Genomic DNA, 72,089 nt, shown 5'->3' with positions numbered 1-72,089 from the left:
ATGATCAAAGCAACACTAATCAACATGTATAATGGAATTGTACATATATCAAAAAGAATATCTCTAAGTTCTAAGTTAAACACAAAGGATGTTTGTGTGTGTGTGGGGGTGTGATGTCACGTAGCGGGAGAAAGTTTTGTTATCTCTTTGGTGCAGAGAGGAATGTTCAGGTTCTGGAGTGTCTCTGAGGTGCAATTAGTGTCGTAAAAGTCCATTTGCTCCAGTCTCTCTGGAGCCGGCGTATGATTTGTGTATGGGAGTCAGGAGGTTACAAGCTTTAGTAAGCTTAGCAAAGAACGTTTTGGGAAGGAATGTGCATAAAAAACACAGAGAGTCTGAATTTGTTAATTCAAGCCAAACGAATGAATGATTCAAATAGCCCAGTCGCTACACAATAATAATGATGTGAATGTGCTTTATTTTATTAATGTTATGAAAACAAGGGTATTTAAGAATAGATTGCCATATTTTCGTAACAAGAGTTGAAGGTGCAAGCATCTAGGATAGCTGTCTGTGTAATTTAGAGACTGAGAAGATTTAGGGAATCTTGTGGTTTCTGTGAAACAGTAGAGATAAGTGGGACTGAATAAGTATAATACAATCTTGTGATTTAAGTTGAATCTGCAAACTAACCATTTGACAGAAGAATAAGCTTTTAAAACCAGTGTTGATGAAATTAATGACACGTTAAAGTTTTAATACTGTATGAAGAGTAACTGAACAGTCCTGATAAATAGTGAGATAAAAGAGAGCAGATCTGTAAGCAGTTCTGCTCACGCTCTGAAGAGATTTGCAGATGATGTTTTGTAAAAGTTTGTTTGTGATTGGAAAGATAAACAATAACTTAACTGGCTCCAAACAAAGAAAGTGCCAAAATGACACAAATTTTAAGAAAAGTCTGTTAATATGGGTTAGAAAGTAGATCAATGTTAATATGATGAAGATTATGATTTGGCTATTGTAATTGAATTTGCAACTGGGACTGTAAAAGAAAATCCAGAGAACTGCTTATCAATGGCTCTGTTTGCATTTCCTGAATAGAACACACTAAAGTAGGGTGGAGATGTTAGAAAGATCAGAGTGATAAGACTGTAGGCAGAATAACAGAGAGTGTTTTATTGCGGTCAGCGGGGTCATTCAGTGACTGTAAAAGTAAATAAGGGAGAAAAGAAAGTTGATAGATGGAACATTTGAAAGTTGTAAGAAGATTGAAAGATTTAAGTGTAAGGAATTCCTTTTGAAAGGAAAGAAGTATAAAAAGTACCGGTTGACGTAAAATTACAGATGAGACTAAATGAGTTTTAAAATACGGTCACTAAAAGGATGACTGTGTTTTGAATGAAACGCTTTGATAAGGTTTTAGATAATATAGAGAGACAAATCTAATGAATGATTTATAATGATAATCAAAAAAATGTATCACAATCAGAGAGCGCAGCCTCAAAAGTCGAATCATAGAAGCAGATTGATAAAACTCCTAGAGAAAACATTGAAGTCAGGTATTAAATTATGATAATTGAAAACCTGACAACTAAAATTTAAATGAAATTTGAAACGTTATTAAGAACTAGAATAGTAATTATTATTTCTTTAAGATAAAATAAGCAGAAGCAGTGTTACAGGATTAACAGTTGCTAAATGTAAAATACATGAGAAAGGCATTTGATTAAACAAAAAGCTTGTTGTTGACTATGAAAAAATCTAACAGCTGATGTTTCGGGTTTAAAAGATAAGATTGTAATGTGGGGCCAAAACAGGTTTGCTTATCTGAATTTGGTATGCTGTAACTGAAACTGCCACAGTTTCAGTGCAACAGAGACTCATTCTGAGTGGAAATTTGTAATGTCTAAATTACAATACATGTAATTTATGGAAAAGATGCCTTAAGATGGGCTAGAGTTAAAAAAGATGGTAGATAAAGTCTGAAGTTAAAAGTTTATGAGAATGCAGTATACCAGTCCTGAATGCCTCAGGAGTCTCTCTCTCATTCAATGTCAGCTGAAAGCTGTTGTCTGAGCCTGTGTAAAGCACAGTGTTTCAGTTGAAAAGATTCATAGATATGGAAAAGCTAAAACAAATCATGCTACAGGCAGTTCAGATTTGACAAATTTAGAGGACAATTTGTAAATGTTTTAAAAGTAAAACTGAATGACTTTAAAGAAGTCTTTAAAATAATACTGTTTTGGACTTATTTTAGGACCAGAGAATTTTAGCTCTCATTTTAGCTTCCACCATAAAACAGGGCCGATGGCTCCGGCTACAGAAGTAACAGTACACTGAATGTACGGTTGTGATCTAAATTCACTGACTATAATCTAAGCAGCTAGGTTGCTACTTTAAGATGATTAATGAATTTAAGTGATTAAATACTGCGGTTATTAACCTGTCTCCCTGTGTGAACACTGCAGTCTGAATGGCTCTGATGACTCATGAAATGTGCCTTTCCTAAGCTCCAGAAAACAACTGATTCTGTTGAGGAAAACTGATTTCGGGATGGGAAAAAGCGGTTACCAGTGTGCATGAGGTGTCGACCCAGAGACGGGAAGATTCTCCAATGGCCAGAGGGGGACAACCTAAGCCAGGGCTTCGCCGCCACTGGGCACCTGCCCAAATAGAGAAGGGAGGTGTTTTTATGTGAGAAAGGTATTAGAGTTGAGCGGTGACTGTGAGGCCAGCAGCATCAACAAATCATTAAGAGGGGAGATGAGTTATGAGAAGTTATGGCAGTCTGACCCAGAAATGTAAGTTCCTCTGTACAACTCGCCAGAAAACCGCATTTAATTGTATGGCTTGTCTTCCATTGTGACAAGTGTCTGCCAGGGGACAACACCCCGATGGAGCTTACAGATAAAGAGCCAATGGAAATGAGCTTTCAAGAGCCAGCAGAGACCATTGAACTAATCTAATTATCTGTTGTGGAGACAGTAACAAAAACTTTTGTAATTTTAGTGGCCTGGTGGGCAAGGAAAACGCAGAGATTGTGTTGATGTTGAACTAATGTGTCAGTTCTGACTCCTGTAGATCATTAGACATGACAAAGGACCATTATAAGACATGGTGGTGGCTAAAGATGAGAACAGCTTGTGATGAGTCAAGAGAATTTTCTGGAAAACAAAGGTTAGGCGAATTGAGTATTTAAACTAAAGATAACCTTAGAAAAGATCATAGCATAATATATTTTTAGGGCTGTCAATTGATTACAAATTTTAATCGATTAATCGCATGATTGTCATGAGTTAACTCGCGATTAATCACACATTTTTTTATCTGTTCTAAATGTACCTTAAATTAATACTTTTCAAGTTTGTAATACTCTAATCAACATGGGCATGGATAAATATGGATGCTATATGCAAATGTATGTTTATTCTTGAAACCATAGTCAACATAGAGCATGAAGACGAGACGTTGAAGATGTTTTTCAAAGAACTTGTTCATGTCTATTAGACACATGTATAAGAACAAAGAAATACCAGGTTCCCATTACTTCTCTTTCTTTGCACTGAGCTATTGTTTACATGTTTAGATTTTTGCATGACAGGGCAGCTCTTCTGAAAATGCTAAATGTACATTTATTATTTGTTATACATTAGTTTGTCTCTCTCTGTGCCCATTTTGATGAAGTTAAATTCTCAATAAAACTGTTTTCATTGGTATATCTTACTGTTTCTGTTGTCAGTCAAACAACGGAATGAATATGAAATGGTGACTGAAACGCGACCCATTAAGACATAACCAGCTCTCCGTTCCCAGATGTTAATCTGCACAAAAATCCTCGAGCCGTCGTCTGATGAAATCAAATACACATAAGATAAAGACAATATCTGTGCTATGTTTTCGGCTATGCTTGCATGTAAAATTAGAGAAGCAACATATTATCTGTGTTTAACTGAATTAAAGCGCTGCGAGACGCAGAGAGAGAGAGAGAGGTGCGCGCGCATGCTGGGAGAGCACCGGCGGTACCGGTAGATTCTCAGAAACTAAATAAGGTTTGGGAGCTTTTTTGAAGGGAAACAATCGCTAAAGGGGTCTGCAATGTCGTCAAGTTGGCAACACTGTGAATCTCCATTTCTCCAACTAGGGGTTGGGCCACGGGTCAAACAGAAAATACGCGCTGCGTTAATCGTGCGTTAAAAAAATTAGTGCCATTAATATGATTTTGCGTTAACGCGTTATTAACGCGCTATCTTTGACAGCACTAATTTTAGATTGATGTAATGGTTCTAATTTAAGTTAAACATTTGTATTTTGACATTTGTGAACTATTAAGGGTTGACTATGACTATGATTATTTTAGTTACAGTCCTAGGAGGCTGTTGAAAAGATTATTTGCTTATAGTGAGAGAGAAAGAGACTGCTTGAGTGGAGGAAGGGATGGTACTCTGTCTGGCTTTCTGTTATCAGTCAGCCAAAGAAAACTGAAGCAAAGTAATAATTATGCACCAAAACAATCCAGCTGACTTTTCTAAAATCAAATGAATAATGAACAGACATGCTTTGAAACTGGTTAAGAGGCCATAAAAAACATTAGAGAAAAGATATAAATAAGAAATATGAGCGGTTCATAGTCAGGGATGAGTGTGAGTGTTAATTCATGTTTTGTTCAGTATGTGTTAGTTTAGTACAACTATTCTGTCCGAATAGTGTGTATAAATTTGTCATTAACCTCTGAAAAGAGTGTTTTAGCGTTATAGATGGGTTAAGGCAAATGACAAATTCGAAAGTAAGCTGAGGATTGTGAGTCAATCTGATGAGAAGACAACACAGAACATAGGATGAGCTTTAAGTTGATTGATCATCGAGCTCTGTCTGTTAATTATTATTTTGGTCATTTATGATGTGCAGTAGATTTGAATTACTTTCTGGACAGGTTTAAGTATTGATGTGTAAATTAGAATTGTGAAGTCATAGATAGCCGTCAGTCAAGTGTTGAGAAAATGTTATAGATTTGACAGCAACAAACACTTAGGCTAAGTAAATATCAGATTATCCAGAGAGCCCTTAACAGTTATGTATTGTAAAAAGGGGGAGATTGTTATTCGACTGACGTTGACGAAGTGTGCACACCGAGCCCGATCTCACGGGAAAACGTACAAATTCTACGAGGTGGCTTATTCGTACGAATTCATACGACCTGACTCGTACGAATTAGTACGATTTTTGCAAAATCGTACATATTTTACGAATTGCCCAATTCGTATGAATTCATACGAATGACCTACCCCTGACCCCGCCCCTAAACCTACCCATCACGTGGGTTTAGACAAATCGTACAAATTCGTACGAGTGAGGTCGTACGAATTAGTACGAATTAGCCAACTTTTTATCATTCGTACGAATTCGTACGAATTGGTCGTGAGATAGCGTTGGCACACCACAACCTGACCTGACCAATTGATGACCTGGAGAATGTTTGTTGATGACTGAATTGCGAGACCAACAACAGGCCTGAAAAGCATACGCTGCGAGACTCGGGCCTGTTGCCTTAAAACCATTTGATAAGAAGGTGAAATTGTGGCTTTAAGTAATATTTTTGTTTCAGAGGCAGAGAAAGATGTCTAAAGGAAATTTGGCTGAAGGACAACGTTTGGGTTAGCAAACTTTATCCAAACAAATGTTACCAAATAAATATGAACAAATATAGCAGTTTTCCTGTAGCTCAAACAGTAGAGCGTTAGCGCTTGTAACGCCAAGGTCATGGGTTTGATTTCCGAGGGAAAGCAAGAACTGATAAGAATGTAAATGTGTACCTTGAAATGTAAGTTGCTTTGGATAAAAGCGTCTGATAAATGTAAGAGAATCTTATTATGTTAAATTGATGCATGATATGAGATCTTGTGCATCAAGAGGAGGATGATAACAGTTGCCAAATATGGTTTACTAAGGGGTTCACATTTGCTGAAACTTGAAGCCATCGTACAGGTGGGAAGATAAATGTTGCAATGGGTTTAATTGGGTAAAAGCCCTGCCCTCAACATTTGTTTTTCTTTACAGAAGATGCAAACTTTTGCGCACATGGCATGAGCAAAGACACACACACACATGAACAAATGGTCAGATAAGAGCCTTTCAACTCTCCAGGGGGGTCAGAAGGACAGGAAAGGACAGGAAAGTCCAGGGGGTTAGAATAACCATTTGTCTAAAACCAGCACAGGAGTGAAATGGCAGGGCAGACTGTGCCCAGTAAAATAATGGCTGGGGATGAATTTGGAAAATTCATCTTTATTGAAAATTTCAAAATTTCTCTTTATTTTTTTCAATGTTTAACATTTCGTGAGCTTAGAATTATAAGGTTCTATCTCCACTTTTGGTCGAAATTGAGTTTTTGACAATCTGATTCATTAGGTGTTTATTAATGCCTGTGTGGTGCTATTTTTGTAAAAAAAATATTTTGTTAGTAGTTATTAATAAAATAAAAATGTTCCATCTCACAAAACAAACCGAGTTTAAAAACTTTGATGCTCAAACTACAATAAACGGAGATAGAACCTTATAATTCTAAGCTCTCGATTTGTTAACAAACTAAAATACCAATTGCAAAATTCTGAATTATTATATAAAGGGATAGTTCACCCAAAAATGAAAATTCTGTCATTTACTCACCCTCATGTTCCAAACCTGTATGCGTTTCTTTCTTCTGCTGAACACAAGAAGATATTTTGAAGAATGTTTGTAACCAAGCAAATAGAGCATCCATTGATTACCATTACTGGAGAAAAAATTATTATGGTAGTTAATGGGAAGCGACATCTGCTTGGTTACAAACATTCTTCCAAACATCTTTGTGTTTAGCATAACATAGAAAGGTATACAGGTTTGAAACATGAGGTTGAGTAAATTATGACAATTTTCATTTTTGGGTGAACTATCCCTTAAACACATTGTTTGGCTCATTTTTTGTATCCACCACCACCAGCTCTTCCTGGGGCGTGTTTCAGGTGTTCTGCCATTGCTGCATCAATTTCAGTGTCTATAGCATTTGGGCTCCACCTCTTTACAGCATCTAAGGGAAGAGAATATATTTATTTTTAAAATAAATAAAATAAAAAATTTGAGGTAAATGACATGCACTTATTTTCAAAATATTTTTATGGTCTTCAGCTCAATTTAAAAAAGCATGGAACAAGATGAATGAATCATGAATGAAACATTAGAAAAAGGTAATCAACATGCATTAAATTTGATTTTATTGTATAAAAGATGTTCTGCTTTAAATTGGTGTTAGATCAGTTGGGGGGGGGCGGGGGAACAGCATTTGTCCCCTGCCTCTTCAATTCCACTGTGGTGCCCTTGAGAAAGACCCTTAACTAGGTGTGTAAGTGAGAAAGTGAACAGGACATTTCTGATAAAGATACTATAGGTGGGCTGTGATGTCCCCTGTATAGACATGTTTAGCAATTCTAAAATTACAAAATATTTTTAAAGCAGTTACTGAAAACATACATGTTCAAAACCAGCTAAACATTTCATTCTACTTCAGATAATTTACTTTCTGAAAGAAACTCTCACAAGGCTACATTAATAAGTTACATTAATAACTTTGACTGTATCATTAAACATACTTAATACTATACCGTTGTATAAGTTCAAAGTAACTTTTAGCCTACTAGCTAATTTTAGCCAAACTCAGTTAGCCAATTTCAGTTGACAATGTCTTTCGGTTCATTAATGTCAAACAAGTAAAACTCTAGCACGTGAATCTAATAATACAAAATGTACGTGCCCAACAGTAGATTTCTAATAATATGGATGGATACAAGTACAACACACGCCTCAATTCCTCCTCTCCTCGTGGTTGTTCAAACTTCAATGTTCCCGAGTCTATGGGGAGAACGCGTTAACATCTCGCGAGATAATCTAACCTATCGCGGGATTTTGTAATGTCGCGAGATCTTTTGTTACATCTTGGCAGCACAGTTTTGGCAATTACATCCATGATTGCATCCAACTCAGACATATATGGTGACCGGATATATTTCTGTTTTACATGTGCATACATTCCATAAAAAAAAAAACAATGAATACATCAGGTTCAACAGGTTGAAATAATGACTAAAATCAAAGTCCTTTTAGGCAAGTCGGGCCACTCGGCCGCCATCTTGGCAACGCCTCCGGGCAGCTATTTCGGACTAACAAGACCAGGCTCCTATCTAAATGAATGGGCAGAGAGTCAGAACTGCACTTTCACTGGTCACCGGGACATAAAAACTGCATGTATAGAAACAGCAGTAAAATATGATGAAAATCGCTGAAAAAGTTTGATGACTTTGCCCCAAAATAAGGTTTAAAACGCCTTTTCCCCCACAGGTTATACTTTTACTACGCATCTGCAAGGGTTCACGACACCAACTTCATTTACGTCTCTATCCAGAATGCAGGTGTTGTGCATATTCAATGTCAATAGGCTTGTTTGAGATGAGCAAAATCTGCGCAGAATCGATCACCGGTGATCAGCGCGAGATGCATGCCGGTTAGAAATGTGTCCGAGTGCGGCCCGCCTTGCTCTGATGTCATGCTGACGTATGTCAAAAATCTCTCGCGAGCGCAAGGCGCACCTGTCGGATTCTGCAGTCGAGCGCAGTTGCTCTCCACCGACTGCGCTGATCAAAAGCATGATGGGAAACGACTTGCTGACGACACAGCTTAATGTTCATTGGTTTAAACAACCGTGATGTATCGTTCTCTTTTAAAATGTTTGATTTTAAAACTCTGATATCATGTTTTATGAGTATACGTTATGTGTGAATATTCCCAAACTATCTGACAGTGCGATCTCTTTGGGTTATGCAATGTAATTTAAAAAAATAAAAAAAAATAAACACATATGTCTGTATTAAATAAAAAAGATTGATAAACATGTATTTGGAATGGAATTAAATAAGTAGGCTACTTTGGGTGACTTGTTTATCATATTTATTTTCATATAAAAGCAACAGAACTTAAATTCCATCCAGTTTATTATCAACACTGTGCACGAGCGTGAATCCCGCGATATCCGTCTTTGATCTCACATGTGTCAGATCCACTACGAGAATAGAGAACTGTCCGGCTTGCCTGCGCTTTTTTCACTCCTCCTCTCACTGCAGCCGCCTACTCTCGACTACATTTCAGGCGAGGCAAGGCGCATCTCAAACAAGCCTAATATTGTTCTCCTTTATTTAAATATAAGCAGGTTTGCACTTTATCAGTAATAACAATGTATTGTATAGATCAGTTGTTTTAACTATTCATTAAAATGAATCGGTTCAAAGGAGTCATTAGTTCGCGAATTGGATCGTGTCATACGGTTGTGTGATTATCCCAGCAGTTAGGACATGGACATCCCACAAGGTTAGTGTCAACACAGAAAACATTACATCACTGGATAGGTTTTTTCGTTTATTTAGAGAGTAATTTTATGTCAGCTGAATGTGCGGAACGCATTTCAGAGAAAATAAGGCAACGTATTTTAGCACAATTCACACCCAACTGTAATTCAGGGGAAAAAAATCTCCGAACGCTCCAACATGAAACTTTGGTCTTCCGACCTTTTACCATCATGTCGTTTTATTTTGATTAATATGCGTGCGGGAGAGAGAGCAAGACAGCGCTTAATTTGGAGATGGTGAAGTCTTGTTTACACTTTCGCCTGGCTTCGGAAAGAGAGAGAGAGAGTGCACGCGCACGACCGGGGCTCTCTCTCTCTCTGCTTGTCCTTTCCATATGGTTCTTTCAGTTAAATATGCGCCCTGTCACTGATCTTGCACACACAACAACTCGCTGTCGCAAAACCTCAACTGTGCGCATGCGTCAGTGGAACCAGACGATAGGTTTAAATGTTTCCCGGCTTGACTGTTAAAAGCAGATGATTGGCTTTCCAGCAGGAGGGGCGGGACATGTGCATACAACCGCCATCTTTGCCGTTACGGGTTTTCCCTTATATAGTTCTATTGAGGATTGAGGAAGTGGGATGTCTCTTATATAAATTGTCACTGCTAAAATGCAGTGGCTTTGCAATCACTTAGCCACACTGAGCACTCTGTGATTAGAATTTTTTTTAAACAAGATAAAGTAAATATATTTGGGGGGGGGGGGGGGGGATTATTTTGCATAGATGTTACATTTCAATCAAAACCCAGTGCAATCTTTTTGTGTCCAGAGGCAAATTTGCACTTTATATTACCATTATAGATTGGTTTCAGCTACTTGTTTCTTTCCTGAGTTAATCAATGTTTTTGGCACTAATCAGTTTAAAGTTCAATTGTTCACTCATAAAGACAGTCACTTGTCGCCACCTACTGGCTAAATGATGCAAGTGGCACAAACACAGACAAGCGGAGTGATACAAATGGTGAATAATACTGGTACATATTATATTAAATATTATGTAATATATTTAATATATTTAAATAAATATATTATTATATTAAAATAATATAAAATATCAATATATTATTCTTCAATCAGTTCTATGCAGCAGAATCAGATTTAACAGATTTATTTTTTGACCAATTGTCAAAATAAAGTATAGTCCTACAAAGATATTTTATCAGAGCATGAGCAGAGCAGGGAGAACGAGAGGATCGTGATTCGTGTAATTTTACCAGTGTTGCCCAGCACGGAAATACACACCATTACAGCACAGTAGTGCCCAGCAAACACGCGACGTCAGATAGACGTTCAGATCATGTCTGTATAACGTCTGTCAGTTCAGAACCACTTTTGTACGTCCTGTGGACGTGCAAAACAGGTTAAAAATTTGAACGTCTGACTAGGACCCCCTATGGACGTCTATGGACGTGCAAAACAGGTTCAAAATCTGAACGTCTGACTAGGGACTCTTTTTGACGTCTGTGGACGTGCAAAACAGGTTCGAAATCTGAACGTCTGACTAGGACCCCCTATGGACGTCTGTGGACGTGCAAAACTGGTTAAAAATCTGAACGTCTGACTAGGGACTCTTTTTGACGTCTGTGGACGTGCAAAACAGGTTCAAAATCTGAACGTCTAACTAGGACCCCCTATGGACGTCTGTGGACGTGCAAAACTGGTTAAATGTCTGAACGTCTGAATAGGGACTTTTTTTGACGTCTGTGGACGTGCAAAACTGGTTCAAAATCTGAACGTCTGACTAGGACCCCCTATGGACATCTGTGGACGTCCAAAACTGGTTCAATATCTGAACGTCTGAATAGGGACTTTTTTTGACGTCTGTGGACGTGCAAAACTGGTTCAAAATCTGAACGTCTGACTAGGACCCCCTATGGACGTCTGTGGACGTGCAAAACTGGTTCAATATCTGAACGTCTGACTAGGGACTCTTTTTGACGTCTGTGGATGTGCAAAACAGGTTCAAAATCTGAACGTCTAACTAGGACCCCCTATGGACGTCTGTGGACGTGCAAAACTGGTTAAAAATCTGAACGTCTGCCAAGGGACTCTTTTTGACGTCTGTGGACGTGCAAAACTTGTTCAATATCTGAACGTCTGACTAGGACCCCCTATGGACGTCTGTGGACGTGCAAAACTGGTTCAAAATCTGAACGTCTGACTAGGGACTCTTTTGGACGTCTGTGGACGTGCAAAACAGGTTCAAAATCTGAACGTCTAACTAGGACCCCCTATGGACGTCTGTGGACGTGCAAAACTGGTTAAAAATCTGAACGTCTGCCAAGGGACTCTTTTTGACGTCTGTGGACGTGCAAAACTTGTTCAATATCTGAACGTCTGACTAGGACCCCCTATGGACGTCTGTGGACGTGCAAAACTGGTTCAAAATCTGAACGTCTAACTAGGACCCCCTATGGACGTCTGTGGACGTGCAAAACTGGTTAAATATCTGAACGTCTGAATAGGGACTTTTTTCGACGTCTTTGGACGTGCAAAACAGGTTCGAAATTTAAACGTCTGACTGGGGACTCTTTTTGACGTCTGTGGACGTGCAAAACTGGTTCAAAATCTGAACGTCTGACTGGGGACTCTTTTTGACGTCTGTGGACGTGCAAAACTGGTTCAAAATCTGAACGTCTGACTAGGGACTCTTTTGGACGTCTGTGGACGTGCAAAACAGGTTCAATATTTAAACGTCTGTCTAGGGACTCTTTTTTACGTCTGTGGACGTGCAAAACAGGTTCAATATTTAAACGTCTGACTAGGGACTCTTTTTTACGTCTATGGACGTGCAAAATTGGTTTAATATCTGAACGTCTGACTAGGGACTCTTTTTGACGTCTGTGGACGTGCAAAACAGGTTCAAAATCTGAACGTCTGACTAGGGACTCTTTTTGACGTCTATGGACGTGCAAAACTGGTTTAATATCTGAACGTCTGACTAGGGACTCTTTTTGACGTCTGTGGACGTGCAAAACTGGTTTAATATCTGAACGTCTGACTAGGGACTCTTTTTGACGTCTGTGGACGTGCAAAACTGGTTCAAAATCTGAACGTCTGACTAGGGACTCTTTTTTACGTCTATGGACGTGCAAAACTGGTTTAATATCTGAACGTCTGACTAGGGACTCTTTTTTACGTCTATGGACGTGCAAAACTGGTTTAATATCTGAACGTCTGACTAGGGACTCTTTTTGACGTCTGTGGACGTGCAAAACTGGTTTAATATCTGAACGTCTGACTAGGGACTCTTTTTGACGTCTGTGGACGTGCAAAACTGGTTCAAAATCTGAACATCTGACTAGGGACTCTTTTGGACGTCTGTGGACGTGCAAAACAGATTCAATATCTGAACGTCTGACTAGGGACTTTTTTGGACGTCTATGGACGTGCAAAACTGGTTTAATATCTGAACGTCTGACTAGGGACTCTTTTGGATGTCTGTGGACATGCAAAACTGGTTCAAAATCTGAACATCTGACTAGGGAACCCTTTGGACATCTGTGGAAGTGCAAATTTGGTTTAATATCGAACATCTGAATAGGGACCCTTACTGTGGATATGTATGGATGTGCAAGAAAGCCAGGACTCCTTTTGGACAGAAGACTATTTCAGTATCTGAACCAATCTGAAATGTGTCATTGTGAAATGCAAAAAGTTTTTTGACAAATAGTCATACGAAATACTGGTAAATAAAAAAATTAAAATAATCACATTATTATGAAAATGGCAAATGATATTGCATAATAAGTTGATATTATGCAATCATTCTAAAATGAATCAATTATTTATTTGATATATGGATTAAGTAATAGAAACTGTGAAATTTTGGATGTGAATGTGTGCTCAAACTTGCACAGTGCATGCACATTTCCAGCATTAAAAGCAATTCAGTAGAATTACAACCCACTATCAAGTGGTGCAGAGCACGCTTCATGATTCTCTGGATCTTCCAAATAGGGTTGAGCCCACAAAGGGCCTAAAATGTTACAGATTTATATAAAAAATGTTGGAGTGGGATCATATGTGTATTTTTGTTTTTGTAAAGACTCCTAATTCAATGTTGATTTAGCACATATATCTCATCACAAAATGTCCTGATGTCATTGGAGGACACAGAATCCTGTACTGATGAACAAATATAGCAAATACGTATGTGTGAGATTAGGGTTAGGGTTAGGGTTAGGGTTAGGGTTACCCTAACCCTAGCACAAAATATTTCAATATACAGCAAAGAAGGAAAATCAGAAGCTAAATCGATAATAAAGAAAGAAGTTATGAGAATGTGGCAGGAACAATAGAATAGAGGAAACAAGGGAGGGGAACTATGTTTATAAACCCTTAAGTTGGGGTACGAAGGGGGAAATCATTGCAAGGTTACAGTTAGGGCACACTAGACCAAACAAAACTCTGCATCTAATAGGGAAGCATGATACTGGTTTATGTAATAATTGCAATGTACCTGATCAGCAGAGTATTGTTATGATGTGTAATAAATATGATAGCATAGTGAAGAGGAAAATTTAGGGCATGGGAGGGATTTTAAAAGAAATATTAAATAAATCATCAGGCCATAAAATAATGTAATATTTATTTTTAGTTTCTAAGAGCTACCAAGCTGGATAAAATCATTTGTTTTATTTATTTATTTCGTATAATGACATAGCATGTAAGCCAGAGATCATTTATAACCTGAGGGTGGCGGTAATGCACTAAAACAGTTTGCGACCGCCGTTAAAAAATCAAAGAAGAAGAATCGCACGTCACACTGCAAAGTCACCAGGAAAAGTATCCTGCCGATGAAAGAGGCTGCTGACACGTGGAGAGAGACACTGCCTTAATTGGACTAAAACCCTAAAACAGCTAAGTAAACATTAAAAAAAAATTAATTTAATATGTTATTCAGTTGAGAGATGATGTCAGATGAATTGGAAGTCACACATGCCCCCTAATACCTTGAAAAACTTCTTAAAACTGCGGCAATTTGCGCGGGCACATTAACCGAAAAGTCGACAAATGCGCCCGCGCGTTTTTTTTTGTTTGTTTTTTTTCACATAGCAGCAAAATAGACTTAAAATACTCCGTCATTTATGGTCATACAGACTTGAAATATGGAAAAATAAACTGTAAAATGTCTTTTTTATGTGTCCACTTACAATCGAAACAAAACATTATGCTTTTGTGTGCTTTCTGCCTCTCCTTCTACATGAACTTTTTTTCTGGAGCAGGTCTCTAAACGTAAGCAAAACTCAGCAAATACACACTGTCAAGAGTAATCTTTATAATAATTTAAGTGTTTACTTTTTAATTATCTAATTCAAAACGAAAGAGAATATTCTGTCTATGTAATCTATATAAAAAGAGAGACGTTAGTCGTTCTCATGGCAACTCATTATCTGCTAATCACCCGCTGAAAGCGCGCGCTATTCAAACGTAAATATCTTTGTTCTAATATGAATCGCGTTTGTATGCGTGAATGAACGGCTCAGATGCTCGTTTACTACAATTACAACATGCTATTTTTACATGAACGTAACGCTATTATAGTTTAGCTTTTCCTTAACTATATTGCAATACTGAGATGAGTAAAAATCTGCTGAAATATGTTCATGAAATATGTTGTTTAAATAAAATGCAATGTTTTAAACGTATGCTATTACACTGCAAATTAAAATGTATACGCCCTATATTAATGTATCATAAAATATATATGCTTGAGACGAAATATGAATGTTTTTAGACAATACTAATGAATCCTTAACTTTGAAATACGTATGATAAAATTTATGCTTTTTACAAAGGAAAAATTACACTTGGAATAGTTAAAATTGTAATTGTTGTTGACTTTCATATTATTGTGTTTCATTAGTCACAATTTTGGGGAGAGGATAAATATTCCAAACCTGTCTGAAAATACAATATGATGATTAACTGCACAATTACTAGAAATGTTTACATTGGATATTATAAAATTTGCTTGCATAAAAATTTGTTTAACTTTAAACCAATTCTGTAGAATGGCCCATATATCCTATTTGAACAGGATTTGTTTCCAGGTATGACTGTGGGCTTTTGACTTTCATTTATATTAGTATTATTTTGTTAACTATATGCTAAATAAATTAAAAGCAATATACTGTGTCTGTGTGTGTGTATACATTTCTTGTCAGCAGTCTTCTTAGGTGTGTCTTCTTAGCTACAATTAAGTTTTAAGAGTTTTTATCCAGTCATCAATGGCTTATTGATCATTATAGGTATTATCAATAATTAAGTTGTTGTTGCTAGTTTGAGTCGAGAAATACACATTTCAGCATTATCATCAATACTCTGTGTGTGCATTTTCCTTGAGAACCAAGCAAGTTGACTCATGAAACCATTTGTTTATTATATCGTGATTGCATATCTCAATCACAATATTGACCTCAATAATTCCAATGACAATGACATTTTCCCCAAATCGTGCAGCCCTTGCCAGAAGTATATAGCCTAGATATCTTTACACTGTCCGCTCAGTACAACAGAGGCAGGAGCTCTGCACTGGGGTTGCTCGAGTTATATGGGCACACAACTTGCTACAAGAGCTATATCCACTATTACGAACAATAAAGTAATATTTGACAAATTTTGTCTTTCAGATTCTGAAAATGTTCAAAGGCCAATCTCAAGATACTCTGGGAGGTCTTTCTCAGAGCAAATGGTCACTTCTAAGAGGTTTGTTTAATCGATTCCAGAAAACAACAGTGTCCCATGCCCCCATTTCTTTAATTCACTCTTGGCACTCTCACCCATGCTACAGTTCCTGTAGATTACCACACACATGTAATTTCTAAATGGTGAATTTGTTTCTTCAGGCTCTTTACCAACCGGCTGATGGCAAAATTCAATATGAAGGGGAAGGTGAAGAAGCAGAAACTGCCTCTGGAGACGACTAAAACTTTTGAAAGGTAAAGGTACACAAATTATGTTAGTATTATTATAATAAAATGATACCCAATTGTACTTTTTAAACTGGTAACCTACTGAACAAACTTTTAAAAAAATTGCAAATTGAAAAGCACATGCTACATGCATAAAGTTTAAAAACACAATGAACTAATTTCTTTTTTTTTTACTTTTTTTTTTACATTGTTCTATTTTAATAAATTAAAAGCACTCAGATAGACAAAAGTGAGGGTAAGCATTAAGACAATTCATCAAGACAAAGTTAATCATTCAAGGGCTGTGAGTATTTTCTCTTTGCCTTTTGTTTGATTCACATTAATGATGCCATCATCAGAAGGTTTATTAGACTGAATGCAGATCAAATAATACCAATCTCCCCTTTTCTCCAAACTATTTACACCAATTTAAGATATGAACTGTTTAAGTGAATACTCTCCAATCCGGTCATTTTGACATATTTTGTTGTGTATTTGATGGTTAAATGCGCACACAAAGCCTAAAATATAATTTCCTTGTCTAGTTGCGGTCGGTTTCGGTGCGCACACACATAAGCCACCTTGAAGTTGGAAACAGCGTCCCTTGCTCGAAATTATTGTCCATTATTACATGGCTTGGTTGAACTCTAATGTAGAAAGCGGTGTGTTATTTCTTGATAACACATCTGCTAAGTATAACACACCGTTGCCATGAAAAACAGGTTTGCTATAGACGCAGGATTCTAACCGTAGAGACGTAACGGAGTATTTTCTTTAGCAGAAGCAATACAATCCTTTTTAAATGAATAAACTCCTTTTTAAATCAATTTTTTATGTCAAATTATTAATTTATTTGGTGGGTAGCCATGTAATAAGCGGGATAATGTAGAGCGAGGCGGTTGTTATAGCGAATACAACCACTTCAGGCAGATTCAAGACCCCTCCGCATCAGCCTGCGGGGTTGTATTCGCTATAACATCCGCCTTGCTTTACATTATCCCTTACTTAAATAGCTCTTTTTTATTATCAAACAAGTAACCGCAATGCAACAGTAGAGACTGCATTTTACAACAACTCTCTTCTGCATTGCAAATATCAAAAATGCATCATAGACAGATGATTTAATATTATCTCGTATAGAAACGGCTGGCAAAGATGGAATTTGCAAGATAACATCTATATTTCATTAATAAATAGTAAGTGCATTTTCTCAATTTCTCCAGTACTGACAGCAGAACTGATAACGCTGGAGCTGGATACTTCACTGGATTACCTCTTTCTAAACTCATCTACAAGTAATCTAGTATTTGCTAAAATGGAAGTTATAGTATCCAAAAGCATTACATTTGGGCTGTGCTTGAGAAATTTTATTATATGCAGTCTCTCTCAATTCATGATTGCTATCTTAAATATCTTGTCACCCAAGGCCACTGTCTATTGCAGTCTTACACCTTCCTAACATACAGCGACGCGAGTTTACAGAACCCATTTTCATTCATTTGTTTGCTGCCATATACCACACCAGTCACCATTGGTCACTGTAGTATTGCCACTTCAAGGATTAGTTCACCTCAAAATGAAAATTTCCTGATAATTTACTCACCCCAATGCCATCCAAGATATTCATGTCTTTCTTTCTTCAGAGGAAAAGAAATTAAGTTTTTGAGGAAAACATTCCAGGATTTTTCTCCACACAATGGACTTCAACGGTAACCAAATTGTTGAAGTCCAAATCAATGCAGTTTCATGCTGGACGTAGGCAGAAGTACCGCCCCGTTGTTTACAAAGTGAACTTGCGAAGACTAATACAAACCATTTTAAATAAACTGACAAAAATCCATAAATATGTCATTCAACATACAATAAATTTGAACAATCCTCCTCCACGCTTGTAAACAATGAGCCGGTATAAAAATATTGTATGTTAACTTGCAATGTTACTTATGGATTTTTTGTTTTTGTTCAACTCTTGCAGCTGCAGTCATAAAATGGGATAAAGAAGCTACAGAGGCTACAATCAAGCATCATGCAGCAGAACATCTTAAACGTGCCGTGGAGGGCATACAGGGGTGGAAATAATGAGGAATTTTACATGAGTACTGTAAGGCGCGTGTGTTTATTTCTAGTTTAGGGGACTTTATGTCTCTCTCCCCCTTTCCAACCACCCACCCCCAATCTTGGTCTGGAGTAATTTGTTTTTTGTTCACTTGGCAGTTCAGTGTAACCATTAGAGTTGTTTTATTTATCAGCCTGTTCATAATTTGCTGAAAACCTCATTAAAGATGGAAAAAAATTGTCATTTCAAACTATTTTTGCTTTTTTTTTAATCAATAATCAGATGTCACTTATTTCCAATTGCAAAAATATAAGGCTACTAAAAAGTATTTGCATGTTTTAGACAGGTGCATCAAAGGGATAGGTATTAATTTATTATTTACAATTTTAAAGCAGTAGTTCTGCACACTGCTTTTACTATGACTAGAATGAGTTTTATTGAATACCATGTTGTCATCCAACCTTGGAACAAAAGCCTGTTTGATGACCAAAACATGGTTTAATAAAGCTAATAGTAAAGCTAATTTCGTTTGTGCATCTTAAAATTTTGTATGAATGTTCTTTAGACGTCTGTAAGTGACGTTGAAATGACGTTGTGAAAACTTTCATTTACAATATTGTAAAGATGTTACTTGGACATCAAAAATCAACATTTAAAAGAGATGTCTAATGAACGTTCACTATGTACGTCAATAGTGAACGCTAAAAAGACGTTTAAAAAAGACGTCAAAAACTTTCATTCTGGCTCTTCAGCGGACGTCTTCTGAACGTTCACTTTTTATGTCAGTTGGACGTCAACAGTGAACGTCAAAAAGACGTCTAAAAAAAGACGTCATAAAAACTTTCATTCTGGCTCTTCAGCGGACGTCTTCTGAACGTTCACTTTTTATGTCAGTTGGACGTCAACAGTGAACGTCAAAAAGACGTCTAAAAAAAGACGTTCAAGCTGACTCTTCACTGGACGTCTTTTGAACGTTCACCTTTTATGTCACTTGGACGTCAACATTGAACGTCAAAAAGACGTCTAAAAAAGACGTCATAAAAACTTTCATTCTGGCTCCTCAGCGGACGTCTTCTGAACGTTCACTTTTTATGTCAGTTGGACGTCAACATTGAACGTCAAAAAGACGTCTAAAAAAGACGTCATAAAAACTTTCATTCTGGCTCCTCAGTGGACGTCTTCTGAACGTTCACTTTTTATGTCAGTTGGACGTCAACAGTGAACGTCAAAAAGACGTTCAAGCTGACTCTTCATTGGACGTCTTTTGAACGTTGACTTTTTATGTCACTTGGACGTCAACATTGAACGTCAAAAAGACGTCTAAAAAAGACGTCATAAAAACTTTCATTCTGGCTACTCAGTGGACGTCTTCTGAACGTTCGACAAAGACGTTGTAATGACGTCGTTTGGACGTGTCTGTGCTCAGTGGGTGCTATTGCAAAAAGAAACAAGTCCAGATAAATTTCATGTTGGCACGTTTTTTTTAGCGGACTTTGCCTTTCCGGTGAGCGTGAGCAGAGCTCGCAACACACACACACACACACACACACACACACACACACACACAAACGGACGCTGCTTGCGGAACATTGAGCAGAACGCGCTGTGAACACGGAGCGGAGAGCACAGCGCACACACACAGCGGAACGCGCTTAGAAGTTATGCATCTTCGGAAGCGGACTCGCACGCAAAGTCATAAAACACGCTGAGCCAGAGTCAAACCATCGCCGAACACGGAGGATCGCGGCGGCTTTTTAGTATCTTTCAGCCAAAAAACGAAAATGTTATTTTCGGCCGAAAATTTTCGGCAGCCTAAATTTCGTTGCATCCCTAATTTTAAGACACCCATATGCTCTCGCGGGCCATATAAAATAATGTGGCGGGCCGGATTTGGCCCGCGGGCCTTGAGTTTGACACATGTGATCTAAACTAACGAGTTAGAAAAAAATTCACCCCCCTCACAGTTGTCAGGCACTCGGAACCTCTCGAAAAATACAATAAAAGTCCATGGGACCAACCTGTAAAAACATGAATTTATGCTGGGAAAACGGACATTTTAACATGGGGGCTATGGACATTTGCTCCCTTTTGGGACCTGCCCCTAGCGGATTTTCGATGTATTGCAGTTTTTCGCACTTCCGGGTAGGCTTCATTTTTCAGATCAGAATGTTGCCGCTTGGATGTAACCGATCGGCGAGAGTAGCCGCGTGCAGGCGGGGAGGAGCTGCAAACGGAGACGTGAAGTCGGACACTGTCTGGTTGCCGTAGTGACCGCTCACGTGGTGTTTGCATACTTTAGGTGTGTTCGACATCGGCTGCGGCTGGATGCACCCGATCGGCGAGAGTAGCCGCGTGCAGGCGGGGAGGAGCTGCAAACGGAGACGTGAAGTCGGACACTTTCTGGTTCCCGTAGTGACCGCTCACGTGGTGTTCGCATACTTTACCACAGCTGAAGTGAAATAAATGCAATATTTGCCAAAATTTAGGCAACACAGATGTTTCAGAGACATTTTCATTCAATACTTTATGTAGCCTACTGCTTCATACACCATCTTTTTGAACAAGAATAAAGTTCAAATAAGCTACTATCAATGAAGTGGAGTTTTTTAATCAGTTTTAATGACATAATATAACATCGCAACGACATGAAAAGAGTGTTTACTGTTATAAAAATCTTATTTGTGAGCTTTAGAAGAACTAAAGGTGGTCGAATACACGAAACACACGTGATCGTTGTCATGACTCATGCTGTTAATCCGGCCAATCGTGGAACAGCTGTGTCGTCATCAGAGTTCCTGCAGTCCAGTGCAGCCGCTCTTGAGAAGCTGCGCTGGCTGAGTTCTCCGGCTACTCTCGAATCGCTCTCGCGGTACTTTGATGGCATACGTCACAGTCACGTGGCGTCGGCGCTGTATCAAGTCGGACAAAATTTCTAACCGGCATGCACTGCTTCAAGTCAGCCGCCGATCGGTCTGCGCAGAGCTGCATGAAGTCGAACAAGCCTAACACCACAGCTGAAGTGAAATAAATGCAATATTTGCCAAATAATACACAGATGTTTCAGAGACATTTTCATTCAATACTTCATGTACTGCTTCATACACCATCTGTTTGAACAAGAATAAAGTTCAACATAAGCTACTATCAATGAAGTGGAGTCTACGTTTTTGAAGCAGTTTTAATTTGATAAACGACACAATATAGCATCGCAACATGACAAGAGTGTTTACTGTTATAAAACACTGATTTGTGCGCTTTAGAGGAACTAAAGATGTTTGAATAAACACGCAACACATGTGATCGTTGTCATGCAATGGATCTGGCCAATCGTGGAACAGCTGTGTCGTCATCAGAGCTTGTGCAGCCGCTCTTGAGAAGCTGCACTGGTTGAGTTCTCCGGCTACTCTCGAATCGCTCTCACGGTACTTCAATGGCATACGTCACAGTCACGTGGTGTCGGCGCTGGATCAAGTCGGACAAAATTTCTAACCGGCATGCACTGCTTCAAGTCAGCCGCCGATCGGTCTGCGCAGAGCTGCATGAAGTCGAACAAGCCTTAAACCTACCCGTCATTGTAACCTTAACCAATGAAATTAGCTGCAGGGCGGGATTTCCGCTTAACTGGTTTGCGCCCATTGGGATTTTTACTTTTTTTTATAGAAAGATTAAAAATACGGGAGAAATACAGGAAAATATTTAAACGGGATGATAGCGGCATAGCAATGTAAAATACGGGAGAATCCCGGGAAAAACGGGAGGGTTGACAGGTATGGTAAAGGACGTCAGTGGACGTCTTCACAACCTCTTAAAAACTACTTGGGCAATTAAATTAATTATTGCAGTATTAACCATGCAAGGATTAAGCACAGCTTTTGCATATTTCACAAGGATTTCATAGACGGTCATGATGGACTATAAATGCAAGTGTAAAAGACCTCGCCAGGTGACGTCCACTCATCCGATACACTGCATTGAACTACAAGTAGCTAAAAGTCAAAATAACAATTATACATACAACCCCAGAGAACTGTTGACATGTACAAATGTATCTGAATGCATTTTTAGGAAATGTTCTGTTACATATTTTTACCTATTTATGCCGTCATACCGCGACTATTTTTGACCAGGGACACGACCGTCGGACCAATAGGCTTGTTTGAGATGAGCAAAATCTGCGCAGAATCGATCACCGGTGATCAGCGCGAAATGCATGCCGGTTAGAAATGTGTCCGAGTGCGGTCCGCCTTGCTCTGATGTCATGCTGACGTATATGTCAAAAAACTCTCGCGACGCAAGGCGCACCTGTCGGATTCTGCAGTCGAGCGCAGTTGCTCTCCACCGACTGCGCTGATCAAAAGCATGATGGGAAACGACTTGCTGACGACACTGCTCATTGGTTTAAACAACCGTGAACCGTTCTCTTTTAAAATGTTTGATTTTAAAACTCTAATATCATGTTTTATGTGTATGTTATGTGTGAATATTCCCAAACTATCTGACAGTGCGATCTCTTTGGGTTATGCAATTTAATTTTTATAAAAAAAATAAAAACACATATGTCTGTATTAAAGAAAAAAATGATTGATAAACATGTATTTAGAATGGAATTAAATAACAAATACTTTGGGTGTCTTGTTCATTTTATTTATTTTCATATAAAAGCAACAGAACTTGAATTACATCCAGTTTATTAGCAACACTGTGCACGAGCGTGAATCCCGTGAATCCCGCGATATCCATCTTTGATCTCACAGGTGTCAGATCCACTGCGAGAAGAGAGATCTGTCCGGCTTGCCTGCGCTTTTTTCACTCCTCCTCTCACTGCAGCCACCTACTCTCGACTACATTTCAGGCGAGGCAAGGCGCATCTCAAACAAGCCTAAAGTCACGTTGAGCGCTGCTGTCCACTTCTGTCGAAAGTGCTGGCTTGAAACTCTATTTTACTTTTTGTTTTGTGTTGATAGACCAAGTAAAAACGGAGATATGATAATTTAAACTTTATATAATTTTTTTTTGAAAATATTGACGCGTTCGTAAAGGAACGCAAGATGGGATGCGAGAGGCGTTGCATTTATTCTCATAACTTCGTCGGTTTTTGTCATAAAACAAAACGGAGAAAAATGTGTGAATCTGCTGACTCTGCTCTTCAGGCTGCACATTTTAGGGAGTGGAGGAGGAGCCAACTGAGCAAAGAAGTGAAATTGAAAGGCGCCCGCGGGAGTCGGGAGATTGACGGAGTAGACAGAGAGACATATATATAGAAAGAGAGAGAGAGAGATATTATTGCTAGTTTTTGGAAAAGTTTGAATAGATTTTGAGAGTAGTTTAGGAGTAGTGTAGATAGTTTAGGTAGTTTAGGTAGTTTTTTTGTGGAAGGAAAATGAAGCGAATGTCTTTGGTCTCATTGTTGACAGAAACTGTTTTGAGGAGTGGCACAGATAAATAAATAAAAACTCACCTGATATTCGTTGTAAATAGTTGTATATATAGTTTGATTTTGTGTTCATTTTACCTTTTGTATAGTATATTTGCACTTTTTAAGAACCCCTCTTACTCAAGGAAGGAAAGCCCTGTAATGTAGCTGTCTGTGTAATTGTACATGAAGTGTTTTGTAGAGTTTCTAAGCAAAAAAGAAAAGAAAAAAACGCCTATTGCCACACCTGCTTTTTGCTGTATATAGTTAGATTTTATCTCAATTTTACCTTTTTTTATGTTGTATTTGCACTAATTGGGAACCCTCATACTCTGGGAATGCAAGGCCTTAAATATAGCTCTCTGAATAATTGTGTGCATAAACTTTTAAAAAGTGGCAAAGCTAAAAAGAGAAAAAAAAAGCCTATGGCTACACTCGCTTTTTTTTGTAAATCATATTTTTTATATAGCTTGATTATATCTGAATTTTACCTGTATATGTTGACATTTACAACTTGTGTTTACATTTTAAGCCTTTTAAAATGCTTCATTGAGCATATTTGTGTTTTTTTTTTGTAAAAAAAATATAATTTTTCTATTCGGATTTTGTGTTTTTTGTGTGATTTTGGGTCCAGTATGTTGATACAGAACATAAAAGTGAAAAAATAATTGTCTGTTCATAAAGGTGATGTTGTGCTGAAAAAAACAATAACAAACATTGGTATGGTAAACATTTGTTTATGTCGCAAAATAAAAATAATAAAAAGTACTCAAAAACGGCCAAAATAGCCCAAGACTCCGAAGAGTTAAAGACACGATCGTTTGTATCGCCTTAACGCAACATTTTTGGCCGTGTATTTTTTGTTACATGTTTCTAGACGAACGTTTTCGTCGTGTAAACATGACATTTTTGAACGTGTAATATTTCTGAGTCTTATTTGATGTGCGACATACAAATTTTTCTGTTGTAGTTAAACTGGTGATAATTTAGAGTCAATGATTAAATACATTCAATAACTGCATGAATTAACATTATATTCTTTTGTAACAGGAATTTGTCCTGTAGGTAAAGTGAGTGGTCTCTGTGATCCAACGACCATATTTCCCCTCTGGTTAATACATTCGAGGTGTCTATTTGGACCACTGCAAATAGCCTACTTGTTGGCAGAACTAATTACACTAGGCCAGTCTCTGGAAAAAGTCACCTCTTTAGTCAGCGGTTTCTGTGGCGTAACGTGTAAAGTGAGACCGGGGTTCTATTCCCACTGACAGCGCTTTTTTTTAATAACTTTACAGTTATTAAACGCATTTCAATAAAAATTATTTGACTTAAAATTCATTTTAATTCATAAAAGTTACATTTAGGGTAAGTTTAGGGGTAGCTCTAGGTCTTTAATATCTCAATAAGTTGCCATGATTTAAATATTGTTTTATAAATCTAATGATCTAATGTCAGTTAAATTGCAGGATGTTTAATGCACAACAATACTGATGAGCAAATAGTAACTTTATCTGTCACTATTTATAAGTAAATAGCATCTAAATGTCTACTGAATCCACAACTGTTGCTATTTACACTTGGACTTGGACTGGCTGCCCCACAGTTTACGTGGTCCGCCTGCTGTAGTGATTCTGTATGTTTATGTGTCGTATGATTGTGTCTGTGTTTAAATGTTGAATAAAGATTTGTAAATTGTCATAGGCTACTGGTGCTTTGTTTTCTGCTTTTGTATTTGCCTTATTGTTATAATATAATTGTTAAATTTGTGATTGTTACAATATATTGTTGTTATTAGATTATTTTTATCTGACATATACAGCTACAGTATATGTGTATTAATTATTTCCAGTCAAACTGACATCCCGACTTCAAGGAACATTCCAGAGTCTCTCATACTTGATTGATGCTGGCCCACTCGGAGATTACTCATTTAGTCATTAGTCATTTTGAAAAAAACAATAGCCACAGTATTTAGTATTTATTTAGCCTTTGCTAACTTTATTATTCATTGTATTTATTAAAGTTGAATGATTTATGGCATTTATTGGCACTATTATGTATAATTATGTTATATGTTAACATATGTTATACATGTGTATATAGCCTGTTATAAGAGGATGCCAACTGAACGCAGTCTGTAAAAGTTCTTTGACAGTTTAATAAAAAAATTCTAAGAGCCATCGTAGAGAGCAATCCACTTTTCCACGTTACCGGAGACAAAAAACCTGCATTCAGATGAGATGCCACAGCATGACACAGCACTGCCTCACAACCAACGTATAAATGCATCATTGACTCTAAAGTTTTACGCTTGCCTATGTACATGCCAACGTAAAATTACGATCTCATTCACGAACAAATGTTACGTGTGACGTTTGCATAGGTATTTGCTTACCTAACAGCACATCATCCCCCACGGAAAGAAATGTCGTCTGATGTTTATACACTGTAAAATCCGATTAGTTCAGCTTACTCAAAAAAAGCATGCAAACCGATTGCACTTAAAAAACTAAGTAACGTGAAATAGGAATAGTATGTAGTACTAACAAGTGCATGTCTAGTAGTGTAAACTTACAAGAGAGTTCCAGTAACTTAAAACTAATTTGTATAGTATACTTGATCATTTACTTTAGATGTACTCATTTATGCTAGTTGTGTTAACTCTGATGTTTTCTGCATACAACTTGGAATTACTGAGTTTACTTTACTTCAAAAGCAATCCAGTTTACTTGTTAAAACCATGCAAACCGATTGCACTTAAAATAGCAAGTAACCTTTACTCAAATAACTTAAGTGCTATCAATCATCTATTATATATCATTGAGAATACTTTCACAATTTTACAAAGATAACATTTACAACAGGACAAATAAATTTAAGGCAATGATACAGTTCAAAGGTAAATTTATTGTATTTGTTTTCTTAACAACTGACACAGGGGTGGTCCACACAAGTTTGCATTGGGGTATACAATTTATGTAAATAGTCACTTTAGGTTTTTACATTTTTTTGAAAAAAAAAAAAAAAAACAGAAACACTTTATAATAAGGTTTATTAGTTAACATTAGGTAGTGTGTTAACGAACATGAACTAACCATGAGAAATACATATAAAAATAAATATACTTGAGACCATACCCTGACTCTAACAGATTCTCAACAAACAGCTTTAACAATTCAATACATAACAATGACTCACTTTAATCAATAACACTTCGGAGACCAAACTTGGTATATAGAAGTGCAAAAAAAGTGGCTACATTCATTAACGATGGAATAGTATTTCATTGTTTAAGCCTAAACGATGAAAAAGCAATGTCTCTCAAACACATACATTAGAAATGACAGATTCTTAATGACAGATTCTTATTTTTTTTTAATTCTGTCAGTAATTACTCACCCTCATGTTGTTCCAACCCCGTAAGACTTTTGTTCATCTTAGGAACACAAATGAAGATATTTTTGATGAAATCTGAGAGGTTTCTGTTCCTCCATAGACTGCAATGTCATTGCAACTTCCAAGGCCCAGAAAGGTAGTAAAGACATAGTTAAAATAGTCCATGTGACTACAGTACTTCAACCTTAATGTTATGAAGCATCAAGAATACTTTTTGTGTGTAAAACCCCCGCCATTACGACATTATTCAACAATCTCTTCTCTTCCACGTCATTCTCCAACACTGTTGACGTAGTGTAAACATCCAGCGCTTCTGGGTTCTACGTCAGATTGAGGCTTATTATTGTCTGATGCTGGTCATGTGTGATGCTGGCCAATAATAAGCCTACGTTCTGACATAGAACCCAGAAGCACTGGGATGTTTACACTACGTCAACAGCGTAGGAGAATGGCGTGGAAGAGAAGAGATTGTTGAATAATGTCGTAATGGCGGGGTTTTTTTGCGCACAAAAAGTATTCTCGTCGCTTCATAATATTAAGGTTGAAGTACTGTAGTCACATGGACTATTGTAACAATGTTTTTTTCTGGGCCTTGAGAGTTGCAATGACGTTGCGGTCATTGGGGGGTAGAAAGCTCTCAGATTTCATCAAAAATATCTTTGTGTTTTGAAGATGAACGAAGGTCTTACAGGTTTTGAACGACATGAAGGTGAGTAATTACTGACAGAATTTTCATTTTTGGGTGAACTAACCCTTTAACTTGCTCATGAACTAATGGGCTGACAATTTTAAACAAGTGGCTTAGTTTCCCTTTTATTTTTCTATCAACTAATCTAATTCCACTGTCATAAACAAATGTAATCTAATGCCAAACATCATCAATCTTGCACATTTGATTACTCAACAAGAGATTGTTCAGAGATTGCAGTTTTGGTGAGAGTTTGTTCTGTCTCAAAGCAAGCATCAATTTCTGAATGAAGTTAAAAAGTATTTTTCATGTCTTTTGGGTAATCCAAATTTAAAGCATAAAACAGACCAAAATAGATGCAAATTGCCTGAGGCAGGTTCTGCAGATTATCCATTACAATACCTTTCTCAACAATGATGACAGTAGACACTGGGCAAAGGTAGAGTTTAGAGAGGGAAGTTGTTCTTCATCAATGACAGTCAGCACCCCAACAGATAGTTGTGCCCAGGCTTCATCAACATCACATACCTGAATGAAACCAAACAATAAAAATATTACAACATAGAAAAGTGAAAAGGCATGATCTATAAATTATAAATTAAAATGTAATTTTCCTCAAAAACCTTAATTTCTTTTTGACTGAAGAAAGAAAGATATGGACATCTTGGATGACATGGGTGTGAGTAAATTATCAGGAAATTTTTATTTGAAAGTGAACTAATCCTTTAAGATTACAGTCCACAGTTAAAGAGTTTATCAACAAAACCCCACGACACTTTAGACAACAGCTAGATAGATTGTAAGCAAAACCATGATAAACTCGGAATATTAATACAAAATTAAGGCTGCAGTAAACTCACCCCTGTTTTCATTTGCTGCATAAGCTCATCTAATTTCTCTCCAATGCTTCTTGAAGACTTTAAGATTGTGACAAAGCATGGTGTGTAGCGATCCACAGCACCATAAAAGTTACTCTGCAGTCTGCAGATCTGTGGGGACTATCCTGTTAAACTCTGCAAACACCTACAACACAGGCAAAAAAAAAAAAAAAAAGGCATGGGACAGCGTGGAAATCTTTCAATGAACAATTATTCATAATTAATAATTGATTTTTCTGATCTTTATAAAAAATATCTTTCAATGCATGGTCAGGCCAACAGGCCAATTCTAAAGCCAAACCTAAACAAAATGTGGTTTATAATGGTGGAAAAGGGTATGAATAAGTACTTACTTGTCTCTCTGTAAAAAGAGCTGGCCACTGCTCCATCTGCATCCACAACTTCACGTCTTCGCATTGAGAAGGTCTGGTCCATCTTTGATGCAGTGATAAAGCAGTTGAGTAAAAAAAAAGTCAGCATAAAAAAAAAATCACTTTTACAGTGCTTTCATTACAATCTGAATTAACTCAATTTAAAATAATAATAGTTTAATGCTGTTGTGAAATCACATACTGTCAAAAAGCATCACATACTTCATCTCTGCATAGCTGCAGATTACATTTAACTGTAGATGTGCGCCATTTCACCAGATTTGGAACCTTAATAATTAAACCAATGCCAACAGAGGAGAATGCATCAGTGAAAATGGTAAAATAGAAAACCATAATTCTTACATTTGGGACAAATAAATCGCTTTTCAGGCATTCCAGGAACTGTTATGGTACCTGATAGTTTTATGCGCAAAAAAAAACAAAAAAAAAAACAGGCCAAACCATATTCTTCAAGCTCTAATTATCTCAATTATTTGGTAACGTTAGACATTAAGGAAATCAGTAAAAATTAGCGACAGACATTCGACAGACAAAAAAAAAAAACATTCACACAAAAGTCGCATGCTTGATTACTCACCTTATTATTATTCCAAAAACGTAGCGAAGCGCCAGATAAAAATGTAGGTAGTCTGTCAAAGTCTTTCCACATCTGCAAAATTGGCGCCGAAAATGAAATACGCACAGAATCTATTGCGCATGCTCTCACAAGTGCCACTTCTTCTTCTTTGTTTTTTTCTGCACATTAGGCATGCTTTAATTCACTGCTGCCTCTCACTGGTTTAGTAACGTCATTGCATCCTTTGTTGTTACTTGCTTATTTCAAGTAAGCGTCACTCAAACGATTGAGTAACTTGTTATTTTCACCCTGCAATTGACTGTAACTCAACAAAACCTAGTAAGAAGTATGTATTTTATATTACTGAGTAAAGTTTACTAAGTATATGTGAGTCAGGAAAGCTATTGGATTTTACAGTGTATATGTATACAGCAACGTGCCATCGCATCACAAATGCAAATGAAATCCTAAATAGAGCAACGCTATTGGCTGTTGTGCGGTCTGACGCGACACCCGAACATATACTTCGTATTTACGCGTACAAACTGTGCGTGTTAATGCGTCCAAATTTCACGCGTTGCATATAATAGGTATTGTCCCCAACGGCGTTCCATAAGAGAGAACTGTCCGGCTTGCCTGCGCTTTTTTCACTCCTCCTCTCACTGCAGCCGCCTACTCTCGACTACATTTCAGGCGAGGCAAGGCGCATCTCAAACAAGCCTAATGTTTGCTGGGTTATCACAGTGCAGGTCTATATGAAAATAATTCTTAAGTTTTAATACACCCAGACAGTGTTCAGTTAGGCTAGTTCAAGCATTTTCATGCAAAGAATAAAACTGTCAATCACACTGATTGTTGTTACAATTTTAATTATATTATTATTATATATTATATTATTAATTTAATAAAAGAGCGCTTTTAAAGGCCAGTGAAAGCATAGGCTACTGTCAGTTAAGTCCTATTCGGACGCTAATATTGTTTCTCATGGGCTCGTCCGGTATTTTAAACATTTACAGGGGGGGTAAGTCGGTGATTTTAGTGCCGTTCGAATCCATAATATCAGTGTTTTTTCTTACCCAACCCGCGTAAAAATCAGTGTCCAAATTAGTACTTTTTTTGACAAACAGGTCGTGTGGTAATTTAATTGCCGTCTGAATCCACATCTCTGAGTTTACAAGAAGAGATTCAAAATTCACTGTTTAAATCCTTCTTGATCACTGCCGAGCACCGTACGCAAGATGTAAACTTTTATTACTGAAATGCTGTTAAGTATTTCCAAGAACAATATTTCATCGCAGCTCCACCTCAGCGAACAAAAATGGGAAAGAGATGAAAGCACGTACATTTTTTTAAATGGTTATTGTGGCAGCAATATACAATTTTAAAATATGTAGGCTAGGCTATTATAGGCTATTATAGTTTGGATTATTTTTAGAATATCCAATAGTCCTTATAAATGTAATTTCAACTATTTCTGAAGTGCTTCTTTTATAAAGAACACCGCTTTCTAGCATAAAACAGTGAAACAGCGCCTGGACAAGAGAATAATTGATTCTCGAGCCATCATATCAACAGATTCAGCACCATCGCCACGGACAGCACCGCCGGGTAACGTCGCACTTAAGAATGTATATCTTAAGCAGCTTTATAAGTTGGAACACGCCTAGTAATGGTATACCTTTAGTTAAGTTATACCTTAAGAGCCTTCGTAGCGCGCTAAGAGACAACGTTATCGGGAAACCCAGCCCAGAACAGCAAAGCCACTGCTGCTCACACTATAGCCTACCAGCGGTGATGCACCGGAGTGAAACCAAACAAAAACAAAATAAATAACGTCTGGGAATTATATAGCCTAGTGATCGAAAACTTGAAAATGTGAGCAGGTTTTAAATATCAAATATAGCCTACTAGACTAGAGACTGCTAAATCCATGGTCATAATGAAATAAATGCTATAAGCTATGTTATAATGACCCGTGATCACCCCAAGAATGTAATGTCATAATACAGGGCTCTCAAGTTTTGAAGACAGGCAAGAGTGACACCTGTGTGAGTGCGTGACAAAAGACCGAAAGGAGTGACTGTCACGCTCAATGCGTGACACGTGAGAGCCCTGATAATATTTCAATCTGCTATCTAGGAAAGAAGATAACGTTGCCCAAAAAAGAAGATAAAGTTTTAAAACACGTGACAACTTGTCCCAACCTGACATTTAAGAAAAAAAAAAAAAAAATGCATGTCCTGAGAACACCGTTCCACCTTTGGATTCAATTAGCCTATTCATCCAACAAAAATGCGATTAAACATTTGGAGTAGAGAGTTAGAAAAAAAATATTCTAAACGAAGAGATTGCAAAACAACAACAACAACAACAACAACAATAAAACACTCTAAGAGAAAACACAACTTTTGACTCGGCATTTGTATCAGAACAATTATTGTAAGCCAGAGAGAATACAAATGTCGTTACATAACATTGAGAAACTTTCTGGGCAATGGCATCCTCAACTGCTTTCGTAGAGGAACTTGCCGCGCCTACTTTGCATCAAGTATAAAAGCGCTAGAAAATCTGAAGTAGCCTACAACTCTTTTTCACGATAACTGAAGGATGGCCAACAATAATGGGGATATACTGAACAATCGAATAGATGACAGCATAAACTGCCCGACTGAAAATGACGACAATCAGCAGGTATGACATATCACTTTTAGAGAGAATTTGTAAACATCAGTGGGTTTAGTATAACTTACATGGACTCGGCAACATTGAAACTCTAAAATATGTTGGAACAAATCTAAAAACGGTTGGCCAATTGGCATGTGAGTATGCTCATTTTGCTGGTGACTTAATAAAGTGTAACCGAAAGAAATTCGGTTATAGCCTACTTTAATTTAAGGTGTCCGTGTTACAGTGTAGGCCTAATTATATATTTATGTACTGAGTAATAATAATTAACTATATAGCCTACTTATAGGGTCAAGGTGTGGTTTAGGGTTGGTTGCATGTAATTATGCACGATTTTTATATGTAACGTGTAAAATAAAGTATTACCAAAATATCAAATATGTAGCCCTATTATATTTTCTGACTTGTTCTATATTAAATTTTTTTTTTTCTTGTTAAAGGGATTGTTCACCCAGAAATTAAAATTCTGTCATTACGCACCCTCATGTCATACCAAACCCATAAAACCAGTTAATCTTCTAAACACAAATTAAGATCTTTTTGATTAAGATTTCTGTCCCTCCATTATCAGCAAAGCAACTGACACTTTGATGCTTCAGAAAGTTCATAAAGAGATTGTAAAACTAATCCATGTGGTCGCTTGATAAACAGATTAAATTTAGGCTTTTTATTCACACACACTACCAGTCAGAAGTTTTTGGACACCCCATGTTTTTCATATATATTACAAAATTTTGCAAATATTGTATTGAAAATAAGTAATATATTATACTACAGCACAACAAAACATTTTTGATCTGCTAGGCTTTTTGAAATTAAATAACATGAACAGCATGAACTTTTCCAATGATGGCCTAAATTTTGTTTGTAAATGACTGCATGTACCAGTGAAGTGAGGTGGAGTGTCTCAGTCACAGTTGACTGACTGTGCTGTCCAGCTGAATTGAATTAGGGCTTAACAGTTTGTCAAATAGTTGGTGTGTTTTACCCCAGGTTAGGGTCATATTTGCATGTTTTTATAACATTCAGTGGCAACCAAGGGAGGCAAACGTGAGCTTCCTCAAGAACCACTGAGGTTCATTCTCTTGTGTTACGCAGTAAGTTTGAGCTTCCTCAAGAACCAATGAGGTTCATTCTCTTATGTTACGCAGCAAGTTTGAGCTTCCTCAAGAACCACTGAGGTTCATTCTCGAGTGTTACACAGCAAGTTTGAGCTTCAGCAAGAACCAATGAGGTTCATTCTCGTGTGTTACGCAGCACGTTTGAGCTTCAGCAAGAACCAATGAGGTTTGTTCTTGCATGTTTATGTTTGCTGATCAATGTTTAAATGTTAATAAAAGCCTAAAATAAATCTGTTCATTATATAAAGCAATTGAGTCTTTTAAGAAAATTTTGACTAAAATAAAACCTCTAGCAAGGTTAGTGTTCAGGGAAGAAGAAGGCGGGAAACGGCAAATGTTCAACACACTTTAATATCAATAGCCCTCGGTAGACGGCCCGCTGACTCCTCCAGCACCTGGTGGACGCCTCCGGCTCCTCCGGCAGGAGTCTCCCGTTCCCTGCTCCTCCCCATCATGGTGGATGGCAGCAGGCTCCGGCCTCAGCAAATGGCGGCCACTACTCCACTCCCTCTCTGACTGCAGCCACTCCTACACAACCTAGGCAGCCGGCAGCGAGTTTGTCCGTCTCCCCGGCAAGTCACTCCAGCCCACCACCTCGAGTGTCTATGGTAGTAGAGCCGACTTAGCTCGATAGCTGCGCGGAATTCACACAGCAATAGCAATCCCGCCACTGGCCTCGCTCCATTCCCATGGCTCTGGGCCCCGCCCTTCTTGCCGCATGCTCTATTCATAGTAGTTGCATAGCTGTCTATGAAGGGAAAGAAAGCTCTCAGATTTCATCAAAAAGATCTTCAATCTTCTGTTTTGTAGATGAACGAAAGTCTTACGGGTTTAGAACGACATGAGAATAAGTAATTCACATCATTCACATGTGATATTGATGCTTACATGTTAATCTCGTGCAGATAACTCCAGGCATCCCTTTGTCCAGGAAACTGTGCTATGCCATTGGAGGAATGCCTTATCAAATGACTGCAACCGCCAAGGGCTTTTTCATGCAAATCTTTTTACTGGATGTTGTGAAGGTGAGTATAAAAGAATTCAAGATGAGATCTTATTCAGCAGCTGTCAGTGTTGAACACCATATAAATAGATGTCCTCTGTACAAATTCACTTTCACAGCAGCCTGTCAGATACTCTTAGTAAAACATGTTATACCTAATACATTGACCTTCTAAAAAAAAAGGATACATAAATGATACATAAAGGAAAAAAACATTAAGATTTTTAACACTTTTTAATTTGTTTAATACAAAATGTGCCAATTGTTTACATAATAATGATAGTTCTGCTTTTTCACTGTGTGAATGTGCGACATGATATTGTATAACTGTATAACTTAACTGAGCATTATTTCCATTAAAATCTAACCAAACAAACAATAAAAACATCCCAGTGTGGTTAAAGGATCTAGACTGATAAATGAAAGGTTGTTGTCACGGAATGGGTAAAAGCGAGGATTCATGTGCGTAAAAGGAATTTATTAAATAAACAAAACAAACTTACAATCAAAATAACCCCGTGGGGGGAAAAACAGGAGAGAACTCAGGCAGGCATCAAGAAGAACACGAGGGAACATAGACAACGAACCAGTACAGGACTGCAAACACAGGGGGACTAAATAGGGAACAAACAAGGAAGGTAACGAGGCAGGCAGGTGAGGGACATTAAACAATGAGATAAGATGGGCGGGGTTTGACAATTGACAGGAGAGCACATGGCACAAGGAAATAACATGACAGCTATGTGCTCACAACAGACCAGACTAACACAAACACATGACAAACCGGGAGTGTCACAGCTCTGTCACTAAACCAAGAGAAAACTCAGACAAGGGTGACAGAATTGTGACACTACCCCCCCCCCCCTAAGGAACGCCACCTGGCATTCCCAAGGAGGGACACAAAAAACAAGACAAGAACATCAAACGTGCAAGACCAAAGAGCAGACAAGACAAGCAGATCAAAACACATACACAGAGAGGGAAAGGAGGGAGGTGGAACTGTGGGGGATTAGGGGGAGGGACGGAGGGCCAGGACCACAGGAGGGAGTGGACACAGGGGATGACAGTTCATCGGGCGACCTGGGCGGAGACGACCCTTCAGGCGACCAGGGCGGAACAGATAGTCCATCGGACGGTCTGGGCGGAGATGACCCTTCAGGTGGCCAGAGTGGAGCAGGTAGTCCATCGGCCACGGCGGAGACGACCCCTCGGGCGGTCATGGCACAGGAACAGACACCGGCTCAGGAACTGGAACAGACACCACCGGCTCGGCGGCGGCCATCTTGTCTGAAGACACCGGTTCGGTGGCGGTCATCTTCTCCGAAGACACAGGCTCGGCAGACATGACGTGAACAGTCTCGGCGGCGGCCATCCTGTCGGAAGACACAGGCTCGGCAGACGTGTCCGAAGACCCAGGCTCGGCAGGCGTGACGTGAACAGGCTTGGCGGCGGCCATCCTGTCGGAAGACACAGGCTCGGCAGACGTGTCCGAAGACCCAGGCTCGGCAGGCGTGACGTGAACAGGCTTGGCGGCGGCCATCTTGTCCGAAGACACAGGCTCGGCAGACGTGACGTGAACAATTTCTGTGGCGGCCATCTTGTCTGAAGACACAGGCTCGGCAGATGTGACGTGAACAGTCTCTGTGGCGGCCATCTTGTCTGAAGACACAGGCTCAGGAACAGTCTCTGGCTGGGCAGACGTGACGAGTTTGGGCGGCGCCGGCAAGGCGAGACGTCTGGGTGGCGCTGTCAGGGCGAGACGCTTGGGTATGGCTTTCAAGCCCTGTGGGATCGCAGACGCCCCTCTCCTCCTCCGTTTGCAAGGTCTCAGCTGTGCTGCAGCCCCTCTGATTCCCACTGGCGGTGCAATGGGGAGAGTGGGCATCTCTGGGACAATCGAAGTCAAGTCCCCGGGGCTACAGCGGGCTGCTCAGGGACGACCTCCGGGACGACAGCGGGCTGCTCAGGGACGGCCTCCGGGACTTGAGGGACAGTTGGCTCCTGCTTCCTCATCCTCTGCCGTGTCTGACGGCGAGGTGGTGGCGCCAAGCTTTCCGCCTCTGGAACCGCTGCAGGTTTTCCGAGGTCCACTGAGGCCGCTGTAGTTTGCCTCACTGGAGGGTTCTCTCGTCGTTCCAGAAAGTCAACGAACCTCCAGAACGTCAATCGCTCCAGCCCTGTCATTGTCCAAACATCAACGGGCTCCTCAAGGGCGTAGTTAAATAGGTCCTTAAGGGCCATCTCACCCAGCCCCTCTGCAGCGGAGCTGAACTCCAGGGCAAAGTCTCTCACATTCGTCCCCTTTTGTTGAAGGGAACTCAAGGCGGTGAACTTAATGCGTTTATAACACGGGCAGGAAATAGGAGAGGCTGGTGGCTGGTGTGAATCCTTCCGCTGAATCCTCATTAGGGCTGGTTCGTTCTGTCACGGAATGGGTAAAACAGGAAGCGAGGATTCATGTGCGTAAAAGGAATTTATTAAATAAACAAAACAAACTTACAATCAAAACAACCCCGTGGGGGGGAAAAACAGGAGAGACCTCAGGCAGGCATCAAGAAGAACACAAGGGAACATAGACAAAGAACCAGCACAGGACTGCAAACACAGGGGGACTAAATAGGGAACAAACAAGGAAGGTAACGAGGGAGGGACATTAAACAATGAGATAACAAGATGGGCGGGGTTTGAAAATTGACAGGAGAGCACATGGCACAAGGAAATAACATGACAGCTATATGCTCACAACAGACCAGACCAAAGAGTATAGAAGCCCAAGAGTCGAAACTCAATAGAACGCTCTATAGCAACAGTTGCCCCCATGACGTGACGGCGCGGCCGCCATTATGGACTGAAAACTGAAGGAAAACGTTGAAAAATAATGGGAGTCAATGGCACTGAAAAACTTAACATAACAAAAACTTAACATAACTTATTTTTTTCTGGCCGTCATATCTAAATATGAAAACAATTTAAAATACATTAATGAGGATGACCGACGTTAAATGACGTTGAATGACTATACGTAATAAAAATATACGTCTATGTGTTGGTTATGCATGGCCTAATTACCCTTAGGAAAATAGTATTTTGGGACAAAATATTACTATAGAAGTAATATAAGACTACTATAGAAATACTATAGCGGCTCTAGGATATTATAGAGATATTACAGAACATAACATACTTCTGTGATGTTCTGTAATACCTCTATAATATTTTTTAACTGCTATAGTATTTATATAGTAGTATTATCGTACTTCTGTAGTATGTCCCAAATTATTATAGTATTCCTAAGATTACTATAATATTTTGTCCCAAAATACTATAAGATTCCTATAGTAATTTTTACGAATCGGCTTCATTAGCCTACCACTTACGGTTCGCAAAGATACAATTATAAAATTACAGCAAAACTTTAATCTATCAAAATTTATGTAGGCTATAATATAGGCTATTGGCACAGTAATTAGATATAAGTAATAAGATATTTATTCAAATGTTCAAATTAGTGAACATAACCATATATATGATTTGGAAAAATAAATAAAATTATAAATGAACATTTCTAAAGACAGTAAATATTTTACATAGAATATCACATAAAAATTAACAACTTGTTTTTTCAACATCTTTAGTGAAAGTGCTCACAGTAAACGTTTCAATGGCAAGAAAAACAAATCTATGAATGTCCTATTAGAGGCGGAAAGGTACAAAAAAGATGTGCAATCTAGCAAGTGCACACATGAACTATAAACACCTACTAAAATGGATTTTGCCATTGACTGGCGCTAACGATTTCAGCAGCTTTCAGTCCATAATGGCGGACGCGCCTCCGCAGCGCCATCTAAAGACTGTTACCCATAACACAACAGAGTTTCGCCTCTTGGGCTTCTATACTCTTTGACCAGACTAACACAAACACATGACAAACCGGGAGTGTCACAGCTCTGTCACTAAACCAAGAGAAAACCCAGACAAGGGTGACAGAAATGTGACAGTTGTAGGTTCAAACCCTGCACATTCACTTTCTTTATGGGCTATTTGAGGCATTTGTGAGAGACAATCACTATATGAGCTGTAGTAAGAACAACTGAGCATTTATTAAACGCATGAGGTTTCATCATGGTCTTTTTTAACTCTTCCTCAATTTGCATGTCATGTTTGCATGCCACAGACTTAACACTATTTACTGAATTATTAGCACAGGAAGTAAAAAAAGAAGTATGTAAAGTATCCTGTGAAAGTTAATGTTACTTTAACAACTTCGTAAAACATTATTTTATACGTTTTTTTTTTATTATTATTACAGAAGTATTTACATATTATACATATTACATATTATCTTTTTACAATAATGTGGTATAATGAGTGTTTTATGAGAAATAAGTAATTTTCTTCTTGTCAAATGTTTTTCATAGATGGAAGCTTTCTCTGCATCCATCATCCTCTTCCTCGGTCGAGCTTGGGATGCCATTACGGATCCTCTGATTGGATATGCTGTGAGCAAGAGTGGTCGGACCAGAATTGGTAAACTTATACCTTGGTGAGTGAGTGTACTGGTTAATATCTGACAAAGTGTGAAGCACTTCCTAAAATCAGACCAGAGTTTACATGTATACTACATATTTTGAGCATATAAATGAGGATTGTGTCTTTTTTTATTTTATTTTTTTATATGCCTAATGCGCATCATTATGTGATCCACCCTCTTTACACAGGATTGTTTTCACTATGCCACTTGGGGTCCTATCGTACGTCATGCTCTGGTATACCCCACAGGACACCATGTCCTCTGCCTTCAGTTTCAGCTGGTACTTCATATGGTGCTGTCTGTTTGACACCTTCATGAGTGTAAGCCCACTATTACTATTATCTGCCCTCAGTTTTCAGTTGTTTTACACATTCAGTGTAAAAAAAAATTCAGCTGTTAAAGGGACTATGTGTAGCTATTTAGGTATTTTATTATATAAAATCAATATTTTTATTCATAAATATGCCCTCAATGGTGTACAAATACCTATGCCAATGATCAGACTAATCCTCGTAAACGAAGAATTTATTATCTTTATATACATGGGACAGGTAGGTCCACGGAGGCTTCCATGTAGTTCCGCCATCTTGAAAAACTATAATAGCAGAGAGGGACAAAAAGCACTAGACCAACGCGTTTCCACAACGCGTTTTCGTTCAGAACCAGCGTCACATGACTGAAGCCAGCAGAAGCGGAGGCGCAGAGCAGTGAGAGGCGCTTGTCACTGCCCCGGCAAGTTTAAAAGGATGCACACTGCACGGTTATTTATACACCGTTCATTCATACATATGCTGAGTCACAGGATAAGGAGTCCTCGTCGTCGAAAAAGTCCAAAATAGACCGTAAAAGGAAACGTGACTGGAGATTACAAAAACAAGGGTTAATGTCGGGATAGCTAATGCAGGAGAAAGCTTTCAAAAGAGACGCTGAAGTTGCCTGATTTCTTCTCGACAGGTAAGTCAATGTTACAAGCTTTTTTTTCATTGCTTGGTTGTGTACTTTATTTTATAGACAGTAGAACATTTATAGTTAAAAGTTAAACAGGCTCTTTGATGAATAGCAGCTATTGAGTAAAGTAACGTTAGAGAATGCTCTGATGATGATGATGATATCTAACAATGCACATAGGCTACTTCAAAAAATATAACGAGTAAAGAAGACATTACTACTAATTACCATAGTTAATGTTTTTCACAGTCAGTAATTGATAACTGTAACATTCTTTTTTTTTCGTTGTTTCAAGTTTCAGTTTGTTTTAAATAACAAACCTGTTCACCCGAAGAAAAACTCAAAGTGCTATTATAAGACATCCTGTCATAGCTTTTTGGAACATAACGGCTACCGTAGATGCAACACGCATTTGAAAAAGTGAGGCGCTGGAGAGCATTACAATTTTCACCGGCTGCGTTACGGCTCCGGCACGTCGGCGGAGTCAATAGGTTTCCATTAAAGTCAATGAATGTATTTCCACTGAATGCGGTACAGCTGCGTTCCGACTCCGGCGATCCGCAGCCCTCCGGAGCAGATACGCAGAGCTTCTATTTTTGCCGGATGCCGGAGAGCTACGCAGCACTACAGGGCAGAATGCGCAGGACAGGAAGTCGAGCAAAAAAACAGAACAAACCAAAACAAAATAAAAGATCCGGTTAATTTTCTAAATAAAATACACCGTGATCATGGCGGATCATATTTCCCTACACTACACCTTGAAAACGTCATAATATGCCATTCCTCATAACGTTCTGTTTATAGAAACTATATATCGCGCGATCATACGTGAATTAGCGAGATCTCGTGGGTCCTCCTCGTGACTTCATCTGTCAGTCATGGACGCAGCCGTTCCGCAACAAATCCGGACCTGGTGGGTATTGACGGACGACGGAACACGGAGCTGTCACGCAGCGGAGCCGTTCTGCAGCCGTTACGCATCTGGTGGAAATTGGGGGTTACTCGTTTGAATGCAAAATACAATTTCACCACTAGATGGAAGAAATTCCTACAAACAGTCCCTTTAAGGACATTTCCTGCTTAGGGGCATGACCCAATTTAAATTTGTTTTTGAACTGAGGTAATAATGCTTTAGAATTTGAATTCATTTTACATTGCAAACAAAAATACAGTGTCACTATTGTGCTAAGCTCTTTCCTCTGAAGTACTTATGGTGATTAAATATAGTACTCATTACTGTAGTTTTTAAACAGCTATGTTTGCTAATATAGCGTGTAATTTGATTTTCACAATCCGAAACATTTCTTTCTCTTTCTGTCTTGCTCAGTGCTACCATGTGCCGTATTCTTCCCTCAACATGTTTCTGGGGGGGAATGAGAAGGACCGAGACTCAGCCACTGGTTACAGTAAGAAAATATAGCCTCAAATGACAATCATTGTGGTTCAAGCACCAAATAGATTTGTAGGAGATAAGTGTGGGGCAAGTTGATAGAATTGTCATGCAACTTTTCATATCCTGTGGCTATTACAGCCTTCATCTGTCATTTACAGTGACAAAAAATGGCTGATAATCTAGACATTTCCAAAGATTGGACATTCAAAAGCGTTCAAAAGAAATAGGCCAATTACAAATCATTTGTTCAGTGTAATAAAAGTGTTGTGGGCCTTTCAGAATTGAATTTAGAATGCCTATTAAATTCCTGAATTTGAATTGAGAAAGGAAGTCAAATTAAAATGAACTGGAATTCAAAGAACTTTGAATGTTGTCTTGAGTTTTGAAAAAGCGTTGACATAGAGAGAGCAATAGATAGAAAGAGTGATCAAATACAAAGGTCAAGACCTTTGCTCTCTGTCACGATACAGGAATGGGCATTGAAGTGTTCGGCACCCTGGCAGGAGCTGCCATTCAAGGTCAGATAGTGGGGAGGCACCATGCCAAAAGAACACAGATCTGCAGCTTACAGAATGGCACGGGTGGGCCTTCTGGGAACCACACAGATGACATTTCTCTTCAAAATACAGTGAGGCACAGAAAATACCCTTTGACTATTGTGTCAAGCACATTAACGGATATAGTGGAAGTTCTTATTAGTTATTGCTTGTGAAATGGCCACACATATTGACTGCGAACTATTAAGGCAACTGTTTTTCTTAAATCCATAATTCAGTCATGTGTAGAAGATATGCTTTCTGTTTTGAGTAAACGTAGGACCTTTCTCTGGAAGTGTTGTACCAGAGAATGCAGTGCCTGTGCAACACATGCCTCCAGTAGGCTTTAAATATCATATTATAAACCATAAAATGTATGTCTAAATTCTTCTGTTTTATTTCCAGGAACAGGAATTAGACTCTTTAGACACGATATTTTAAGTTTTGTAGATTTAGTTGAAGTAACAGTACTATTCAAAAGTTTGGGGTCTTATGTTTTTGAGAGCAGTCTCTTATGATTACTGAGGCTGCATTTATTTGATCAAAAATACAGTAAAATCAGTAATATTGTGAAATATTATTACAATTTAAAATAACCGTTTTCTATCATATTCCTGTGATGCAAAGCAGAATTTTAAGCATCATTACTCCAGTCTTCAGTGTCACATCCTTCAGAAATCATTCTAATATGATGATTTGACGCTTCAGAAACATTTCTTCTTATTAGCAATCTTGAAAATAGTTATGCTGCTTAATATATTTATAGAAACCATCATACATTTTTGTCAGTATTCTTGGACTGATGGAAATTTTAAAAGAAAAACATTTATTTGAAATATAAATCTTTTGTAATGTTAGAAAATGAATTTGTCCATGCAGAATTAAAGTGTTTTGAAAGGTATAGTGCCATTTCTCTTGTAATTTCCACAGAGAACTGCCTATATGACTGGTGCACTGATATTAGGAATGCTGTACTTTTTGTGCTGCCTCGTGCTTTTTCTTGGAGTAAAGGAGCAGTTGGGTAAGTCCAAATTAATTAACATGAGTTCAAATACCATGGCACATGTTCTTTCAAGCTTCTCTAATAGTAGCCTACCATATCAGTTTCAAACACTTTATTTATTTTTGGGGACAAATAACTAGATGCAGTGACGTCTAGAGTAATTCAATGATTTGCATGTGTCTACATTTTACTTTAGCCCCTCTGAGTAAACTGGACCGTATAAATGTCTCCTATCTTTCTGGTATGAAGATGATATGGGGACACACTCCATATGTGCGGCTCGTATTTGGCTTCCTCTTTGCTTCACTTGCCTTCCAGGTTAGACGTTTTTCTGTTTAAATCATGAAATTATTTTGAAGTGTTTGTAGTTAATATACCAAAATGAACATGTTTGTATTGCCTAGAAAGATGCCCTGTTATGTATTATAGTTTTTATATTAGTCATACAGAGACAAAAAAAATGGAATTTATAAAGTATGACTGTAGTTGTGATGATAAGAATATTTGTTTCAGACTGCTCTGGGAAATTTCGCCCTCTTCTGTACTCATGCAGCAGATATGGGAGAATATTTTCAGCATCTTGTTCTCATATTATTGGTGAGGTATCCATTATTTCAAAAGTTTATAGAATGAAGTACTGCAAGTGGCTATTTCTGCATGATCTAAAAAAGGTGTCAGGCTGCTTTACCTGTTAAATAGTATCAAATTAAATAGAAAACTTGACCAATTAATTTTGATGTTACAACATGAAGTATTATATTATATTAATTACACAACTTATATGTTTTTGAATGTTTTATCTTAAACACATGTAAAATTATACAATATTCAGGCAGGTTTAGCTGTTAATTTGAAGGGACAGTTAGAAATATTATCCTTTCTGCTCTTCTACAGACAGCAGCCACAATATCAATCCCAGTGTGGCAGACATTATTGGTCAAAATAGGCAAGAAGACCACAATAATCATCGGCATTTCAGTGAGCATTACTTTTTGTTAATTGTTTTTTTAATGACTTTTACAATTAAAGCTGTATATTTGTTTCCACGGTTTCATCTTTCTTTCTCCTCTGCAGATTTACATCCCAGCTCTAATTGTGATATCCCTAGTGAAAAGTAATTTACCCGTCTTCATTATTATGTCCATGTTAATCGGCACAAGTACGGCAGTCCTCTTTTTACTCCCTTGGTAATGTTACCCTTATAAAATATCTCTTCTTCATTGTTAAAACCCTTACTTGCTCCAACACATACTCCACAGCAGCTCCTCTTGCGTTATTGAGACATTACACTAACCCAGATGGTGGTCAGCTGGGAATTATTCTATGGCAGTGGTTGGGCAATTCAGAATGTTATCCAGAAACTTGTCCCCCACGACTAGGAAAGCATACCCTTCCCATGCTGTAATGCACATAGTCAAGCAAGAAATTAATGCTTTTATTTATCAAGGACACATTCAATTCATCAAAAGTGACCGTAACTACTTTTACATTGTTGCAAAAGATTTCTATTCCAAATAAATGCTTTTATTAATAAACTTTTTATTAATCAAAAATGTATCATTCCACAAAAACTGTTTTCAACATTGATAATAAGAAATGTTTCTTGAGCAACAAATCAGCTTATTAGAATGATTTCTGGAGGATCATGTGACACTGAAAACTGGAGCAATTGCTGCTGAAAATAGAACATTTCACAATAATACTGTTTTTTAAATTTTTACAGTATTTTTGCTCAAATTATATATATTGAACATGCCATAGGCATACTATAAAACCAGATGAATTGTTTATTTTAGGTCAATGCTGCCAGATGTAGTGGATGACTTCAAAGTCAAGAACCCATCTTGCCAGGATCTAGAACCACTATTCTACTCCTGTTATGTTTTCTTTAACAAATTTGGTGGAGGCATGTCTGTTGGAATCTCAACTTTGGTACTACAGTAAGAGCTTCCTTCAATCAGATTGTGTTTTGTTTGCCAACAATGGTAACAGATGCTATTTTTAAACATCTCCTGTGCACAAAGTTTTTATTTGAACCCCCAAAAACCTTCTGTGTCTGATTTCACAATACTTTGTTAACATTCATCCTTAACTCTGCAGCTTCGAAGGATACAAGCCTGGTGCTTGTAAACATAATCCAGGGGTGATACACTCGCTGCGGATACTCTTCGCTCCTGTGCCCATCTGCCTGTTGCTCATCAGCTTGGTGATTTTTTACTTCTATCCCATCAATGAAAAGCGACGGAAGGAAATCCAGATAGCTTTAAGGAAAGCAAGGTATGTGTTTCTGTTTGTATAACATTGAGAGGTTAACTGGCTGGGTTGAGGGGTTGAAGTGTGATACATTAATTATTTCTACATACTAATAAAATAATGACAGATAAGCAATGTACTTAGTGAACTATTGACATTTTTTTGTTGCCACATCTTTCTGTTATACGGAAGCAACTTCTTTCAAACTTACAAAAGGTTAATTTTATTTTAGTCTTTGCATTCATTTCAACACCACTGTGTTAAGTAACAGATTCAGTGATGTCTTCATGTTCTCACACTGTATTCCAGTTTTGCATTAGGTTGTAAAAACTGTTTAAACTGTTCCATCACAGCCTGTTCCCTTTCGAAGGGAACCTCGACAATACGTCATCAACGTTATGGGGAATCGCCTCAGCGTGACCAATAACTGAAGTACCTGTGGAATCCCGCCAAACGCATTGGCCCGCGTCAGCCATGACGTGATGCTCTGGCGTGCCCAGGAAGTATAAATAGAGCGCCCAGAGAACATGTCGTCCTCTTTTCGTCTTCAGGGACAGATTTACTGAGTGCTGTAAGTTGGTTATCATGGAGAAAACTAAGAAAACATTTAGGAAGTGCGTTTTCCCGTGCGAGAGGTGTCTCGCACCTGGAGATTCACACAAACTTTGTGTGTGGTGTTTGGGTGAAGAGCACGCGCGCTCTGCTCTCGAGGGGGCGGACTGCGCACACTGCGAGCGTCTTCCCTTGAGGACGCTTCGTTCTCGTCTGTCCCTCTTCTCGAGGGAAGAGGGACAGTCTGCTTTGCCCCACGGATCGGGTCCCTCTCGTGCCGAGGCCGAGAGAAGAAGCAGATTGTGGGGATCACAGAGAGACCTCGCTGACGAGTTTGAGAGGAGTGAATCTCTCTCAATCGTCAGCGCGGGACGAGGATGAGCTGCTGGCTGATGATGATGCATCTTCTGCATCTTCTAGGCCAGCAGGCAGTGCTCTTCTGGCGTCAAGCCAGGGCGAGCAGGAGGAGCGCGAGGCGGGCGAGGATGCTGAGATGCTTGAGCCTGCCCAGCCCTCCTGCCCCGCGTACGAGGAATTAACGGAGGTGTATATGAGTAATATGTAATATGAGAGTCGTACTGCTGAGGCCTCCATATACATATTGCATGTTTCAGGCTTCCTCTACTTTTAGAGTCATCCTGCAGAGGCCTTCATGCGAATAGCAAGCTAGTTTTGTGTCAGTATATGTTGTAGGCTTCGTCTCCATATGAGGGTCGTATTGTTGAGGCCTCCATGTACTCATTGTATTGCTGACATATGTGCTTTATTGCTGGTATATGTGTTAGGCTTCCTCTCCATATGAGAGCCATACTGCTGAGGCCTCCATATACATACTGCATGTTTCAGGCTTCCTCTACTTTCAGAGTCATCCTGCAGAGGCCTTCATGCAAATAGCAAGCTAGTTTTGTGTTAGTATATGTTGTAGGCTTCCTCTCCATATGAGGGTCGTATTGCTGAGGCTTCCATATACTTATTGGTGTCCAGACCTTGAGCTAAAGCTCGGTGTTGGCCCTAGTGCTACAGTTAGCCTGACGTGTAGGCTGTAGGGGCTGTTACCTTGAGTTATTGTAGTGGTCAGGCATCCCCTTAGCATGGCGGTGTGGGTACAGCGTTCCCCATAACGTCGATGACGTATTGTCAAGGTTCCCTTCGAAAGTGAACGTTTCAGGTTACAAATGTAACCTTTGTTCCCTGAGAACAGGGAACGAGACAATTGGTCTCCTTGCCATGCTTTCGGTTCTGCTTGCTCAGTCCCTTCAAACGAAGAGGATGACATGTTCTCTGGGCGCTCTATTTATACTTCCTGGGCACGCCAGAGCATCACGTCATGGCTGACGCGGGCCAATGCGATTGGCGGGATTCCACAGGTACTTCAGTCATTAGTCACGCTGAGGCGATTCCCCATAACGTCGATGACGTATTGTCTCGTTCCCTGTTCTCAGGGAACAAAGGTTACATTTGTAACCTGAGACATTTTCTTGACATGTACAGGACGGAGACCAGCATGAAAGGAGAAGAAGAACTGAGCCTATGAAGTAATCACTGATGTCACAGAAGGATTCCACTACTTTTGTAATATTTAGAGGTTGTGGAACTGTTAATAATGAACATGCTTTGTTTTCCATCTCGGTGGAAAGGCTTTGTATTGTGCATGGTGAATATTTCTCAATCCTGTTCTGGAGGGACTCCAACACTGTTTAGGAATCTCACAAATCTTACACACTCGAGATGAATAAAGGAGACATGTAAAGTGTGTAGTGAGTGTGGTTTCAAGACCAGTTGCATAAACAGTCACTGTTAAAGCTGCCGTCGGCAACATTTTTTTGATCATATTCAGTGAAATCAACACTATAATCCAACAGAACAACATAAATAAAGTGGTTTTAGAAAAAAAACCGAGCTTCTAACTCCACCTGGAGCGTGTTATTTGTTTTGCAAAAATCCACCGCTCCCGTCTCATCGGGTCCAATCAGCGCTGGGGGGTGTGAGATCTGACTGTCATCGTGCACACGCCACAGTCACAGATCCCCTCTCCCTCGCGGCTCGCGCACGTTTCAATATCACATGCACAGGACACGCCTGAAGTTCGCCTGAGATTGTACGAAGCGTGATGGCGGAGAGAAAATCTACTAACAAGCTTCCAATTCCTCTGTTATTACTATCTATGGATAGATTAGCCAGGGCAGCCTACCTCCGAGTCCATGGTGTTGATCGATGCTGAAGAGACGCGCGCGTTCACAGAAAATCAGGTACACACGCACTGACGAATACGACGTCTATGGGAGGGTGCTCGTTGGTAGTGGGGGAGGGGCATGAGAGTTGTAAACATTCAAAATTTTGGCTAAGTCAACCAATCTGCCAGACTTGCCGACTGCAGCTTTAAGACTGTGTCTTAAGAACAAGTCAGGCCAACTTGAACTAGTAGGCTACACTCTAAAAAACACTGGATTAAAATAACACAACTACTGGTTTGTATGAAAATTCCTTTATTTTTGATCATATTTTACAGTATAGCATATTTTATATAGTTTTGAATACACATAGCATACATTTAAGCTCGTTTAACAAATATTAGAAGTAAAATCGACCAGTCTCTGTTGTCCACCGTAATGGCGCCAGAGCCTGTATCATGTTTAGCGGGGGGAACTTCTAACTTCAGACCGCTTCAATCGTTGCCGAAATATGCTATGACTGACTTCATAACCTGTCCATAAACAATCAGTTCACTGGTCTGAGAACATATTTTAACTTTCTAAGTATTTATATTCTGGATCCTGTATGTTGCTTTGCATAAAATTAAATGATATACAGAACAACAATGAATGTATACATTTTTTTTTTTACACAAACCTGTATTTTACTGAAGACATGCACCAATTTGACTGAGCTGCACTGCTCTCTCCTGAAGACAGTCCCAAAAGCCAGCGTTAAATAACTGACCCAGGAGCTGGGTAACACAAAAGTACTCAAACACTGAAAAAATAACCCAAAAAATTTACCCAAAAGGCTAAACCCAGGATTTGGTAAAAATATCATATTTTGTTTATTTTTTAAAAATATATATTTTTTTAGAGAGTTAGTCAAGGGGTAACCGGTCTTTCTTTTTGGATTCAAATTAGACCAATTTACTGTTTTATGTTAGCCTGGTAATACCAGAATCTGCTACTTCACTTTGCTTCGTAGACAGAGTCTGGAATGGCATAACAGAGAAGTGTTTTCTCTCTTGCTATGGGGCGCTTGTCTGAAGTTTAAAATCATTGGTTACCCGTAAGCCAATCACATAACGTTTGGTTATGGCGTGTGTTATGCGCATGCTCAGCCGCATTTAACTTTCACTGTAAACACATGTATGATGCGAAAACAAAACCATCGAGCGAAATACCGGAGTGAACATGGCTGTGAACGACTTTTGCAGATTATGTGAAGTAAATCTACGCATCCACGGTACAATCAGCGTCTATGTCACGTCTCTCAGCCCGCCCTCTGTTCGTTGATTGGCCCGGCTGTTTCCAGACCGGTGGCAAACAGAAAGCTCTGAAGCTGTCTCAGACTGAGTACAGAAGCGAAATGAAATTGAGCGGAAGTACGAAGTCTGACGTAGTCAGGCTAGTTTTATGTTACTGACATAAAAAAAAACACCTATGACAAGTAGGTAAAAAATTACACGAGTAACTTGCACACTCCAAGAAATGCTGGGTTGTTTCTGTAAAAAACTTGTTGGGTTGATTATGCCAGGTCAAAATAAACAGCTGGTTGGGTTATTTTGACCCAGCAACTGGTCTATTAGTTTTTCCTTCTTTGCAGAACTTTCTGGATTCTTCACTTCTGACTTGAGGAGCACGCCACTTTAATATGAACTATTTACCTATGTTTTTAATAAGTTGTGGTAGCAGCAAGCTCATTTTAGAGTTAAAATGAATAACTTGTTTTGATTTTTTATTAAAAATGTTAAAAAAAAACCTATTAAATATATATATATATATATTTTTTACAGTGGCCTCTTTGGTTTATTGTATTACACAGACAATAATTATTTTACATTTGTTTTATTTTATAACAAATATTTATTACTATTTTTATTGTTAAGGCAATGAGATCTTTAGCTCGTTAGGAGAGACTCCATGAACTGATTTGAGTGTATCAGATAAGAGAGACATACAAAATGTGCAGAGCAGCGGGTCCCGAAGACTGGAGTTGAGAACCACTGATAGAGAGATGTGTGTAACACTGACAAGATCAGCAACAGCTGAACAGGACTGACCAGTTAACAAACTTAAACAGATGAAGACCTTAACTATCTACGCCAGAAAATTAGTTTGACACAGTTTCTACACACAAGATTTTGTGAAACAGGACTTTCTGATGTCTGATGATGATCGTGTAGGAAGATTTGTGTTTGAAAAGGGGTCACACACACACAGCCAAACTCTACGCCAGTGTTTCCCAAACTTTTTTTCTGGGGACCCACATTTTAAAGTCGATAAATCCTTGTGACCCAATAAACATTAGGCCCATATAGTTAATTTATCACGAAGATAATTTATGCATTAACAAAATATGTATGACCATTTTTAAGGTCAGTTCAGCTTCCACTTAACTATTTAAAAGAGATACAGATATTTGACAAAGCACAATTTTGTTTTATTTACCTGTTGTTGACAATAAGTAAAATGCAGAGGTGAAATGAGAAAGGAAGAGTTGACAGGGCATCTCATTGTTTTCATATTCTCATCATTACAGTGTACACAATTATACTTAATGAGACAAAGTCCCAAGGCGTCATATACTGACGCTTTTGACATTTCGTCCACATGCAACGCACATGGCACCCTTTAGCGTCAATATGAGACGCAGATGGGCCAGAAGGCGCCTCCTAGCAGTCTAACCCTAACCCTACCCCAGACCTAGGATGAGAACGCGTTTATAGCACACTGAAAAATAGTGCTCGACTTGGCGACCCATACAAAATCTCCCGCGACCGGGACCCCGCCTTTGGGAATGACTGCTCTACGCTATGGAACCTTACAAAGATTATACATTGAATGTGCTAATCTGCTTTCGACGGCCATAGACTTGCCATTTTTCTAAACCCAAAAAATTGAGATTTTATTGGTATTAGTGGGGGAAAAAAATTGGTAATTTTTCAACTGGGATGGCACAACACCCGATGTGTGGTACGTGTCAAAGCAACGATGAGTCTCACTCTGGAATAGGCAAGTCACGTTCATTCTCATCAGAATGCTGCGAAACGAGTCTATATTTTCAGTGGAGCGACATACACACCATTTTCTCAACAATAGACAAAGCTGTTAAAGTTGAGTTGAATTTATTTTGAGCAGCTAAAAGATTCCATAGTGAGACTCGCGCCACTAGGGGGCCTCGCAATCCAGCAATCCTGTTTTTTTTTTTTTTTTTGTCCCCACCACTTTTTAAAACATCTCGCGGCACGAATGTAACAATTCTACAAATAAATAAAACATCTCCACGTTTTTTAAATCAAGTGCTCGTTGCAGCTGCGATCAGTGGCGTGGATGCAGTGTTTTCTCGTGTGGCTCGATCGCGCACACACCGCACTGTCTTCATTTCGACGCGCGCTTCAATCCGTTCTGGATACTCTAACATAATGCACAAAAATGTGTCCCTGCTTGATATACAACCACTGATGAACATATTCGGTTTTGATGAGAAAAAAAACAACTAACATTATACGAAAAAAAAAAAAACTCTACGAGTGCGGATTTGAACCCTAAATCTCTGTTATGCTTGGCGAAAGTTCTACCACTAGACCATTAAGATGTAAGCAGCTCTATATATGTATTCACACAAATTCTCGAGCTGACTTGAAACCACTCGTTACACAGTTGATTTTTTTTCCCCTCTGAAATAAATAGCAAAAAGTCATAGCTGAGACTTTGTGCATGATTATGCTGTATTATTCTACTTGATAAAAACGTATTGCAGCGAGATTATGCATGCAATAGAACTAGAAAAGCTACGTCCGTGTGACTGTTATTCATGCGCAATTGAGCATCCACATCATAGAGCAGGGCCTCGCATTTCAAGTTCGCACAGGGCCTCGCACCCCACCTGCGACGGCACTGCGCACACACACAACTGTGCAATCACACGGTCAGCAGTTTCTAAAACAGTTTGTTTCAGTAAAAGTACAAACAAAATCAAAGTAGCATGAAAATACAATAAAATAAAATCACCCCCAAATTTCTCCAAACTGTTACATGCTACGATGAAACTTTGAAACAATGGAACTTTGGAACAATGAAACACACTACAATGAAAACGTTGTGACTTGTAAGAACACTAACACTGTTAAACATGCAGGACAATAACTGTTCCAATTCAACTCTGATGTGACTGAGCTTGTTTCACATATAAAATTATCACAGTAATAAACAGTTCACATGCATTTGCTAGCTAACTACTGAAATTTACAATATGCTAAAACATTTTGGTATTCTGCTGTTGAGAACTAAAACTGCATGTTTTCATTAAAAAGGAGAACAAAATGTTGAGACATAAAACACAAGTTCTGTTTTCTGGATCAAACCTAAAAGACAGATGCCTAAAACACTGGTGTCAAAGTATTGGTGTGGACAGAATGATAAAAAAATCATCTCACCTTTCACTTAAAATTACTGCTTATCAACTGTAATTCATTTACTTAACAGTTGTTTAGAGACATAGACAAAAGAACTGTGTATCTATGACTGTGCGGTGAAATGCAGAGTTTTAAGTGTAATAGTTCTAAAAGTTTGAAGTGTAATGGTTGAATAGGTAACAGAAAAAGGACATAACTCACTTTTCATGTTGGGTCGGTGTGTCTTGCGATCCCACAGCGTAGACAGACCAGAAAGATGTCCTAAAAGAAATGTCATTTGTTTAGTTTCAACCAGTGTCACGTAGAAGGACTGACATTTAATTCTCAAAATGCTGCATTTGTTCATGTTTTCATTTTTCCTATGAACATATTTGACCACGCTCAGAGAGTAGTACAAAAGACTGTACAAAAACAGAGAAACTAATTGTAAAGCGTGACATAGTTTAGTGGAAAAATATCATTTTACATACTGTATCGACATAAACGAGGAATTCTGTATTCTTTATAGCTAATTGTCTCTTCCTATATGCCTTACACAAATTGACCTTGAATTTACTATTGTGCAAATATAATTCCTGTATAACGATTATGTTTGAATGTTATCTATAGTCTTTACAAGGACATGCAACTTTATAGTTCTTAATGTGTTTGCACTACAACAGTGTGGCATAGTCCCTCTAACAAATCTGACAGAAGAGCAAAAAAAAAAAAAAAAAAATTACAAAGATTTGTAGCACATATAGTAACTTTATTTGAGTCAAAGAAGATGGTGATAACAATTGAAAAACTATAATCTTTAATGTTAAAGGTGCTGTATATAGTTTTTAGCGACCTCTAGCGGTGATGTTTCAGATTGCAACCAATAAGTTTACAAGCGCGTGCTCAAATTTATGAGCGAGCACTGTGGGAAGGAACAGGGGCACGTTCAAGTTCAAAACGGTGCGCAACGTTTTGCTACGGTTTCCGGGTTGAACTAGCCTGGGAAAACCCAGACTACTTCCGGCGAATTTCAATTCTCTCTTCAGGATAGTCTGGAGAAGAGCCCATTCAAACTCATTACTGTGCCGCCGAAATCGCGGCACCAATCAGAAACGTTTGGGGAGGGATTTACATGATGACGACAGCGCAGCGACGCTGAAGGAGTTCTCACGCAGTGAAAAATACATTGCGGAGCAGAGAGGAGACTGACAACACGCTGACAGACAGGACAGAGCAGGCTACTTTTCGGTTACGTTTGATATTAAACATATTAAACATAGTCTCAGCTTTCAAATTTGGTAATTTTTTTTAAAGAAATTTAAACAATAAATACCGTTTTGTTGCTCTTTAATGTGCCGTGACAGATCGCTGTAGAGCATCAGTTAAAGCTGTTCTTGTGAACCGATCATCTCTTCCTTCTAGTTAATTTATAGCCTCAAATAAACATGAACAAACATAAGAAGGAATGTTGTTTTAACCACGGAAAGGCGTCAGTACACTCCGTTTTTCAAGTTCAAAAATCCTCCTATGTTAATCTACTCTCCTGACTGCTTTGTCGGACAAAATGGCGGATGGCGAAGTATGATTGGTCAGATCACCTGTCAATCAAGCTGAGCTACGTCGGTTGGTGACGTCCCTTTGGAAATGATTCGTCTACATAGCTTCCCCAGACCCTTCATCAGTTTCAACTGAGGCTGCGTTCCAGTCCAAAATTGTCATGCCCTTCACTTGCTAACTTCCCTTCGTCTCGTTCACTCGGATGTACGTCATTGCGAGTGCCCACTACTGGCGGAAACTGCAATGGGCTGAACTGGAACGTCCTAAAGCACTTGATCACTTGGAATCAGCTGTGGAGTTGATTTATTATTTACATTTTTTTCCCTTTAAGAATTTGTTTAATGCAGCATCCAAATGTTTATAGGTGTGTTTGGGTTGTTTTAAATTAAAAAAAAATTATAATTAATATATCATATAGTTGTCTGTGTGGTGGTGATTAGACGAGATATGCGGTGACGTCACAATCGTGTTGCATTGTGGGACATATAGGTGCCTGAAGTGTACATTTGAAGCAGACTCGCTCCCTCGGTCAAAATCGAGGGAACGAGGGTCTGTCCATATAAACTTCCCTCGTCCACTTCACGAAGTGGAACGCACTTCAAAATGGCGGCAGGGATTCCCCCGAGGGGAAGTGCTTAGGGAAGTTCGCAAGTGCGTGTCTAAAAGTGGACTGGAACGCAGCATGAGAAGGGTCTGGTTTTAACCAGGCTAGGGTTGAACGTCATGTTTCCTGGAAACGGTGTGCAACGGGGTTTGAGATACGTTTTCTCTTGTTTTGTGGGTGTGTCAGAACTGCAGTCCAATCAGCAGCAACATGTTAAGCACGCGGTATTAAATTGAACTCGCACAATGGGTTCAAGGAAAGTAATTTACAAATGTGTTCGAAGGAGCTCGGTATACGCAACAACTGAGGATATTAGAAGACATGTTTGTCGTAAGTTTTATTGTAAAAATATAGGATATCAACATAATGATGTAGTTGTTTATATTTTTAGCTTCATTGCAAGTGTGACATTTGGTATAGAAATAAACAATGGTAATTAAGTGCTTTTCCTAAAAATGAGAAAGAAAATACAGGGTATTAAAACAGTATGAACTACAAATAAAGTCAGTGTGTGAGGCTAAATAGATGTGTTTTACTCTGAATTAAGATGTGTGCTTCCATTTCAGTTTCCACAAATCCCTTCACTCGATTGTGATGTTCTCTTTTGTTCTGGGCGGCAAGTGCAGTAACTGTAACATCAGGCATATTTTGTAGTATTAAACACATATTTATACTGACTTCATCAGGCTCCGAAAATTCTTCACAAAGAATGGCCTTCTCAGCTGCCATAGTTGCAACTCTTGCGTCATCAGAACAGTGTGTTCAACGCATCACCGTTTCTGTTTAAAAAACTGAGACGCAACCAGACGTAACACACAAAGCATCCCACAACATGCTGGAAACTCAGGTAAACTCCCACTGCGACGTTAAAATAATAGGCTACTTTTATCAGCTTGACGTTGAACTATGCTCCATACTCGTACCATGATAAGTATAATGGAACCCTATCAACCGTGCCGAATTTTGCCACTGCAAGCACTACTTCACATTTTCTTCAGGAAATGTACATTCTAGGTTTGTAGATAAGGTTTCTCCATTATTCAAATGCCCTGCCGATGTTGATCCGTGTTTTTTACCCGAAGTTCATCCGATTCACGTCTGGCCTTACAAGCTTCAGCAGAAAAAAAAACTTTTTTGTTTTTTTTGTTTTTTATCAATATGTGGAGTTTGTGTTGGAGTCTGTGTTTTGCTGGGCGCAGGTCGTTTCTTAGTGTTATCAGACATGTCATAAGTTGCATAAGTCATAAGTCCATGTCATAAGTTGCGTATAAGGGTTGTTCCGGAGGGAGGGTTGATGTAAATGTATGGGTTAGTTACGTATAAAACCCGGGAAGTATCTCGTTATAGTCCCATTCGAGTCGTTTTTGTAGGCATTAAACTTCCTGATTTTTAAAAGACAATATCTCCGCTTACGTTGAACTTTCAGCGCAGCAACTTTGCAGATACTGTTCATGCACCAACAGCAACATTACACAGTATTTAAAATGAAAAAAGTGAAATAGCAATCAACGACCCCTTTAATAAAGTTTCCATACACTAATGGTTGTTAGCTTTTTTAATTACTATCCTAAGGCACATCAGCTGGCGAACCATTTGACAGAAAAGGCTTAGGAGTCTATATAAAGAAAGATGAGTTTACACAAACTTTATAGCTATGGCAGCAAGACAGCGAGTACTTGTTTTAAATCAAAGACGGCGCCGTCCGCGGAGCCAGTTAGTGTATGTCAACTATGGCTGGTGGATAATCAGCATACGTTGTGGAGAACATTAAAGGAGAACTCCGGTCAATTTTAACATTGAGCTCATTTTTTTGTACATTTGGAGTGCTGTCAATACAGAGAACAACGTCAAAAATCGGTGTTGCCTACACCGAGTTATTCTATTTTTAAAATTTGCACCCTGTTGACTTCAATGGGGCAAGTACTAAACCTGCTTTGAGCCTCTTAACATCCTTGATGTGTCATTACAAGTGCACAGAAAATGTGAGTGATTCCTTCAGAGTGAACACGAGTGAATCTGACTGCAGTAGATGTGAAAGAAATGTATAAAAATTATGTTATTTAAGCCAGCGCAAATACCTGTGTTTACATCCTGTTTTCGGGTGAAGTCGAAAGTAGTCGATTGCCGAGTTCACGCGCATAGGTTTAGTACCTATGATCACCAAAAACAAAAACGATAATAAATTAGAACACGAAAAAATTACACAAACAGTAAAATTTAATCTAAGTCTATAACAAATTGAAAAAAACACGATTTAAATACCAAAGTAAATATATATATATATAATTAGATCAAGTAACTACCAAGGAGCTCAAACCATACATTTCTTAAAGGGAAAGAGAAAGACAATTTCATTGTTTATACAATTGTATTGGTGATTGTTATTTCATTTGATTCTACAATAATTTTCAATTTTGCTGCAAAGTAAAAGGAAACAATTTAGTACAAGTCATTTTCCTGGTCTGTCTGTTTTTTTGTGTTAATGTGTTTTAACTCATTTTGCCCTCTGTAGCGAATCTAGAGTTCTGGGGCCTCATTTATAAAGCTTGCGTACGCACAAAATGGGGCTGAAAACATGCGTACGCCAGTTCCTGCGCAAAAGGTGGGATTTATAAAGAAAAACTTGACGTGAAAATATGCGCACCTAAACGCAAACTCTGACCCATGCGTACGCACATTTTGGAGACGGAGCAGTTTGGCGACACCGATGGTGAGTTGGAGTTAAATGTCTTTTTGGTCACTTTTAGAATTTAGAATTAAAATTAAACATAATACAGAAAGATAATACAAATAGAATTTCACTCACCAAGCCTGTCACTTGAAGCAAATATCCATTCCTTCTTAAATGTCCGCGCCAGCGAGCGCGTTGGGCCGTTTAGTGAAACTGACGCAGTTTAAATAAATAAAATAATGATTTAAACTATGTTTTACTTCTGATATAAACATTTAGATTAAATATGCTATTCAAATTATGGAGTTAAACACTTAAACATGAAATCATACTGAAAAGTTACAAGATTTTTTTTATATTCAATCAATAGAAATATTTGTTGTGGATGCAATTGTTTTTGAACACATTTTCTGTGGCGTGCTTTAATGTTTTAACCACAGAGATAATTGCTTATCATGATAATACCAGATTGTCTGAGAAAATAGTTTCGTGCAAATAATGCCCAAGGCCTATCTGTTTTCATTAAAAATATAAATCAATTAAAAATACAATTCGGCAAGTGGAAAAGACTTTCTCTGAAATGTATTTTACACTATTTGATTTATGTAGGCTATTCAAAAACAAGGCAAGGATAGACAACCACTTGATTTGTATTAATGTAATGTTTCTTGTACCGTTTATATCATTTGCATATGATTATTCATCATCCACGTGATAACGTTTAAGTTATCACGTGGATGAATAATCATATGCAAATGATATGTAGATGAGGATCTGCATAGTAAAACTAGGCGTTGTAAGCTCCACATATGGTTATTTCGGGTGGAGACGCATGTACGCACAATCTTCCGCTGACTGGGATTTATAAAGTGAATTCTGCGCAGGTTCTGGCGTACGCACGGTTTTATAAGTCTGAATATTTTTTTGCGTACGCCATTTTTGGCTTTTGTGCGTACGTACACTTTTAGTAAGGTTCCTACGCACAGTTTTATAAATGAGGCCCCTGGTCCGTAGTGTGTATTCTGATATACAGATTATACACAAAGAGAAGGAGTAGCTACGGTGCACTACATAGCACTACCTGTTACAGTTAGTGGTGAGCCAGCCAGGAGGGCATTGTAGTATAATAAAAAAAAAACCTTTAAAGACACAAGAGACCAGGAAAATAACTTTAAAATTTGAAGTAGTGCAAATAGTGTCAATATGGAAGTAGTTGAGCTTGAAAACATCATAATTGAAAACTCAGTGATAATTAGTGGACTCACAAATACAGAACTTGATGAAGATCTGACTGATTTTCTAAACAAGTATGGTCATGTCCATAGACACCTTTCCATAGACGATCCCAAATCGCCTTATCATAGGGAAGTCATAGTAGAGTACAGCAGTTGTTCTGCATTAGTGGCTCTTAAACCCTTGTTGTCTTACACTTTCAAGAGCCCGCACAACGTCGCTTATCTCAAAAGGCTTCTGTCAAGTGTCTATATGTCAGCAGTAACTGAGAATGCAACAAACCATTACTTTGCTGAACTGAAAAGAATAGCAAAGCTCAGTGGCAGATCTTTTGATGATCTCTTGAAAGAGCAGCTTCACTCAAGTGCTGCCTCCGTTGCTGACAGTCTGACTTATGCAAACGATCTTGAGTCGTCATAAACGACTGATTCTTCATCTTACATTCCTTTTCCACCCAAGCGAACTGAAATTCAGAAGGAAGACGAATCTCTGATAAAGTTCACAGAGTGGGTACAGAAAGCTTTTCACCCACACTTGAGGCAAAGGATGTGAACCCACCTGAAGTCCAAAGAATGGTCGTTGAGCACATTGTGAAAAGTGATGGAGTTTCATCCTCTAGTAGTGCATCGTTCAGGCTAAGAGTGTTCTCACACAAGAGAAGTTCCTTGTCCTACTGGCGAAGTTGATTATGACACCTGGCGGAACAGTGTAGAGTTAATTCTTCAAGACCCTTCACTGTCTGACTTGCATCGGTCTAGGAGGATCGTAGACAGCCTACTGCCGCCAGCATCTGAAATTGTCAAGCAGTTAGGTCCAAAAGCCTTACCTGTTGCTTATCTCGATATCTTGGACTCCGCTTTCGATACCGTAGAGGATGGGGATGACCTTTTCGCAAAGTTTCTGAATACGCTGCAAAACGCAGGTGAAAAGCCTTCCTTGTATTTGCAACGGTTGCACACTAACCTTCTCAAAGTGATGAAAAGAGGCGGTATTCCTGCTGATGAAGCTGACCGACAACTTCTGAAACAGTTCTGTCGGGTTTGTTGGGACGACACACTAATAGCAAACCTTCAGCTTGAGCATAAAAGGAACCGACCACCCCCATTCCCTGAGCTACTCTTACAGTTGCGCAGTGAGGAGAACAAACACTTTTCCAAAGAAAGCCGCATGAGACAGCACCTAGGCGCACAGAGGCAAAGAGCCAACTCCCATATTGTCACTGCTAATCCTCCTGACCTAGGTCAAAACGAAATGTCAGAAGGAACTGAGGTCGCTGAATTGAAAAGACAAGTTGCCAAGCTCCAGAGTCAACTTGCCAAGCAAAAGAGTATACCGACTGGAAGAAGTCTGTTGCCATCTACCGATGCTGTTCTTGAGCTAAAGCAACAAGTCACAGAGCTCCAGAGTCAGATGACAAAGCTCAGAGTCCAAAAGAACCCATATACAAAGAACAATCCAGGCAAAGTGAAGCAGACAAGCATACACATTCCCAGAGAGAACTCTCCCACAGCTGACCACAAGCCGCATCACCGGCCCAGGCCAGGCTATTGTTTTCAATGTGGTGAGGATGGGCATGTTGCTTCAATCTGCGAAAATGATCCAAACCCGACCCTAGTGACCAATAAGAGGAAGCAATTGAAAGAGCCAAGCCCTATGGGATATAGTGCAGCAGATTAATGGCATATTTCAAGAGAATCGTTCAAATTGGTGTAGAAGCATGAAATTTGGCACAGATACTCTCTAAGGGTCACTCTTTGGGAAAAAGGCGCTGGCCATCCAAAAATTCAACATGGCGGCCATTTTTTCAAGATGGCCGCTATTTCTGTCAAATGCTCATTATGTCAATCGTTCAAACAGTGATGTAGGCATAACATTTTGTGAAAATACTCTCTTCAGAATGTTTTTTTTGGAAAACGGTGCTTGTCCCTCAAAAATTCAAGATGGCAACCATTTTTCAAAATGGGCGCCATTTTTCAAGATGGCCGCCATTTTTCAAGATGGCCGCCATTTTTCTTGAATCCTTAATTTTTTTTTTTTCAAATGGTGATGCTATCATGAAATTTGGTACAAATATTCTTAAAGGAACATTATCATGGAAAAAGATGTGTGCCACTCAAAAATTCAAGATGGCGACCATTTTCAAGATGGCCACCATTTCTGTCAGAGCTCAATTTAATGCAGAGTTCTCAAACCGGTTCCACGGAGGGCCTAGTGTATGCAGGTTTTTGGTCTTTCCCTTCAATTAGTGCCCAATTAAGACCTAGACTACCAGGTGAGGGGAGATCTTAACCAATTAGTGACCTACTCAATCAGTTTGGTTCAAGGTGAAAGAGAAAACCTGCATACACTAGGCCCTCCGTGGACCCGGTTTGAGACCAATGATTTAATGTGTTAAGGAAGGTTTTGTTTAATAGAGTGAACGTCATTACACAACCAGGGCACACTGGTGACTTCACTGCTGTGGAACTCAGCATGGGATTCAGTTTCAGCTAATCTAGTTTTACTTTCACTGTAGTTCTTAACTAGTAGTAATAGTATAGCTAAGTTTAGTGTCCCTAAACCGCACCCGAAGTGACAGGTTGTGCCAGCGTGGGAGAGCCGAGCCAAGGGTAAGCGGGGCAATACATGACTTGTTCATGTATGCTTACCTGGAAGGTGTACAGATCACACAGGACTTAAATGGCACTGGATGAATGATCGGGCTAGGTGTAGGTGACCCGTACCTAGTTGTATCCCATACCTGAATGTGTACTATGTCTATGATTGAGGTGGTAAAAGGATAACCCCTCGGCCTTAATCAGACAACAAACCTCCAAAATGGCAAATGAAAATCCCATGTCAGCCAAGAGGCCAACTGATTGGATGAAATGTTGTCTTTGTCAGACAGACACAAAGGAACCCCTCCAATCACCACCTACCCATCATGTTTCTCAACAAGATGGCTATAAAATGATTGCCACCAACATTCCACTCTTTCACAAGATGAACAAAATGCCAATGACCCTGGACCTGGAACGACTGGATGAAGGTGGTGGTATAGAAGCTACTTTGAGAAGGAACCAAGCGAAGTATCACTACAATTGTCGACTTCGGTTCAACAACACAAAGTTACTTCGTGCCCAGAAGCAACAATCCGATGCTCAATGTAGTGAGACAGATGAAGGCCAAACAAAGCATCCCAGAACCATGATGCAGAAAAGTCTAGATGATCAGGTTTGCTTTTTTTGCGATAACATATCTCCTGAATCTGACCTACGTCAGGTAATGACACTGCAACTGAATGACAGACTACATGAATGTGCACAAACACTGAATGATGCTAAATTATTGTCTCAACTAAGTGGTGCTGATGCCATTGCACAGGAGCTGAAATACCATCATTTGTGTCTCATTCATCTTTACAACAGAGAGAAAATCCACCTCAGAAGGCTTGAGAAAGAGTCACAGAGTGAAACGATTCAACCAGCCATCTTTCTTATGGCTCTTTCTGAACTGGTCACCTATATTGTTGAAACCAGTCTTAATTATGATGGTCCTTCCGCCTTCCCTCTCGCAGATACAGTGGGGAGAACAAGTATTTGATACACTGCTGATTTTGCAGGTTTTCTCACTTACAAAGCATGTATAAGTCTGTAATTTTTATCATAGGTACTCTTCAACTGTGAGTGACGGAATCTAAAACAAAAAAACAGAAAATCACATTGTATGATTTTTAAGTAATTAATTTGCATTTTATTGCAAGACATAAGTATTTGATACATCAGAAAAGCAGAACTTAATATTTGGTACAGAAACCTTTGTTTGCAATTACAGAGATCATACGTTTCCTGTAGTTCTTGACCAGGTTTGCACACACTGCAGCAGGGGTTCTGGCCCACTCCTCCATACAGACCTTCTCCAGATCCTGCAGGTGTCGGGGCTGTCGCTGGGCAATACGGACTTTCAGCTCCTCCAAAGATCTTCTATTGGGTTCAAGTCTGGAGACTGGCTAGGCCACTCCAGGACCTTGAGATGCTTCTTACGGAGCCACTCCTTAGTTGCCCTGGCTGTGTGTTTCGGGTCGTTGTCCTGCTGGAAGACCCAGCCACGACCCGTCTTCAATGCTCTTACTAAGGGAAGGAGGTTGTTGGCCAAGATCTCACAATACATGGCCCCATCCATCCTCCCCTCAATACGGTGCAGTCGGCCTGTCCCCTTTGCAGAAAAGCATCCCCAAAGAATGATGTTTCCACCTCCATGCTTCACGGTTGGGATGGTGTTCTTGGGGTTGTACTCATCCTTCTTCTTCCTCCAAACACGGCAAGTGGAGTTTAGACCAAAAAGCTCTATTTTTGTCTCATCAGACCACATGACCTTCTCCCATTCCTCCTCTGGATCATCCAGATGGTCATTGGCAAACTTCAGACGGGCCTGGACATGCTTCGGCTTGAGCAGGGGGACCTTGCGTGCACTGTAGGATTTTAATCCATGACGGCGTAGTGTGTTACTACTAAAGGTTTTCTTTGAGACTGTCGTCCCTGCTCTCTTCAGGTCATTGACCAGGTTCTGCCGTGTAGTTCTGGGCTTATCCCTCACCTTCCTCGTGATCATTGATGCCCCACGAGGTGAGATTTTGCATGGTGCCCCAGATGGAGGGAGATTGACCGTCATCTTGAACTTCTTCCATTTTCTAATAATTGCGCCAACAGTTGTTGCCTTCTCACCAAGCTGCTTGCCTATTGTCCTGTAGCCCATCCCAGCCTTGAGCAGGTCTACAATTTTATCCCTGATGTCCTTACAATGCTCTCTGGTCTTGGCCATTGTGGAGAGGTTAGAGTCTGTTTGATTGAGTGTGTGTACAGGTATACGGGTAACGAGTTCAAACAGGTGCCGTTAATACAGGTAATAGGTGGAGAACCGGAGGGCTTCTTAAAGAAAAACTAACAGGTCTGTGAGAGTCGGAATTCTTACTGGTTGGTAGGTGATCAAATACTTATGTCATGCAATAAAATGCAAATTAATTATTTAAAAATCATACAATGTGATTTTCTGGATTTCCGTCTCTCACAGTTGAAGTGTACCTATGATAAAAATTACAGACCTCTACATGCTTTGTAAGTAGGAAAACCTTCAAAATCAGCAGTGTATCCAATACTTGTTCTCCCCACTGTTTGTGCAACCTGTACCAGTAGCGTATCCTTTTTTCTAACAGTGGCCCTTCCTCTCTGTGGACTACACCTTGCCGTGGTGGAGAGGCTTGTGTATGAACTCCATTGAACCTGAGAGCTATGCCGGCGGGGATTTTATATCCCTGGCAAGTTTAACTAAGCTGGACAGGTCAAAGAAGAGGAGGCAGACAAAGCAGACATTATAACTATTTGACAGAAATGGTGGCCATCTTGAAAATGGAATTTTTGAGTGGCACATACCTTTTTCCAAAAGAGTGTTCCTTGAAGAGTATTTCTGCCTAATTGTATGCTTGCATCACCATTTTAACAATTTAAATAATTAAGGCGAGACACTACGGGTGAATAGGGTAAAAATAAAAAAAACTAGCAGATATCACTATGAAACTTTCCCAGTTGATTACCTACATTAAGATGAGAAAAAAATGTAACGAAATCTACGTATTGAACGAAATCTAAGTATTGGATAAAGCCAGATTAAAAATTATTTTTTCATTGTGTTCACATATTAGATGGGGAAAAAATACAGAGGTATTTATGGATATCTACTTTTGTTATCCTGTAAATCACAATACTGTCAATAGCCTTAAAAAATGATTTTCGCCATGTTTTTTGGAATAAAATGTTATATAAATCAGGCTAGGAATAATATATTTACAGATCCCTCTGTAAATGTCTTCATAATATAACTAGGTACAAGACTGGAAAGATTGGTGTATATAGGTGCTACTGAAGTGGAGATTTCAGACTTGGAGTATGAGAGAAAGGTCATTTTGAGAAAACGGGCTTTAAAGATTTATCATCTGACAATGAGATCGCGCATTCAGCCCTTTTACTTTCACGATTGGTTGCTGATAAAAAGGAAATGACCATATTTGGATCCGACAGCATTGTACAGTGAAGAGAGAGCTTTCCAGCAGTGCCTGTGAAGACAGAGAGCAGACAGAGATCGCGGATCGGCGGGAGGATTTACAACGACAACTTTTGTTGAATTTACGCGAAACAGACAAAGTGTAGTAAAATAAAGATCTAAATGTGTTTTTTGGACTTTTTTCACCACAGTCTGAAAGAAGACATGTTATTGAAGACAAATATCCAAAAATCTAAAAATTGACCAGTAAAAAAAAAAAACAATGTTTTTGCCTGCCCATGTCTCACCTTAATATTCGACAGGAACAGTGGCCACCTTTAAAAATGGCGGCCATCTTGAATTTTTGAGGGACAATCATCTTTTTCTATTAACATGTCCTTTAGAGAGTATATTTGTATCAAATTTTATGCTTGGATCACTGTTTGAATAATTGATATAATAAGCATTGAATAGCAAAATGGCCGCCATATTGAATTTTTGAGTGGCCAACGCCTTTTTCCAAAATAGTGGCCCTTAGAGAGTATCTGTGCCAAATTTCATGCTTCTATACCAAAGTGAACGATTTTTTTACTAATCTGCTGCACTAATAGTCAATATAGTCCGAGTGCCTCAGGAACTTTAAACGCCGTCCAGTCCTTGTAGAGAGACGTACGAGGGCTGTCACTTGTCAAACTACTCTCAAGAAGTCAGCGAATATAAGCAATCTGAACTCTCATGGAAAATGGCGTCCAGTTGGCCTACCCAAAGGATTAATCGGCACAAAGTGCACTGCTCAAGTGAACATTGAGGGAAACCCTTGTCCTTGTCTACTCGACACAGGGTCTCAAGTGATAACCATTTCCCAGTCTTTTTATGAGCAAAATCTGTCTTGATTAAGCATCACTTCTTTGGATAACCTGCTGGAAATAGAAGCAGCAAATGGTCAAGCAGTACCTTACCTCGGTTATGTTGAAGTGAAAATCACATTCCCCATAGACTTCCTTGGGTCTGACGTTGAAGTATCAACTCTTGCTTTGGTGATTCCAGAAACTGGTGGCACTGCCCAGCCAAAGGTGTTAATAGGGACGAACACTTTGGACCTTGCATATGACAAGCACCTTGAAACCAACGATTCAGTTTGTCAAGCTGTTCCATTTGGCTACAGAGCCGTGATTCAGACCATTGAACACAGACGCCAGCAGAAAGTAAACAGTAGCATAGGAATTGTTAGGCTCCCTGATGTTACTCCTACTGTTGTTCCTGCAGGTCACAATATCGTTCTGGAAGGAGTGGTGAGTGTTAGAGGACAAGTAGGAGAAAAATGGGCTGTGATGGAGCCTCCTTCATGTTCACCCTTTCCTGGAGGACTGCTAGTTGCCAGCTGCTTGCTAAACTTACCTCAGCATCCATCACGCAAGGTTCCAGTGGTGTTAAAGAACGAAACAGAACATGACATTATCATCCCTGGCAAGAGCGTGGTTGCAGACATACATGCTTTGCAAAAAGTAATGTCACACAACGTTCAATCTGATTGTTCAGTGTCAAGTGTCCCTGAAAAGTCTGACAAAGAACTCTGCTTTGACTTCGGTGATTCCTGTCTGCCAGAGGAGTGGAGAAAGAGAATCACTCAGAAACTGCGCACCATGCCCGAAGTCTTTGGGTCACATGACATGGATGTTGGCCAAACAGATAAAGTGAAGCACAATATCAAGTTACACAACGAAACTCCTTTCAAGCATAAAGCAAGACCAATTCATCCTAACGATCTTGAAGCTGTCCGTCGACACCTAGAAGAATTTCTTGAAGCAGGTATCATTCGTGAGTCAGAATCCCCTTTCTCTTCTCCTATCGTGGTAGTAAGGAAGAAGAATGGCGATAAAAGACTTTGCATTGATTACCGCAAGTTGAACATTCAGACCATCAAGGATGCATATGCCTTACCCAACTTGGAGGAAACCTTTTCAGCACTTTGAGGTTCAAAGTGGTTCTCAGTGCTCGATCTCAAATCTGGGTATTACCAGATCGAAGTAGAAGAGAAAGACAAACCCAAGACTGCCTTCGTATGCCCATTGGGCTTTTGGGAGTTTAATAGGATGCCTCAGGGCATCACTAACCCTCCCAGCACATTCCAAAAGCTGATGCAGAAGTGCATGGGTGACATCAACCTTTCAGAAGTCTTGGTGTTCTTGGACGATTTAATTGTCTTCTCAGATACTTTAGAAGAGCATGAGAGACGTCTTATTCATGTTTTGGGACGCTTGAAAGACTATGGTTTAAAGCTTTCATTGGAGAAATGCAAGTTTTTCCAGACGTCAGTGAAATATCTCGGTCACATCGTCTCAGAAAATGGTGTGGAGACGGATCCCCAAAAGATAGAAGCCATTAAAACCTGGCCAAGTCCAAGGAACTTAAAAGAGTTGCGTTCCTTTCTGGGTTTCTCCGGTTATTACCGACGATTTATTAAGGACTATGCGAAGATAGTGAAACCATTGAATGAACTAACCATAGGATATCCTCCTCTTCAGAAGAGTTGCAAGATGAAAGGTAAGGAGAAAACCTACCTTGATCCCAAAGTACCTTTTGGAGGGCGATGGAAAACTGACTGTCAGCAAGCATTCGAAACACTCATTGCAAACTCACCGAAGCACCAGTGTTAGGATTTGCAGACCCTGGGTTGCCGTATGTGCTACATACAGATGTGAGCACTACCGGACTAGGTGCAGCGCTCTATCAAGAGCAAGAGGGCGTGCTACGAGTAATTGCATATGCCAGTCGAGGATTGTCAAAGAGCGAGGCCCGGTATCCTGCCCACAAGCTGGAATTCCTAGCTCTGAAATGGGCAGTTACCCGAGAAGTTTTGCGACTATCTGTATGGGAGTAGTTTCAAGGTGATCACAGACAGCAACCCCCTCACTTATGTTTTAACTTCAGCGAAGTTGGATGCAACTAGCTATAGGTGGTTGTCTGCCTTGTCCACTTTCTCCTTTACCCTCCAGTATCGTCATGGGAAGAGCAATCTTGACGCAGATGCACTCTCAAGACGGCCTCATGGTGATCTGGTGAATGATTTAACATCTCAGAAAGAACAAGATCGAATACGTCAGTTTACCTTGTATCACTCACCTGAAGCAGCCAATTCCATTCTTGTTCCCACTGACGTAATACAAGCCATCTGTGACAAACATTCGTTATGTCAACCTGGTGACAACAGTTGCATCACTCTTGTTGAGTCACTCTCTATGTGCCCGGAAGCAATTCCAGAAGATTATGAGCAGATGGAAGGATCTTCAGTTGTTCTCTGTATGTCAGAACAGGAGTACAGAGAAATGACCCAGCTTTGCGAGAAGTGATTCTTCAATTAGAATCAGGAGACACTATATTACCTGCATTGAGACGTGAGCTTCCAGAACTTCCTTTCCTGTTAAGAGAATGGAGAAAACTTGAGATAAGGGATGGTGTTCTCTATCGCAAAAGAACTGTTGGAGACTGCACAACTTACCAACTTGTCCTTCCACCTGACTTAAGAGCCATGACCATGGAGAGTCTGTATGACGACATGGGTCACATGGGAATAGAACGGACTCTTGATCTCATCTGGTCCCGATTCTATTGGCCCAGGATGGCTACTGATGTTGAAAACAAAGTCAAAACCTGCAGCCGCTGTGTGTGTAGAAAGACTTTGCCAGAGAGAGCAGCACCTCTAGTGAACATCCAAGTCACCCGGCCACTAGAGTAGGTGTGCATGGACTTTTGGTCATTGGAACCCGACCGTAGCAACAACAAAAATATCTTGGTGATAACAGACTTCTTCACCAAGTATGCGGTCGCAGTTCCCACCCCAAACCAAAAAGCCAGATTAGTCGCTAAGAGTCAGTGGGAGAATTTTATTGTTCATTATGGTGTGCCTGAAAAGCTCCACAGTGACCAAGGACCTGATTTTGAGTCCAGGACAATAAAAGAACTCTGTGAAATCGCTGGCATCAAAAAGGTTAGAACTACACCATACCATCCTAGAGGGAACCCGGTCGAGCGTTTCAACCGCACGCTGCTAGGAATGCTCGGTACCTTGAAAACTCAAGAGAAAACCCAATGGAGAGACTTAGCACGAGACTACAGGATTCACGCCGTACGAACTTATGTTCGGGCAACAACCAAGATTGCCAGTAGACTTGGTTTATAACACCTCAGTGAATCGTGAAAGTCCCAAGTTTCATTCACAGTATGTGCAGACTTTGAAAACTCACCTTCAAGAAAGCTACAAGCTAGCTCAGAAGAATGCAGCCAAAACTGCAGAAAGGAACAAAGTCCGTTTCGACCGCAGAGTGACAGAGTCGTCTCTTGAGGAAGGTGACCGTGTGCTGGTCAGAAACGTTAGGATACGTGGGAAACATAAACTGGCCGACAGGTGGAATCCTGTGGTACACGTTGTAGTGGGACGTGCTGGCGAACTACCTGTCTACACAGTGAAACCTGAGAGACAAGAAGGTCCCTTATGAACACTGCATAGAGATTTATTACTACCTTGTGGGGTTTTGTCTTCACTTGCTGAGGATGAAGTTGATGTGGCAAAACCTCCGAAAAAACGCAACCAGACAAAGCAGAGATGAGGAAGCTGAGGAATGTCCTGAGAACTATCAAAGTTCAGATGAGGATGACTATGTACACCAGATCTCTGAAGTGCCAGCTATTACCTCAGAAAGGTTCATCCGGGAATACCATGTCATAAGGAAGCCTGTAGAGGTTCCTCTTAACTCTAATCCAGCAAACAAAATCTCATCTGACATACCAATGATGATTCAGAGATGATTTCGCCTGAAGCAGAATACTTACTTGGTGCTGAAAACTCAACTGATACACAGTACTTACCTGAAGCGGAATCTTCATCTGGTCATGCAGAACCGGTAAGGGAAACCCTGAAAGAAAGAAACACCTCACCTCAAGTAGAAGAGCAGACAGTGGATGTACCTGGTGGAAAGAAAAAGGGAAAAGACAATGAAACGCCTTCAGTGCAAATTGAGGAAACCGTACCTGATGTTCCGTTGAAGAAAAGCAGGCTGGAGTCAGCTGAATCTGATGAACCTGAGGAAGAAACAGATCAAGATAAAAAAGTGAGGATGAAAGTCATCTAAGAAAGTCTAAAAGAGTGAAGCATAAGTCAAAAAGATTGACTTACCCAGAGTTGGGAAACCCAATGATATCCATAATTCAATCCTTGCTTCAGGGTTTGAACACTGCCTTTGTCGAGTCACTTGCAGAACAACCTAGATCAATTAGACACTCTAAACCCTAATACCTTAGGTTACAGCCATGCAAAGGGACTTGCATAGACTTAAGAGGGGAGGGTGTAACCCAGGTCAAAATTGAGCTGATCAGAAAAATAAATATCATTTATAATAATTATATTCTCACTCAAAATGTTTAAACAAGTAACAAAATGTGTTGCCAAAGTCATTCTGCTGTATCTTGAACATTAAAATAATTAATTTAACTATAATAATTAAAGCGTGACGTTTGTCATAAGACGGGCGCTGTGTGTGACGTCAAGTCAAGTCAAGTCATCTTCATTTATATAGCGCTTTTAACAATGTAGATTGTCTCAAAGCAGCTTTACAGAGATAAGCGTATAATTTAAGGTAACAGAGATTGTTTCGGCTTTAAGCAGAGTTAAGTTATTTCCATCTAAAGTTAGTTTTAATTGATTTGCTTCCGTCGCAATGATCATGTTATTAAATTAGGGGCCGCTAAGACGGCACCATTCCCTCTACACAGACTTTAAACGCGAACCTGTGAGAAACACTGATGGCGTTCACATGCGCATTTAGAATGGGTTCTATAGTTATGTGCGTTTGAATATACGCAGGTTTGGAATTCCCTACAAGCCAAGCCTAAACAAAATACTTCTCTTTCCTTATAAATTTTGATAAGAAATTTTATTTTATTTGTTGCTTTGGGGTAGGACCGCGAGACGAATTTTCCCGACAACGCCTTATCTGTAGAGTGGTAGTGGGATCCTCCATAGGGAGAGACTAGTTGGCACTTCAGCACTGCGTTGTCATCGGTCCAGGCGAAGGTCCTTCGTCAGATCTGGATACGGCCTGGATCCGGCAGGCTGCAGGAAAAACCTCGGGATAAACACAGACACTAAAATTAGCGTAGATGCCATTCTTCTCATGATGTAACGAGTACATCAGGATTTTTGGGAAGTGTTCCCGGTTCCGGCTGACCTACTATATGCAGCCTAACATTAAATTATAGAAGTCTATAATGTATTATGTGAAAGCTAGGTCAAAGAGATGTGTCTTTAATCTGGCTTTGAACTGACAGAGTGTGTCTGCTTCCCGGACAATGGTAGGAAGACTGTTCCAGAGTTTTGGTGCTAAATAGGAAAAGGATCTACCGCCAGCAGTCGATTTTGATATTCTAGGTATTATCAACTGGCCGGAATTTTGAGATCGTAATAGACGTGACGGACTATAATGCGTTAAGAGCTCGCTCAAGTACTGCGGAGCTAAACCATTCAGTGCTTTGTAAGTAATCAGCAATATTTTAAAATTGATGCGATGTTTAATAGGGAGCCAATGCAGTTTTGACAGAACCGGGCTAATATGGTCATACTTCCTGGTTCTGGTAAGAACTCGAGCTGCTGCGTTTTGAACCAGCTGTAGTTTGTTTATTAAGCGTGCAGGGCAACCACCTAGTAGAGCATTACAATAATCTAGCCTTGAGGTCATGAACGCATGAACTAATTGTTCCGCATTTGTCAATGAGAGCATATGGCGTAATTTAGATATATTTTTAAGATGTAAAAATGCAGTTTTACAGATACTAGACACGTGACTTTCAAATGAAAGATTGGTATCAAAGAGCACACCCAGGTTCATAACCGACGACGAAGACTTAACAGAGCAGCCATCAAGTGTTAGACAGTATTCTATATTATTACGTGAGGAAGTTTTTTGTCCAATAATTAGAAACTCTGTTTTTTCAGAATTTAGAAGTAGGAAATTACAAGTCATCCAATTTTTTATATCCGCTATGCATTCCGTTAATTTTGTGAATTGATAAGTTTCATTAGGTTTTGAAGAAATATAGAGCTGAGTATCATCGGCATAACAGTGAAAGCTAATGCCATGTTTCCTAATGATATCTCCTAAGGGTAGCATGTACAGAGTGAACAGCAGCGGTCCTAGTACTGAGCCTTGTGGTACGCCATACTGAACTTGTGATAGATGAGACATCTCTTCATTTACTGCTACAAACTGATAACGGTCAGATAAGTATGATTTAAACCATGCTAGTGCATTTCCCGTAATGCCAACATAATGTTCTAATCTATTTAAAAGAACGTTGTGGTCGATGGTGTCAAATGCAGCACTAAGATCGAGTAACACTAATAGAGAGATACAACCATGATCGGATGATAAGAGCAAATCATTTGTGACTCTAACGAGAGCTGTTTCGGTACTATGGTACGGTCTAAATCCTGACTGAAAATCCTCGCAGATATCATTTCTTTCAAGAAAGGAACACAGTTGTGAGGATACTGCCTTTTCTAATATCTTTGACAGAAAAGGTAGATTCGAGATCGGCCTGTAATTGACTAATTCTGAAGGATCAAGTTGCGTTTTTTTAACAAGCGGTTTAATCATAGCCAGCTTAAAGTTTTTTGGTACGTATCCTAGAGACAAAGATGAATTAATGATAACAAGAAGAGGATCTATGAC

The 72,089-nt window shown here is 39.3% G+C and overlaps 1 protein-coding gene and 1 long non-coding RNA gene across 3 annotated transcripts; both read left to right on the top strand.

Moving 5' to 3' along the window:
* The first annotated feature begins 14,134 nt into the window (after positions 1-14,134).
* LOC308702854 lies at positions 14,135-18,585 on the top strand. Of its 2 annotated transcripts, XR_014031656.1 has the most exons (4): positions 14,135-14,236; positions 16,005-16,080; positions 16,221-16,313; positions 18,262-18,585. It is a non-coding gene; the product is annotated as an uncharacterized lncRNA (long non-coding RNA). The 2 variants fall into 2 exon arrangements; XR_014031657.1 differs by lacking the exon at positions 14,135-14,236 and having other exon boundaries at positions 15,946-16,080; positions 18,262-18,396.
* Positions 18,586-32,232: 13,647 nt separating this feature from the next.
* LOC308703813 (sodium-dependent lysophosphatidylcholine symporter 1-like) lies at positions 32,233-47,445 on the top strand. The gene is made up of 14 exons (XM_081387746.1): positions 32,233-32,356; positions 34,377-34,496; positions 38,893-39,017; positions 39,193-39,325; positions 41,281-41,359; positions 41,817-41,974; positions 42,813-42,903; positions 43,082-43,203; positions 43,399-43,482; positions 43,780-43,863; positions 43,960-44,072; positions 44,682-44,825; positions 44,986-45,162; positions 47,182-47,445. The coding sequence occupies exons 1-14, from the start codon at positions 32,273-32,275 to the stop codon at positions 47,222-47,224; spliced, it is 1,557 nt and encodes a 518-aa protein (XP_081243872.1). The 5' UTR covers positions 32,233-32,272; the 3' UTR covers positions 47,225-47,445.
* The last annotated feature ends 24,644 nt before the right edge of the window (positions 47,446-72,089 follow it).

The sequence above is a fragment of the Scardinius erythrophthalmus genome, assembly GCF_964197995.2.
Source record: "Scardinius erythrophthalmus genome assembly, chromosome: 15".
NCBI lineage: Eukaryota > Metazoa > Chordata > Actinopteri > Cypriniformes > Leuciscidae > Scardinius > Scardinius erythrophthalmus.
The sequence above is the reverse complement of the archived record's forward strand: the minus strand, read 5'-3'. Positions and strand labels throughout refer to the sequence as shown.

What these genes read in the sequence shown, in the direction of transcription:
- LOC308703813 (XM_081387746.1), top strand. Translation starts at nt 32,273, where the DNA reads ATGGCCAACAATAATGGGGATATACTGAACAATCGAATAGATGACAGC. An exon ending in AAAATGACGACAATCAGCAG is followed by an intron (nt 32,357 to 34,376) that starts GTATGACATATC and finishes AATCTCGTGCAG; the next exon opens with ATAACTCCAGGCATCCCTTT. An exon ending in TTGCTTCACTTGCCTTCCAG is followed by an intron (nt 43,204 to 43,398) that starts GTTAGACGTTTT and finishes TATTTGTTTCAG; the next exon opens with ACTGCTCTGGGAAATTTCGC.